General features: G+C 40.4%; 1 protein-coding gene across 4 annotated transcripts; it reads left to right on the top strand.

Annotated features, from left to right (window-relative positions):
- The first annotated feature begins 21530 nt into the window (after positions 1-21530).
- LOC110521589 (F-box-like/WD repeat-containing protein TBL1XR1) lies at positions 21531-65225 on the top strand. 4 transcript variants are annotated; one of them, XM_021599250.2, is made up of 17 exons: positions 21531-21825; positions 28356-28403; positions 33686-33751; positions 57672-57774; positions 58032-58177; positions 58572-58791; positions 58956-59088; positions 61886-62027; positions 62309-62372; positions 62464-62561; positions 62727-62787; positions 62995-63116; positions 63247-63321; positions 63662-63789; positions 64080-64245; positions 64645-64746; positions 64889-65225. In XM_021599250.2, exons 4-17 carry the CDS (start codon positions 57717-57719, stop codon positions 64913-64915), a joined length of 1542 nt encoding a protein of 513 aa, XP_021454925.1. In that variant the 5' UTR covers positions 21531-21825; positions 28356-28403; positions 33686-33751; positions 57672-57716; the 3' UTR covers positions 64916-65225. The 4 variants fall into 4 exon arrangements, with proteins under 4 accessions (XP_021454925.1, XP_021454923.1, XP_021454924.1 ...); XM_021599248.2 differs by having other exon boundaries at positions 58914-59088; XM_036969006.1 differs by lacking the exon at positions 21531-21825 and adding an exon at positions 22068-22086 and having other exon boundaries at positions 58914-59088.
- Positions 65226-72089: the final 6864 nt, after the last annotated feature.

Genomic DNA, 72089 nt, shown 5'->3' with positions numbered 1-72089 from the left:
TTAATTTGAACAGGTTCCTGGGTTTAAGTCAATGTTTATTTTATTTTAGACCTGGCCATATTTGATATTCTAATAGCAAGATAAAACATAACTATTTTGTACATTAGTACATCCAAGTGCAAGTGCTTATATGAAGTGTACCGTTGGTTTGCATTGTACAGTGTCCAAGTAGAATGCTGTAGATGTGAGCACAGATACAAATATATTTTTCAAAACCCTGTCTACATTCAAACAAATAAAAATCACTACACTAACTAAACTCAGCAACAAAAGAAACATCCCTTTTTCAGGACCCTATCTTTCAAAGATAGTTCGTAAACATCAAAATAACTTCACAGATCTTCATTGTAAAGGGCTCAAACACTGTTTCCCATGCTTGTTCAATGAACCATAAACAATTAATGAAAATGAATGAAAAGCTTACAGACGGTAGGCAATTAAGGTCAGAGTTACGACAACTTAGGACACTAAAGAGCCTTTCTACTGACTCTGAAAAACACTGAAATCACGTTTATCGTCGAAGGAATGAGCGTTACACTGAGGCCTGTTCTCTGGAGCGGTATCGATTGGAGGTGGAGGCAATCTCAAAACTTTGCGTTACAGGGAGGACATCCTCATCCCTCATGTGGTACCCTTCCTGCAGGCTCATCCTGACATGACCCTCCAGCATGACAATGCCACCAGCCATACTGCTCATTCTGTGCGTGATTTCCTGCAAGACAGGAATTTTAGTGTTCTTCCATGGCCAGCGAAGAGCCCGGATCTCAATCCCATTGAGCACGTCTGGGACCTGTTGGATCGGAGGGTGAGGGCTAGGGCCATTCCCCCCAGAAATGTCCAGGAACTTGCAGGTGCCTTGGTGGAAGAGTCGGGTAACATCTGACAGCAAGGACTGGCAAATCTGGTGCAGTCCATGAGGAGGATATGCACTGCAGTACTTAATGCAGCTCATACTGACTGTTACTTTTGATTTTGACCCCACCTTTGTTCAGGGACACATTATTCCATTTCTGTAAGTCACATGTCTGTGGAACTTGTTCAGTTTATGTCTCAGTTGTTGAATCTTGTTATGTTCATACAAATATTTACACATGTTTGCTGAAAAAAAAACAGTTGACAGTGAGAGGACTTTTTTTTCTGAGGTTATGACTATGGTATGTATATTAAAACAGGGTTGGTTGGATGACCTGATACCTTTGACCCTTCACTTTTAAAATGTAATTTATTTATCGAAAGGTTCAGAAAAGGAACAGGGCTTACTTATTCTTGACTAATCACCATATACATGGTGGCAAATATTTCCCATCAAATAGGCTACTTTAAAGTATTGTAACAGGTTGTTGCTCTATGGCAGCAACTATACTGAACACAAATTTAAACGGAGCATGCAATAATTTCAAATATTTTACTGAGTTACCAGTCAGTCTCTGGTGTGACCACCATTTGCCTCATGTAGCGTGACACATTTCCTTCGCATAGAGTTGATCATTCTGCTGATTGTGGCCTGTGAATTGTTGTCTCACTCCTCTTCAATGGCCGTGCAAAGTTGCTGGATATTGGCAGGAACTGGAACACGCTGTCATACACGTCAATCCAGAGCATCCTTAACATGCTCAATGGGTGACATGTCTGGTGAGTATGTAGGCCATGGAAGAACTGGGACATTTTCAGCTTCCGGGAAATGTGTACAGATCCTTGTGACATGGAGCTGTGCATTATCATGCTGAAACATGAGGCAAACGCAGCGGATGAATGGACTACAATGGGCCTCAGGATCTCGTCACGGTTCTCTGTGCATTCAAATTGGCATCGATAAAATGCAATTGTGTTCGTTGTCCATAGCTTATGTCTGCCCATACCATAACCCCACCGCCACCATGGGGCACTCTGTTCACAACGTTGACATCAGAATACCGCTCACCCATTCCAACGCAATACATGTGGTCTGCGGTTGTGAGGCCAGTTGAACACACTACCAAATTCTCTAAAACAATGTTGGAGGTGGCTTAAGGTGGAGAAATAAACATTATTTTATCTGGCAACAGCTCTGGTGGACATTCCTGCAGTCAGCATGCCAATTGCACGCTCCCTCAAAACTTGAGACATCTGTGGCATTGTGTTGTGTGACAAAACTGCACATTTTGGATTGGCCTTTTATTGTCCCCAGCACAAGGTGCACCTGTGTGATGATCATGCTGTTTAATCAGCTTCTTGATATGCCACACCTGTCAGGTGGATGGATTATCTTGGCAAAAGAGAAATGCTCACTAACAGGGATGTAAACAAATTTGTGCACAACATTTTAGAGAAATAAGCTTTTTGTGCAAATTGAATATTTATTTTATTTCAGCTCATGAAACATGGGTCCAACACTACATGTTGTGTTTATATTTTTGTTAGTGTTTGATGTAAATTCCTAGCTGTGACCTACATTTCCTTTTGGCTGTGTGGGCTAATGGACAGCAAATAAGAACAAAACTAGGATTTACATAACAAGCAACAAAAACACTCTCTAAAGCCCTGCATTGGTTATTCAAGAGAAAGCATTGGCACATTTCAAGAAAATCATAATTCCTTGATCATTATCAATAACACACAGTGTCCTAAAGATAGTTCGTTTTTTATTCTAGGACATATGTGGTTAATTGAACTAGATCTATTTGAGACGGCCATTTAGTCTTCTCAACCTATTTCAAATCAGTTCTCTGCAGACACTAATGTTTAATTTTAAAAGCTTGACAAAGCTGATGTCATTTGGGAATATGTGCTTAATGATTGTCCCTGTTAAACCTACACTATTTTCTCTCGCAGGCAGAGAAGAGAGAGGCATATTTCCTGCTTCTAAGCTCTTTGTCTCGGGCAGACGCACACAGCTACTCAGCTATTCCGTTATTCCCCTTACTACCCATTACTTTAGTGGTTTATGATGTCAAACATGTCAAACAGTATTAAGGGGGAGCTGGCCTCAGGAATTGCAAAGGTCTATGGTCCATTTCATTAGCAATAAACCATCATCATCACCATGACCTCAAGTTCTCTTAGAAGAAGGCAGACAGAAAGAACCAAAGCAGTTTAGTATAATGTCAGGATTATCTATTTTCTGACGTAAAAAACAAATGTCACAATAGAAACGGATCCAGAAATGATCCCACAGGACCCTGTACAAGGCAGAGAGGCAGGTGACTGTTATGTGAGTGGCAGAATCAGATATATGGAAATTGTTATAAGCCTTTTGGAATTAACCAGCCAATATGAATTTGTTTGCTTTCCTACAGAGCCACAAACAGGATGCAAACTGGATTGAGCAGGTGTAAGTCACCATGGCCCTGACATGGTGACAGGAGGTAGGGTCAGCTAAGGCGATTGTGCTGTGTAGTCTTGCCAGTGGCTGCTATTACACTGTATCAGGGCCCTCATTTGACGAGGGTCTGAAAAAAGTGTGTTGACCACAGATTATATAAAACGTATAATACTGTAATATAAGACTAGCCATTTACAGTAATATTATCAGCACAACAATGTAGAGCCATGGTGCCATTCACCAAGCAGGAAGAGACATGACTGTAAAATTGAATTGACTGATATAACCACTGTGCCGTCTGCGCAAAAAATAAAACTTAAAAAGAATTGGTGTAACAATGTGTAAGATAAAGTGTCTAAAAACCATAATAAATCAGTTTTCGTTTCAGATAACAGCAAGAAAAAAACACATTACTCCACATATCGTGATTGTTGTAAATTTTGTTCCTCTTTGGTACAAAGCTGATGTTCATCAGGATGACATTTCAACCAGCTAAAGAAGAGCAGATGATGTGCTCTCTCTCTCTCTCTCTCTCTCTCTCTCTCTCTCTTTCTCTTTCTCTCTCCCTCTCTCCCTCTCTCTATTCCTCCCTCTCCCTCTCTCTACCCATACTGCAGTAATTTAATACAGTGTTGTAAAACAATTTCTGGCACTCTCACTGTACTGTACAGTGTGACTGTGAGAAAGCTTTGAAACTGGATGAGGGAGTGAGGCAATAGGGACCCATTCTGTGAGGTACACCACAGGAGATAAACTCTGCAATATGCAGTGGGATTATGAAACCTTTGTCAAGACAGACTTGCTGACTTAGAGGACTGAACGACGACAATAAACTCACAGATGACCTATTCTCTTTGATTCTGTGTCTTTACCTAGATCTATGGGGGGGAAATTCTGAATTGTTCAACTACATGGACGCTACTATGCCGGTTTACATCCTGTGGTAAACTCAAGGGAAGATTGATGTGAATGTGATGTCCTTGTTTCCACACAGACAGAATCCCATCCAAGACACATCTTGTAAGGAGTCATGTACAGTATATCAATATTCAAGACAAAACTGGGAGACAATGTAAGGATACGGGGAGAAGTATACTTTAGAAACATATTTTTATTGAGAATAGTAATAGGTAAAGGTGTTAGTAGCAGGGTGTCTTGTGTATAACTGGCAGTAGAATCAACCCAAACCTAAACAAATGTCAATACTATAAAAATGGTGCTGTAGTGTTCTGTCAAATGTGTATGGATTATCAGTCCCACATTAAACAAACCACACATTTCTGAAGGCTTTATCTCTTAGATGAGCTCGAGTGTTCTCTGGGAAAACGTGGCCTGAAGAAATATGTTTTCTTGTTACGTCAGGCCACAGGAAGCTTTGTACATCTCAATCAGTTACACCCATTCCCCATAATGAACACAAATATTGAGCTGTTGTAAAAAATATATAGAAAAATAACATTACTGGACTTTCTCACAGAAGAGATCTCCTGTTGTGCTGTACAATGACTAACATAAACCTTTGCATTGTGTGAATACTACACGACCCAGACACGTAACACAAATTCAATCAGGAAAAACAAAGGCAGGAGAACCAAGTTAGTGTACTCAGTGGTTGAAAATAACACAGCTTCAGGTGTTTCTCTTGCACATTTCACTCTGTGGTTTCATATAAAAAAAATACCTGTCCACTTTACGAGGAACAGTGCAGCTTTTTCACACTGTTCACTCCTTGGTGTTGAGAAAAGGTGGACATTGAACATAGATAGATTTTTCATCTAGTCGGCTCTGGGATTCGAATCAGCAACCTTTCGGTTACTGGTTACCTTTTGGTACTGTATATCAATATTCAATACTCTCTCTCCCTCTAGCTCTGTGGAAGTGCATTGATCCAAAGAAATGGAGGGATAACGCAATTCACAGGACCATATTGAAGACCCTGCTGAATATTTCTCTCTCCTTTGATTATGGTTTTATGTCTGCAGCTATAGCATTTGTCTCTCTCCCTAGCTCTTGAAATCGTTGTCTCTCCATAGCTCTTCAAATCCAACATTGAGTGTTGCAGTTGGGAAGAGCTGGCTTAAAACACTGTCGGCTTAGTTGTATGACAAATTGAGAAGCAGACATTCCTATGAGTATTGCCCTAAGCTTTTGTCCTCTCATGAAACACGACACACAGTCTATTTTTTAGCTCATTGTGTCTTACCTTGGAAGCAGCCATACTAATACCACATCCATAATTGATGCAATGGTAGAATAAAAGACAATGCCATGTCATAAATTACTTAATGTACCTTTGGTTAAAATAAGCATGCACTACTGTACAGAGCAGAGGTATTCCCTCCCATACCCAATGATACCATACATGTTGTTAAAAATGTGCCCTTACCATTGTTTCCCCAGTCAGCCTTCAACATTTTTTATTTCATGTTTACTGCATGAATTGTTTGTCTGTGTCTACTGCTCTGTTGCCTTGTGCCTGTGTTGCAGCCTGGAAGAGACTGCTGACATGTGAGATACTGTCACTTCCTGTTTGATGCTCCAGTCTTACACCTCTGCAAGGGATTTTTCTATCGTAACACTTTCATCTCTACCGCACCATGAAGATAAGCAACGCCCAGTTTCCTTTCAGACCAGCATATCAACAGAAGGCAATCCTCTGAGGGAGCTTGCTGTGGCAGGCACTTTGCTCAGATCAGGAGGGGGGAGGGGACTGGGGGGGACTATGTTGACATGTTGGTGGAATATTTATCCACCTTGAATACAGAGTGAAAAGCCAAGGTGTCCCGTTTCTGCCAACAGAGGATCCAAGATGGTGTCGTGTCTTTGGCATCATTAAATTGAAGACTGTTATTTTATCAAATCAATTATCTGTAATTATTATTATTACGTTATTAAACTAATCATGTAAATGTAATTAACTAAGAAGTTGGTGCACCAAGGAAAATGTTCAGATTACAATGTTATAATTTTCCTAAAATAACTCTTCAGATATTTTAATATCTGATCAATTAGTCTTCTAATTAATTAATTATTCTTAATCTCACGTCAGTTGTTGGTTATCGGCACTATGCCTTTACTATGAATCATCCATACATCAATTGTCTTAATCATTTATTTACTAACTAACTAAATAATCACAGAAATGCATAAACAAACAAACAGTAGATATGGTAACAAGGAAATGATAGGGGAGGTTCCCTAGTGGGCTAAGCTGATATGACGGCTTGGTGGACAAAGGGAAGTGGATGTGGACTGAGAAGGGCGGGAAAGACAAAAAGAGTCACTACACAGTTGATCATTATATTAATTGAAATGCTAATCCTTTGCACATGAACGCTCACTAATTTGGGAATAATTGCAGTCAATATATATTTCCGCCCAGTGTGTCGTCGTGATCTCTGTTGGAATCGTCAGTCCTTCTGTTGGAAAGTTCATCCGAGTGTTTCTCTGCTTTCCTGAATTCTTTCGTGGTTAGGATGGATACTTCAGGGTACCATTCAGAAATGTTCTGATAGAATAGATGTTTCAGTATTTGTCGGTCTTCGCATCTCAAGTTGACATAATTTCTAGCTGCAGACTAGTAATTACTATCTAAGATTTGCTCTTATTCTCTAGGGATCGATAGTCTCAGAGTTTAACCATTTCCAGCTATGTGTCACGTTCTGACCTTTATTTCCTTTGTTTTGTCTTTATTTAGTATGGTCAGGGCGTGAGTTGGGGTGGGCAGTCTATGTGTGTTTTTCTATGTTGGGGTTTTGAGTTCACCCTAGAATGGTTCTCAATCAGAGGCAGGTGTCGTTAGTTGTCTCTGATTGAGAATCATACTTAGGTAGCCTGGGTTTCACTTTTGGTTTGTGGGTGTTTGTTTTCCATGTGTGTGTTTGTTGCCACACGGTACTGTTTTGGTTTCGTTCGTTTCACGTTTATTGTTTTGTAGTGTTCAGTTTATGTCTTTAAATAAACGTTATGGACACTTACCACGCTGCGCATTGGTCCTCCGATCCTTCTCGCTTCTCCTCCTCAGAAGAGGAGGAGGAATGCCATTACACTGGGTAGCCAATGCTCCACGTGGTATGGTTAGGAGTTCAACATTACAACCTTAGCTTATACTGAGGGTTTTGGGGTCTAAACTCAACCTGTGCCCCCTCAGCTGACCGAGGTACGCGTGGTCTGAAGAGGATTTCTTCAGGTGGGGGTTTTATTCGTAACAGTAGAAAAGGGCTGTCCCTTGAGCCAGATCATATCTGTGCTCATAGGGGCAGGCCAATGACTTAGTTCAACTTTAAAGGGAATACAATTCTCTCACATTAACGGTTTAACATAGGATTACATCAATTCACAAATAGTTTCATCTTTACTCCTTCATTTTATACAATAATTAGATGCAAACCTCATAACAAAGGCACCTGTATAAACAGAGGTATGCTAATGTGGCTGTATTGTCTTTCATGAGGTCACAAACGTGAAACAAAACGGTCCGGGTCGTAGCTGTATTCTCCACCGACCGTTTACACACTCTCCAAAACATGGATATTGTTCAGTTCTCAAGTTCTGTGATGTAGAAGAAGGTCCTTTGTTCTACTGTGAAACTCTCTCTCTCTATACTGCATGGCCAGGAGGAGAGAGTCTCCTCCAGGAATTTACAACCTGAGATAACAGAACTTGGGTGTAGGAGAGAGAGGGAGAGGGATGCCACGATCTATACCCAGAAAGGGCCACGTCATGACAATGGTGATCATTGCAGTGGGTGATGTGTCACAGTGGGACACGTGCAGTGGAAGAGACATGTAAATGCCACAGCCCAAATTACGGTGTCTGCCTCAACACAGACCATCCTGCCAGTTCTATCTCTGCCTGATATAAAGCAGAAAGTCCATGCTTCTTTGTTTCAACATACAGTAATGCTTACTGATGAAATAACATCAGTAAATAAAGAATTTAAGAGTCGGATGTTGCCTTCCTTGAAGATGTTTATGAAGTGTTGCTCTCTGAAATGTTTCAAGTGGTTTAGAGCTACAGGTCTTCCTCAGCCTGTATGCATGTTTATCTTCTGGAATTGTTTTCAGCTATCCCTTATGCTCTGAGACAGTGTTATTGATGGGAATCCCAGCCCTTAGACCACAAAATGCATGTTTATGTTACAATGTGTGCTGAGAGTTGGGAAGCAAGTGAGTGTTTTAATAAATAAATGAAACCAAAATGTGACACAAACAATGCACAGATATGACCTAGGAACAGAAACAATAGCCCCTAGGGAAAGTGAGTGACATATATAGGGAAGGTAATCAGGGAGGTGATGGAGTCCAGGTGAGTCTGATGACGCGCAGGTGCGCGTAACGTTGTTGACAGATGTGCGCCATAAAGAGCAACCTGGTGACCTAGAGGCTGGAGAGGGAGCACACATTTTTTAAATGTTTTTTTATTTTATTTCACCTTTATTTAACCAGGTAGGCTAGTTGAGAACAAGTTCTCATTTGCAACTGCGACCTGGCCAAGATAAAGTAAAGCAGTGTGACACAGACAACAACACAGAGTTACACATGGAGTAAACAATAAACAAGCCAATAACACAAACAAGTCAATGACACAGTAGAGAAAAAAAAGTCCATATACAGTATGTGCAAAAGGCATGAGGAGGTAAGGCAATAAATAGGCCGTAGGAGCGAATAATTACAATTTAGCAGAAGTGATAAATGAGCAGATGATGATGTGCAAGTAGAGATATTGGTGTGCAAAAGAGCAGAAAAGTAAATAAAATAAAAACAGCATGGGGATGAGGTAGGTAGATTGGTGGGCTATTTACAGATGGACTATGTACAGCTGCAGGTTAGCTGCTCAGATAGTTGATGTTTAAAGTTGGTGAGGGAAATAAAAGTCTCCAACTTCAGCAATTTTTGCCATTCGTTCCAGTCATTGGCAGCCGAGAACTGGGAGGAAAGGCGGCCAAATGGGGGGTTGGCTTTGGGGATGATCTGTGAGATATACCTGCTGGAACGTGTGCTACGGGGTGGGTGTTGTTATCGTGACCAGTGAACTGAGATAAGGCGGAGCTTTACCTAGCATAGACTTATAGATGACCTAGAGCCAGTGGGTCTGGCTACAAATATGTAGCGAGGGCCAGCCGAATCGCAGTGGTGGGTGGAATAAGGTGATTTGGTAACAAAACGGATGGAACTGTGATAGACTGCATCCAGTTTGCTGAGTAGAGTGTTGGAAGCTATTTTGTAGATGACATCGCCGAAGTCGAGGATCGGTAGGATAGTCAGTTTTACTAGGGTAAGTTTGGCGGCGTGAGTGAAGGAAGGTTTGTTGCGAAATAGAAAGCAGATTATAGATTTGATTTTGGATTGGAGATGTTTAATATGAGTCTGGAAGGAGAGTTTACAGTCTAGCCAGACACCTAGGTATTTATAGTTGTCCACATATTCTAGGTCGGAACCGTCCAGGGTGGTAATGCTGGTCGGGCGGGCGGGTGCTGGCAGCAAACGGTTGAAAAGCATGCATTTGGTTTTACTAGCGTTTAAGAGCAGTTGGAGGCCACGGAAGGAGTGTTGTATGGCATTGAAGCTCGTTTGGAGGTTTGTTAGCACAGTGTCCAAGGAAGGGCCAGAAGTATACAGAATGGTGTTGTCTGCATAGAGGTGGATCAGGGAATTGCCTGCAGCAAGAGCGACATCATTGTTATATACAGAGAAAAGAGTCGGCCCGAGAATTGAACCCTGTGGTACCCCCATAGAGACTGCCAGAGGTCCGGACAACATGCCCTCTGATTTGACACACTGAACTCTGTCTGCAAAGTAGTTGGTGAACAAGGCGAGGCAGTCATCAGAAAAACCAAGGCTATTGAGTCTGCCGATAAGAATATGGTGATTGACAGAGTCGAAAGCCTTGACAAGGTCGAAGAAGACGTCTGCACAGTCTTTTATCGATGGAGGTTATGATATCGTTTAGTACCTTGAGCGTGGCTGAGGTGGGATTCGAAATGGTCAGTGATCTGTTTATTAACTTGACTTTCGAAGACTTTAGATAGGCAGGGCAGGATGGATATACAGTAGGTCTGTAACAGTTTGGGTCTAGGGTGTCACCCCCTTTGAAGAGGGGTGGATAGTTTTAGAAAGAGAGGGTCCAGATTGTCTAGCCCAGCTGATTTGTACTGGTCCAGTTTTTGCAGCTCTTTCAGAACATCTGCTGTCTGGATATGGGTGAAGGAGAAGCTGGTGAGGCTTGGGCGAGTAGCTGTGGGGGGGCGGAGCTGTTTGCCGGGGTTGGAGTAGCCAGGAGGAAGGCATGGCCAGCCATTGAGAAATGCTTATTGAGATGTTCGATTATCATTGATTTATCAGTGGTGACCGTGTTACCTAGCCCCAGTGCTGTGGGCAGCTGGGAGGAGGTGCTCTTGTTCCCCATGGACTTTACAGTGTCCCAAAACCTTTTGGAGTTAGAGCTACAGGATGCGTAATTCTGCTTGAAAAAGCTAGCCTTTGCTCTCCTGACTGACTGCGTGTATTGGTTCCTGACTTTCCTGAACAGTTGCATATCGTGGGGAATATTTAGATGCTATGGCAGTCCACCACAGGATGTTTTTGTGCTGGTCAAGGGCAGTCAGGTCTGGAGCGAACCAAGGGCTATATCTGTTTTTAGTGACAGTTTAAAGGTCCAATGCAGCCTTTTTTTATCTCAATATAAAATCATTTCTGGGTAACAATGAATTACCTTACTGTGATTGTTTTAATTTAAAATGGTCAACAAGAAAAATATATAGCTTCTTAGCAAAAAGCAATTTCTCAAGCAAAAATGTTGCTAGGGGTGTCTCAGAGTGGGGAGTGGAAAATGGAAAACGATCTGTTATTGGCAGAAAAGTTTGGAACTCTCTTTCTTTTTGGTCTATTAATTTACCACCTGGTGATGCCAAAACTCCAACACACCAAAACAGACATACATTTCAGGCACTCCTTTCAAACAGCACTTAAATTAAAAGGCCATTATCATAATTTTCACAATTTCTCAGTATTATTCCAACCTCAAAGTGTGGAAATAATTTCTATATAACACTGGAAAATCACTTTGACTGAACTGGGCCTTTCATAAGTCATTTGTGAGTAATAAGTCTTTCTCTCTCTTCCACCCTTTCTCTCTTCCACCCTTTCTCTCTTCCACCCTCTCTCTCTAGCCCTTCTACTCTGGTTGCCATGTTTCTTAATCACAGGCACATAACAGTCATCTCTTTATTCTAGGAATAAAAACATCCACTGTGATGCCAAATGGAGCTTAAATGCTTTCAGCAATGTTAAACTAGGCCAATGCAAATATACCATCTGGGTAGACTTAGTTTGATAAACTGAGCCACCGCTGATTGCACTCAAGCACTGATGTCTAGAACAATCTTCATGTAACTGAGTTATCATCGGTCTCACAGGGTATTTGCTGTAACGTGTTGATGCTAAAGTGTGTTGCCTTTTAGTTGGTGTTTTTCTCAGTCGCCAAAGTTTTTGCTCTACAGTGTGAATATCATTTCTACTCTCTCTGCTTAATTTTTCTCTTAAACACATGGCAGCTTTTATTTATCAAATGGTGTTTCTCCTGCTACCATACTAAAGAATGCAAACAGCAATTTGTCTCTATTGGCCAACCATGAAATTACCTTAATTTTGCTTACTCAGCACGCTCAACACCATATAAATGGCTGTCAAATAAAGAACTCAGGGCTGAATTTGTAATTTTCTAAATTCTGTATTTGTGTTACGTGTGTTTCTATGAGTTTGGCAGTGTTTTTTTCTGTAGGGTTTATTACTCTGCCGCTGTGTATTAGATAATCTTGTTTATCCCACTTGTGTATTGTTTGAGTGTTTACTTGTGTTTGTGTGTAAGTTTTTCTCCAGTCTAGAGGCTGGGTCACCTCATTACTCACTTGTCTGGCAGAATGTTGAGCCAACCACTCTCTTCCTCTGAATTCTCATTATCTATCCCCAGCCAACCACACACTCTTTCAGTCATCATTATCCAATCCCAATCCAGAGCCATGGCAGGGAAATGACCCTCTGACCTACTTGGGACTGATGTTATGCATGGAAAAAAAGGTGAGGTAAGAAATCCCTGACCTTTACCATCCCAGTCAATACTCACACACACACACACACACACACACACACACACACACACACACACACACACACACACACACACACACACACACACACACACACACACACACACACACACACACACACACACACACACACACAGACATACATACCTACATACATACATACCAGGGTTTTCGTTAGGAAAATGTGGTGCTGGACATTTGACCTGCAGCATTTTAATTTACTGGACATTTCAGAAATTTACCGGACCCATATGCATTGGGTGCATGACCTGATTAGGGCGTCTGAGAATGACAGAAATTACTTTTAGATTATGGCAATTCGTCTTAACAGAACATGCAAGTCCTGGAAGCAATGACTTGCGACCTTCTTAACAAATTCTGATGCGCACTTTGAAGATGTTAGAATAACTGTCCACATATACTTTTCTTCAGCCAACTAGATGAGTAATGAACAGCAAAATCACTAGCTTATGTCAATCTACTATCTCCCAGAGTAGAAAAGTTTACCTATTCCATTGGTCAGCTTGTCAAGAAAGAAATAGCTTATTCCAAACAGACTCTGGGACAGTTGTGGCATCATAGATCCCAAATTCATACAAACACTACGCTACATTAAAAAAAAAAATTAAGCAATGAGGCTGATGCAATAGATCAAAAACATGTTGGCTCAATATATTTATCAATTATCATTTCCTCACATTATAATTGCAGCAATGAGCACAAGTCAGTAGGCTACATGTAATTAGCAGGAAAACACTTGTCAAAAGCGCACCACACATTCAAGCGGTTTCATGTGACAGAGATGAAAATATCTGTTAGAAATTTTAAGAGAGGAAACATATAAAGATGCAACAACTAGCATGGGTTGCTAATATGCCTATGATTGTGCCTTTGGCTACTTTACAATGATATTAAGTTGATTTGAAAACCAATGAGCGAAATAGGCTCCTGGTTTCAATGGCGTTGCCTATGCAAACGGGAATGGTGCTTCAATTAGAAATAAAAATAGTTTATTTTGTACTTGATTGTGGCCGTCAAAACTGTTTTTAACACGCGATTGCATTTAAAATTGTTGCACAATGATTGGGATTATAAAAGCACGTTTCACTCAAGCAGCAACGAAAGAGCTGTTCGAAGAGCTGATTTTCCGCTCAAAGGCTTTGTATCTGTATGCTGTGGCGTGTGATAAATAAGATACAGTACATAACGAATATACACATGTGCCAATTTAATTCCAATAAATTATGGGAAAGCATGACCGGTCAAATATATTTAAATCGACTGGCATTTCCATCAATAAATAGGCAAAAAATAATTTAATGGAATGTTTTTTCTTCTCCCGGACAAGTGGCAATTTTATTTATCGGCTTTTCAATTTTTTATCAGCCAAAAGACAGCTATTACCGGCTTACGGAAACCTTGATACTGAATGTCCTTGATTGTTTTTTGTTGTTGTTTATCTTCCCCTTGTCTTATTACAAGACACCTCCTTAAATGACTTACTTGGCACACAATGACAGTTCCTGTTTATGCATTATAGTAATGAAGCGTTTCCCAAAGGGGCGCACATTTTGTTTTTTGCCCTAACACTACACAGCTGATTCAAATGATCAAAGCTCAATGATGAGTTGATTATTTGTATCAGCTGTGTAGTGCTAGGGCCAAAAACTAAACGTGCACCCCTTGGAGTCCCGAGGACCGAGTTTGGGAAACCCTTTAGTAATGTCAGTTTTAGACACAGCCTGAGATGGTCATGATAGAGGCTGTGATGCATAATCTGGGGTAACATATTTATATATGGTTCATTCTAATAGTGGCACAGATTAGGCTACTGTCAGAATAATACATTATTTGCCTTCACATCAACAAACTATACACGGAATGCTTATTATTTGATTGTCATATATGGCATGATTTACTGTACCTACCCGAAGACTGCATCTTACGTCTTAGTCAAGGCAATTATGATGATACTGAAGCCGGTGGTACTAAAGTGTTAAAATAGGCACTACATTGATCCCAGGAGAAGTAGCATTTATATACACACTCACATGTGTATTGTTTTCCTGGAGTCAGCCTTCCATGAGCACAATCTTAGTGTTTTGCTTATTACTGTATGAATCAAGATGTATTCAGTAGGAGAATTTTCCACCATACAGTTCCCCTCGTTACGAGGGACAATGCCCTCATGTGTAAGGACCGATGCTGGAGTCGAGAAGCAGGTACGGGGAGTCAAACATTTAATGAGGAACAGACAAAGAACAAGACAGAAACAGCGTCAGCACACGGGAACAAAACAACATACAAACGTTAATGCGGAAGCGGGGAACAGAGCTGAGGGACAGACAGAAATAGGGAAGGACATAACAGGTGACTGAGTCCAGGTGAGTACAAATTATCGCTGATGCGCGTGACGAGGGAAGCAGGTGTGCGTAATGATGGTGGCAGGAGTGCGTAATGCTAGGGAGCCTGACATCCTCGAGCGCTAGGGGGGAAGAGCAGGAGCAGGCGGGACATGATGTTTGGTCAAGAAAATTCAAATTGATTGTTAAGAACAAAACAATGGTAATCTGAAATTAATCTGCTCACTGTTGCAGATTAAAACAATAATGCTCGATGTAGGTAGCCTGGGCAGTGCTGTAAAAAAGCCATGGCACACAGTTTCAGATTATATCAAGACAAGGTTATATGATAATGCTCTTAAATAAAGTGGTGATCCTAACTGGCCTAAAAAAGGGAATTTTTACTACGATAAAATGTCAGGAATTGTGAAAAACAGATTTTAAATGTATTTGGCTAAGGTGTATGTAAACTTCCGACTTCAACTGTATTTATGCACAATATTTGCCAAAGAGCATTTATAAAGAGAAATCAAAGAGATGTGGAAGACCACAGTATCTCCAATTTAATGGTTCCATTTTGAGAGAATAATAATCCCTCTACTCCCTCCAATAGACAGGGATTAAGCATACCCTTAAAAAGGTGTTCTAGAGAGTATTTGCTGGGGCCCCTTTATATAGCTTTTCCAGCTCCACTAGAGCCAAAGGGATGAGATTCCTCCTTGTGCAGTTGGATAAAAATTAAAAAAACTATGGGGAGGGATGGAATGCAGAGCCCCACTGTGGCTAATTGATTTGAATTCTGTTGAACATGTGTCTCCTCTACCTTGCACTGCATTGGGGGTTTAACATGCACCACATTCTATGAGAGTGGATGGCTCTCAGCCCTGTTAAGTGACAGTGGATTGAAATACTTAAAATAGAGCATCTTCAAACTAAAAAGTTGCGGTGTGTGGCATAGTCACCTTTTTGCAGTGCTTGACTTGGACTGAAATAGGTACCGGTACTCATTTTGGGTACTGTTTATATTGGAGCAGGAGCTCCATAATAGTTGTATGCTAATTACTCTATAAGAGGAACAGGAGCTCAAGCAGTAGAACATTTTAGTGCCGGTACTCAGCTCCAGTGAGCTCCTGCTCAAGTCAAGAACAGCCTTTTTGTATGATAAACTGTTCTGCCTCAAGGACTGGCACTATTCACTATGTCCAATTATGTTCCAAGCATATTCTTATTTTTCTAGATATCTGTATTGATTGCCAAGGCTTGCTTTCATGTGTGAAACACTCTTGCCCCAGAAATACCATCCATCCTAGAGACACTCTCTGTACACTACTATGTAATATTTCCACATATAGTTAGCTCAATGTCACAGAAGGCTGAGGCCCAATGGAACATTACCCTACCCCCAACAGTGCCTTTCTGATCTAGTTCCACCATTTTCCATAACATCCTCTTATTTGGCATAAATCTCAAACCTTAATGCTCCTATCTTAGGATATTGTGGGTAGAATGAAAGTAGCAGTGTAATATACAAACCAATGATGATGTCAGCTTGTTATTGACTCTCCAAGTCTGAATGACTGAGCAAAGGATAGGGGGTGGAGTGGAATCTATCTTTTGCAGTCAGTGACCAGCCAGGCAAAAGTTGGTTTACAAGCGAATGTGGGGGATGGGTGGGATCCTGCAGTCTCCTTTCCGCAGACATAATCTCCCAGTAACTGCACAGCTTTTCAATAGTTTACAATAATCTCTTTCCTGTATTCTGATGAGAACTAAATTAGAATAGCTAGGAGCAGAGGCAGCCATTATGGACAAAGTGGAACGTCATGACAAAGATAATTGAGAGTAATGCTGAAATGGATACCACATTACAACCTCTAGTAGAACAGAGGGTAAAATTCACAAAAATGTTGCTGAATGCAAAGGTGCAGATGTATTAAAATGGGGAAAATACTAAATTACACATTATGTAACATGTTCTAAAATAAATGCCTCTCCATTGCTTCCAAAACCACAGTCCTGACTCCTGAGACAGACTGCATGGGGGAGTAAGAGCGAGGGAGGAGTTGGACGATCACACACACCTCCCACCACCCCTCAGCACACAGGAAAAAAAATATTCTGTGTACAATATTTGATTTACATTGTTGTGGTACCTTTTTAAATCCCGTATCTGATTTGGGATTGTATTCATAGTCTAAATGAGATGTACATAAACACAACGTTTAAATATTGAAATATTTCTAACTCCCTTACACTGATGGTGAGTTGTATGTTAAAACTAAACTACTGAAACAACATACCTACAAAGCATTTAACAACCTGCAAACAAAAAAACTGGTTTATCTTTAAAAACACAACCCATTTGTTCATGTATAATGAACATAAATGCTTATAGATAAATATGGATCTCACAGGACGGTTTACATGCAAATTGTATAAATGATTACCAACTTGTAATATTTTGGTTTCAAATAAAGGGCAGCTTCTCCCTTCTACACTAACATGTTGTTTATTGTGTCTTCTCTCTGGAGGACAGTTAATTGTCCGAGTTAGATTTCTCATTTGTAAATGTTAATGAGCAGAGGTTTGAATCGATTCAGAACCAGAACGGCCCAGGCTCCACACATATTGACTGGAAGCAAAGTATACCATCTCAAGCAGTACTTGGTTGTGCTCCTGAATAATTGATTTACTTACCTACAGCAGGAGTTTCAATCTTTAATGATTTAGCTTACACTCAAATTATACCATATTGCAGTATTTGCATTTCTGAGCCTTTATAAAGAAATATGACAAAAAAATATTATTTGCTAGAACCCGGTAATGCTCACATCCCTATTTCTGATGCAGAAAATGAAATGTCCTTGCCCTATAAAGATAATTTCCTTCCGCTATGTACAGACAGATCTAGACACAACGGACATTTCAAATTCAAATTCTGTACCATCACACAGAATTGATAGGCAGAGATAACCTAATTTGAAAAGGAAGCAATATCTCCCTGGCAGTGGGGGAGGAGGCTTGAGGTTGCGATGTCATCAATGGCTGGCATTGTCAGGGTTTAATGGGTATCTCTACTAGCTATGCTGTTCAGATGGCCAGTGTCACGCAACGGTGTGGAGACCTCCTAGGGGCTACATCTATTGAGCTGGGCACTGAGACCTCATTAGTAGATATAGGAAAGTGGAAGTCTTTCTCTCTCTCTCTCTCTCTCCCTCTCACTGACACATTACGTTGGTCTCTCTTTCTCTCTCTCTCTTTCTCTCTCTCTCTCTCTCACACACACACACACACACACACACACACACACACACACACACACACACACACACACACACACACACACACACACACACACACACACACACACACACACACACACACACACACACACACACACGCAAATCCATTCATGCTACACACAGATCACAACAACGGCTGCTACCAGACTCTTAGAATGATTGCTAAATACTGCACAATTGAAACACTTGCCCATCAATCCCCCCTTCCCCAAACAGGTATAAGTATTGGACTATAAATTGTGTCTTTGTTTATTATACTTTATGCAACATAACAGGTACTATCATACAGTATTTCACACATCACGATATGGCCATGGATTCCTGAAGACTGTTGCTATAGTCTTCTCCTGAGATCGCAGCGAGGGGTAAGTTACCTGAAAATAACAGCCTTCCTCCTGCCCCTCTTCCCCCCTCCACTCTTCACTTGTCTTTCCCTGGTGTGTTCAGTAATGGCCATTACACTGGCAGCCCAGTGGAGCTTCAGACTCTACTCTGCCTCTCATCACTCCCCCGCTTTGATTCCAGAGACTCTCTTATCCTGTCTCTACTCTCTACCCTCAGTTATCCTCTCCTTACTGGCCCATTCACCCAATAATATAATGTGTCTTTGTAATTCCAACCTACAAAGCAAAAAATACATTTGAATATCCCCCTTACCTAAACCTGTTGGGTTTCATGTGTGACATGAAAGCTTTATTTATTTTATTTATTTATTTTTATTTCACTTTTATTTAGACAGGTAGGCTAGTTGAGAACAAGTTCTCATTTTCAACTGCGACCTGGCCAAGATAAAGCAAAGCTGTGTGACACAAACAACACAGAGTTACACATGGAAATTGATGTAACATATATCACTAGCCACTTTAAACAATGCTACTTAATATAATGTTTACATACCTTACATTACTCATCTCATATGTATATACTGTACACAATATCATCTACTGCATCTTTATGTAATACATGTATCACTAGCCACTTTAAACTATGCCACTTTGTTGACATACCCTACATTACTCATCTCATATGTATATACTGTACTCGATACCATCTACTGCATCTTGCCTATGTCGTTCTGTACCATCACTCATTCATATATATTTATGTACATATTCTTTATCCCTTTTACACTTGTGTGTATAAGGTAGTAGTTTTGGAATTGTTAGGTTAGATTACTCGTTGGTTATTACTGCATTGTCGGAACTAGAAGCATTTTGCTACACTTACAATAACATCTCCTAACCATGTGTATGTGACAAATAAATTTGATTTGATTTGATTTTGATTTTGGGATAAACAAACGTACAGTCAATAACACAATAGAAAAATCTATATACAGTGTGTGCAAATGTAGTAATATTAGGGAGGTAAGGCAATAAATAAGCCCTAGTGGCGAAATAATTACAATTTAGCTTAATTGGACTAATAATTTAAAGATGTTGATTTTCCTCATGCTTAGTATTAGGCCTACTCCCTTACCTTGCAGAATTATAATACAAAACAAACGCATTGGTGGCAGCGATGTGAAGTAGTGGAATATTATTAATTTTTTCAACCAATGAGAATTATGAGAGCCAATTGTGAAACAGGAAGACACTGTTATTTGTACAGGTTTAACAGAGTATCATTTTTTACATTTATTTTTTATTAAGTATCCTTTATTTTTTATTTTTTACAAGAATCCTTTCACTATCCCGACTAGGGATTGGATCCTGGGCAATTCTGGGCTTCTGGGCAAATTGGTATAGCAACGGTCACCCGTTTGTTGTTTGATTCGACAGCCATTTGCATCAGAGGCAAATTGAACAGTGTCATGGTGTTGCCTGTTATTTGTTAGAGAAACAATTGATGTTTTTATTGGTCTGACATGTTTCCTTACCTGTCATGTTTTAGTTGGTGACAGCATTCGCTGCTTCCGGCTTTACAGTACAAACAACAGAAAACTCTGCAACACCATGTAGACCTGTATCCTCCGGGTGTGCAAAATGAGCATGCCCACTGGATGATTATAATAATGCATATAAAACATTGTACATGTACTGTAAGTGTAGACTACATAATACATGAAGGGGTGTTTTTGGTCTAACAGTAAGTATCCTTATAATATGCTATTATATTCAGTGTGTTAGAAAACTAATGAATCATTAAGTGACCTTACTTTATTATACAAGCACCATTCTGGGACGTGGCGGAGCATCAGATTAAGTTAAAAAAAAAATAGAATGTTCGCAAGTATGGACCCACCAATGTCACAATCTAACAGAAATCCTGCTCTCACAGCATTACTATGACCAATGGTTAGGACTATTGATTGTTATTTATACGTTATTACAACCAGATTCATTAGACAAGGACAGGCTTCATTATTCTCAACATTGGATATTTCATTACTATTGTGTTTTTCTCTGTGGGGCTAGGGCTGGAACATCTTGTTTCTAACAGGTCAAACTCATTAAAAAAACATTGTAGATAGATGGGAATATGGTAGACAGTCATCTAGCTGCCTAGAATAGATGGTTAACGTGATGGCTAGCTAACTAAACAATTTACCGGTGTGCTACATCATCCTGGCAGTCACATGCCACCTCATTTTACTGCAGTTTAGGCCTACCCATGCAGGCAATGCCTTTTGCTTGGCTGCTTTTTTGAGAAATCTGTCAACTTTAATTTCCAAAAATAGGTGTGTTCCCACTCGTAGGAACCATGCCACAAGTGAACAACACAATCCAAATGTTTATTTTGACATGTGAAAACAACTAGACTTAGTAGCTTGCTTAACTAGCTAGCTGTTTAGCCTGACAAAACAGTTGGGTTCTGTTCAGTACAACAGAGCGGTGTGCAACGTTGAATTCAACGGAAACAGTACAGTACTGAATGACCAGTTGATAAACATTGTGATTATGGTGGCCCAGGTGGGAGATTGCCATATGGTGTGCTGCACAAGTTTTGCGATTTCAAATGTCACACCCATATTGGTCAGGCCACACCTCTCCACACCCACCAAACAGGCGAAAAAGTATCCCAAAGGCTGTTGAAGAACAGCGCACACCGTTTTGAGGAAACTTATCATTCATTACAAACTGTCACACAACGTACCAAACGTTGAATCAAACTGAACTCACCCCAGAAGTTTGAACATTCCATATGTGTAACATCACCCACTTCAGGCTAGTATTATTATGTGATAAGTTATGATTGAGATATTTGCATCTTTTTTATTTTGATTTCTGCATCTTGAGACTTCTCCAGAATAAAAATGTGTGTACTGCTCTACATGTGTATTTTATACAAATGCTATTTCAACAACACTAGCTAGGTTATATGAAACACTATTTTTATTTTTAACACTATATAACACTATTTTTTACTGCGACACCCATTTCAATATTTTTGTGTCCTTCATACAGTTTCTACATAACTGCAGAGAATTGCCTAGGCCTGCCTCATTTTTGCCTGGAGAGTCACCTCCTCAGTGTTTCTGTATCTGAAGCCGTTGGCTGGTTCTGAACCGTTTGGCTCTTTCTCCACAAGCAAGCAACCTTACAATGTATCCCAATTGCTTTTCAATCTAATTTTTTTAAGGATTTATCAAATGCTACACTTATGTAATCAAAACACATCGCTCATTTGGGATTTTAACTTCCAAGCCGCAATCTCGGAGTAGATTTATAACGCTTTATTGTGACTATATTGTAGAAAATAGCGGTGGAGGAAGAGATTCCATATAAGGAGCACAGCAGAGAAGGCACCCGTTGTGTGATCTGGACAGTTTAAGTAAGTGTTTTCTTGGCTTTTCTTGTGATTATATGTAATATAAAATATACTACGATACGCATTCATTGTACACTATTGTTTGTTGGTCGTTATCGTCAATTATTTCACTGTCACCAATGTTTATTTTGGTAATTTCAACTGGGTGGGGGATGGGCAACGTCAGCGTGTGTGCGCGCGAAAGAATGTGTGTATGTGTGTGTGTGTGCGCGCGTGTGTGGTGACTAGCAGCTTGTTTCCTGTTCCTACCTACAACTTCACAGGGTTTGTAAAGTTGCTTGTTTACAAGCCAGTTTTTAACTGTATGATAATCACTGCCAAATATTTTGGATAAACCATTAGAACACTTTGACCATCTGAGCGGTTGTAAACGCAGATTTGTGGCCACAAATCTAGGTGTGATGTGCAAGGTTTGTTGTGATACATAGCTAGACACACATAAACATGCTAACGTTAACAACCATTAACTGTTGCTAACTACAAAAAAGGGATGTGGAATTATGTATTTAGCCATATGTTAACTTCTATGTAATAAAGGAACAAAATCAGAGCTTATTGACAATTCAGTAATGTAACCCATGAGTGTGGGGGAGGGGAACCCAGAGTCAAAGCCAGACGACTAGCTCAACTTCCTTACAGTATAGCCTAGTTGAAATCCAGGAAATAATTAGTAAGGTTATGTAGTTATCTAGCCAACTACATAGGCTACACATATGCTTTTCCTGCTGTATTGCTTAACCTAAGAATTAGTCTTTAATTGACATTTTGTAGGTTAAGCCTAGCTCCTGTTTAAAAATATATTGACCTGAATAGTGCAGTCTGACCACTGCTGTATTATATTATGGGAATATTCAATAAGTGAAAGTATCTATGATAATTACAATAGAGCAAAGGTTATAACCCAATACTAGCCCAGTTAATTATCTGATTTACACACCTGTTTATATTCATATTTCATATAGACATGAAGTTTATTGTATTTGCTATGGAAACGTTTCGCTTAATCAATGTCTCACCCCCCTCTTATGTAGCTAGTGGTGGAGTAGCACAGTTATGTAACTGGTGCTTGACAGTAGACTGAAGGAACATGTGGGGGATGGGAAGGATGAGTGGATTTCAGTTCTACAGCAGCAGTTCTTTGTTTCATAGCTAGATTGCCAGGACAATGACAGAACAAGACATCAATATTAAATAATCTTTTATTAGTTCCCATACCAACCCATATTTAATTTAAATGGCACATATTGTCAGAGATGGTCATTTACAAATTGAAATACAGTCAGAATTATGATCTTCAGGCTAGGTCTTATTGTGTGTTCATGTGCTATTGGAAACTTGGGACTACTGATGAAACTCCCTGTTACGCCAACTCCTGGAATCATCAGAACTATGCATTTACAATGTCCAAAACAATTCATGTGAGCTTCCAAGTTGGAAAAACTTGTGGGAAACCTGGAATGTTGTGCCCTACGTTTTACAGTTAGGCTAGACAGTTTTCTACGTTTCTTCTTGCAAGGAGTACTTGAACATAAGATTACACCAATAGGCTATCTGACAGTTGGTTGGCCTTATTTAGCCAAAATAAAGTATTGAGCCATTGAGGGAAATCAAGTGACATATTTGAGGGAGTGAGGCTTAGTCTAGGCCTAATAGTAATAATGCTGACCTCTCCACACTAATCTGAAGGGGATTCAGCTTGGAAGGAATGATTAATCCTTGTTGGGGGTTAGGATAAATCAAAAAGGTCTAATGTGTACACACAGAGAGATCTGAAGTTAACTCTTCCCTGGCTAATATAAATCAGTGCCAGCCTCTATGTTATGGACCTTTCCATTTCTCTTTGTTTTGCCTCTGGAGAGCCCAATGATACAAACAGCAGCCCCTCTCCTCTCCCTGTTGACACTAGTCACATCACTAGTCACATGGTGTGTATTGTGACCCCAGAGTCAAGTTCAACATTCTGAATGCCCCGGAGCCTAGAGCACCCACTTTTAGAGTAGTGCCTCTAAAGGCATGCTTCAGTTTGGCTGGCGGCTTGCCAAAGTCGGCAAAACGAACCGAACGAGTGTGCTCACATACTCCCTAAAAGACATTTGCTTGAAAAATGAGGAAAAAGCTGCAAAAAGTGCCGTTTATCAATTTTTTTGAGACGCCAGTATACACTTCCTCTTCCTTTTGTCCCAAGGCATATCTTTCCTGTGCTGTAAGTAAGACGTTTTGTGACACAGTTTACAACCTACACATGCAGAATACATTTTCTTTACATTATTTACAGGTTTTAATTAAACAATTTTGTGAAAAATATATATTTATACTTCCAGATGTTAAGTATGATTTTTACACTAAGAAACGCCCAAACTTGATTTGTTATGAATTGGCCTGGTGCCATATAAGTGGTATATTTGTGAAAGTTCATTTATTAATTGGTTGTATCAGAAAATATTGGACACAACTGATATTTCACTCCGTTTGCCCAAACTAGCCTAAACTATTTGTATAACATACATTTGAGATTCATGACTAGGCCTACATTACAGTGCACTACGTTTGAAGAGTCACACAAAACAGGGATTTAGCCAATACATGAATCACTGAGACAGGTTTGAACAGTGCAAATGGGTAAGCCTATTACTAGGGTGTTGGCTAAGGGAAGAGTAACATTCCAAATACATCTGTCACGTGAATACTCCACTCACATTTCCCTTAATGGGTTCTAAAGATTTTCACTGGAATAGTTAAACACGCTGGGAAGAATGATTGTGTTGGTCAAGCAGAGCGATCAATGGAGGAGGAGGCAGCTTTTTTTGGGAGCACATAAAATGTAGGCCAATATTCAAAACATTTGTTTGCAGCCAAATAGGATAAAGGCAGATTTACTCTTTTTAAGTAGCAGGAAGCTAAGAGTGACCTGCTTGGGGATAAAGGCTGTGGTTACATTGGCTGGTCTTTTAGATGGTGTACATAACTTCATGAGACGTCTGATCTAATATGAGAAAACATGTGAAACCGATTTGTGTGTTACTGAGTTTAGGACTGTTATAAATTAGGAGTAGGTCTATATTAACTGGGTTTTCTTTTTCACAATATTAATATAAGGTTGGCTAATGAAGTGCTAGTGGAATGGAATAAGGAAGTTCCTTATAACCTTTATTTGTTTGATTTAGGCCTAAACCTGAGCACAATGACTCGCCTTCCATGCACGGCTATCTATTACATCTAACTAAAGTTATCAGGGATTTGGCATGGACCATTCTCTGGTTTTGGATGGCCTAATTAAACTGTTCACTGCAGGTTTCGCTGGGGCTGTGAAAACAGCTCTGTCTCACCCTTGGTCACAAGGAAGACTGTGAAAAGAAGTTGGGACTTGGGAGGGAAGTGGAGGGTGGTTATTGACCAATCCTTTGATGGCGACTAGATTGTTGGCCCATGTGTATCAAAGATGTGCTGCACAAGTTTAACAGTGACCTAATGAATCGTTCATGTCCATTGTTAGTACTACTAAATGTTGTTTTAGCATTAAATAGCCTAATGATTGTCGAATGTACAATGTACAATGCGATAGAAACAGTGTGAATGATGAGCAAAGGTCTAGATTCTAGAATGAGGGAATTAGGCTAATTCCCGCATACTGTACATTGCCTTCATTGCAGAATGTAGGCTACAATAAAACATTTGAAAATACAGCAAGCTAGCAAACATGTTAAACTGCCATTTAATGACATGCTGGGTCTGTGGGATCTCGTTCTTCCAGCGCTGAGCCAAGTAGCCTGGCTAAGCATTTCCAGGATCTGTACTCCCAGTGTAATCCTAGCCTATCTTTCCCCATCTTAGAAACTCTACTATGGAATGTGATATGTGCTGCAATAACAGAGGGGGAAGGAAAGGATGAGGAGTTCCTTTGCTCTTAGGTCTTTCTCATATAGGCCATCGCTTACAACAGTGGTTGTCATGGTGGGGGTCGTGGTTTTGGGGCATCGCGAGTGTGAAACTGAATAGGAAAAGTATATAATTTTAATCCATATTTTAATAGTCTACATGTAGCCTTCCATTTGCATGTTATATACCTTTGCCTATTTAATCTGGTTTCTAATATAATTGTTAATCAACAGGAATTCAGCAAAAACTTTTTGGGGGCTAATTTAGGAAATCTGTCCCCAAGTACAGCGGCTAAATCTGGTTGCCTACCCCTGGGCTAGAGTATTGCACAAAATTGTAAAAAAAAATAATCTAAAAACTGTTGACTAATGACCAGTCATCAGCATAGGCGCACGAAGGTGGGCACATATATCAGATTAGTGACCTGAAAGGACTCGCTTAAGATTCTGCGGTTTTGCCTCACAAAAACAGAGTAGGTCTACGTTTATATTATCCATTTAAAATACTTGTAAAATATATACTACGGAGGCATATTTGCCAGAACAGTAAAAAGCTATGCCCCAATTTCATTGATGATGTTCATACTTCAGATAGGCCTAGTTTGGGTGGCTACTGGCTGTACGTCTAAAGATAGCTGCAACATTGCTGCCTTCAATATTATGGGATGAAGATGTAACATTCTGGCGAATTAATTATTGTATTTGTGAGGAAGAAAAGGGCCACCCACTTGGCAAAAAGCATTATGTGGGCAGGCAGCCCTTCAAAGTGATAGTGTGCAGTGCAGACAGACCATGCTTTCCCTCCGATCCTGCAACCACCACTGCATACAGGTAGGCCATATGATTCTGCTTGCTCTGGACTCCAGAGAAGTGACATGATATCCCTAGTTTATGTTGGCTACTAACATAAATGACTTTCAGCTAAAAATGCAGGTGTAAAAGTTTAGTTATGTATCTTGCGTTTTGAAAATGCATTGCATTTTTGTCTGTAATGACAGGCTACATTTGCTCAACGATTGTGCGTGCATGTACGTGCGCGGGGGTCGCAAGCTTCGAACCACTGTTTTTTGGGGGTCGCGGGTCAAAAAGTTTGACAACCGCTGACTTACGACTTCTCTTAAATCTTTAATGAAAAGTGATCCCTGGTGTATAGGCTACTGTGTTGACTCTCATGGGCAAGAGGCTCTCCTCTCTTAGCACCTTTCAATCTGAAACTGTGTTACTTTGGCTATTTTCTGATTTGGGTATCAAGGACCATCCTGCTACGGCTTAATAGTTAAAGACAAATCTGACGGCTGTAATTTAGCAAAACAAATGTTTTGCTATGATGTTGTCTGCAGAAGTAGTATGGAGAAGCAGACTTGAAGATTATAATTGATTGTCCCACTGTTTGTGGTTTAGGCTAGCCTTACACTAAAGGCTGCGTATGATGCCAATGCAGTGGTGTAAAGTACTTAAGTAATACTTTACAGTATTTTTACTTAAGTAGTTTTTTGTGGTATCTGTACTTTACTATTTGTATTTGTGACAACTTTTACTTCTATCTCACTACATTCCTAAAGAAAATAATGTACTTTTTACTCCGTACATTTTCCCTGACATCCAAAAGTAGTCGTTACATGTTGAGTGCTTAGCAGGACAGGAAAATGGTCCAATTCACGTACTTATCAAGAGAACACATGGGCTGCGTTTCATACTCAAAGTAGACAGCCCTCGGCCCTAAACCCTCAGCCCTATGCCCTTGGGGAATCTCCACGGCCATATTTGTCGTCGGTCCAAGTGATTAGCATAGCAAGGGAAGTCCTGTTTTTTAATGGAGTTTGCGAGTGTACAATTATGTTCACTTTGAGGCCTGAAACACCCCATAATTCAATTCGCGAAGATTACATCCGCTAAGAAATGTCCGCCAAAACTTAAAACCTAAATGTCAATATGGAGTCAACATACACGTGTAAGTAAAAACAAATGTAAATAAGTTAGAAATTGTGCTACTAATGCACAAACACGTCTTATAAAAGTAATTATGTTTTTGTTTGGTTAGCTTTTGGAAATTGTAGAAAACATTTTCCTTCTTCAGAAGTAGCTAGGCAGGCTAACTTTAGTTAGCTAATTAATAGTAGGCGTATATTAATAATTATATAGTTAATATGAGTAGACATGCAATCCCATGCCCTGCAAGTGTATACTCGTCAGACGTCATAAGAGGTGTCCACTTAATTTGAGGGCTGAGGGGACAGGGTGTGTATTTAGTGTTTGGAATTCAGCCATGGTCATCCCTACTGCCTCTGATCTGGCAGACTCACTAAACACAAATGTAAATGATGTCTGAGTGTTGGAGTGTACCCCTGGCTATCTGTACATTTTAATAACAAGAACATGGTGCCGTCCACTTTGCTTAATATAAGGAATTTGAAATGATTCATACTTTTCCTTTTGGTACTTAAGTATATTTAGATACCAAATACTTTGACTTTTACTCAAGTAGTTTACTGGGTGACTTTCACTTTTACTTGAGTAACTTTCTATTAAGGTATCTGTACTTTTACTCAAGTATGAATTGGGTACTTTTTCCACCACTGTGCCAATGATCCATCGCATTTGTTTTCTAATGTGTATTCATTGATTTTAATCAGCATCTCTTTTCTTCTTTGTCCTCAGACTGAAGAGGGATTACTGTCAGATATCTGAATGACACCCGGGCACATGGTAAGCACACTAACACTCTATAAACTAGCTGATGTCTGAGGTAAATCTCTAATGTTGAGTCTTTGCGTTAACAAACATTTTCATAAATGCCTGCTTGTACTATCAAAGCTGTTGCAGGTTGTTTAATTATGAGTGAGGAATGAAGGGGGCTATTGGTGATGAACCTCGTGCCTCATAGCGAAAGGCAGACTTGTTGCACCCACACAATGATCACTGTAACTTTAGGTCATTAGTGAGCTAAATGTGCTGCTTGAAAAACCTGCCTCTAAATGCTGTAGATCACATATGTCAGAGTCAAGGCCCGCGGGCCACATCCGGCCCGCAAGAAGGTTTTTTACGGCCCCTGGGATGATCTTGATTTATTATTAGAACCGGCCCGCAGCAAGCCGGCAGCCCGCAGATCTTTTACACGCACCAATACTACATTTCCCACAATGCAAAGGTGACGCACCGAGCAGTAGGCTGCTTCATTTCAATATTTATTGGCACAGCAGTCGTCAGCATCACAGTAAAATTAACTTTCAGATACCCATCAAAAATGGCAAAACGGAAGGTGGATACTGAGAACCGGGGGTTTCAAACAAGGTGGGAGTCGGAGTATATGTTCACGAAGGTAGCTGGAAAACCTGTGTGTCTTCTGTGTGGAGAAAGTGTGGCGGTACTGAAAGAGTATAATCTGAGACGACATTATGAAACGAAACACGCGGACAAAAACAAGAATATGGACATGGAACAAAGGCTACAAAAGGCAGAGGAATTAAAACGAGGCCTCAAATCTCGACAGGCTCTGTTCAAAAAAGCCAAATCACAAGGCCAGGCTGCTGTCAAGGCCAGTTTTATTTTGGCAGAAGAGATCGCTAAATCAGCCCGGCCATTTACGGAGGGGGATTTCATCAAAAACTGCATGATTAAAGTTTGTGACGAAGTTTGCCCAGAAAAAAGGCAACTCTTTTTAAATGTGAGTCTGAGCAGAAACACCATTGCCGAGAGAGTAGACCAGTTGTCCATCAATCTAAAAGAGCAGCTTGTGAAAAAGGGAAAAGATTTTATTGCATATTCCTTGGCTGTGGATGAGAGCACCGACATTTCTGACATTGCCCAGTTGTCAATTTTCATCCGCGGAGTGGACTCCAACCTAAGCGTGACAGAGGAGTTTTTGGCTTTACGTCCTATGCATGGCACAACTACGGGGCATGATTTGTATGAAGAGGTGTCAAGATGTGTAAATGAGATGGAGCTGCCTTGGGAAAAACTCGTGGGTTTGACAACCGACGGAGCACCTGCGATGTGTGGACACAGGAGCGGACTGGTGGCGAAGATACGGGAAAAGATGCAAGAGGAAAACGCGACAGGTGAGCTGACAGCTTATCATTGTATCATACACCAGGAAGCGTTGTGCGGTAAAGCCTTGAAAATGGAGCATGTAATGAGCATCATCACGCGCACAGTTAACTTTATCAGAGCCAAAGGTTTGAATCACCGCCAGTTCAAGGCATTTCTGACGGAGTTAGAAACGGAGCATGGTGATTTGCCTTATCACACAGAGGTGCGATGGCTAAGCCAGGGAAAGGTGCTTCAAAGATGTTTCGAGCTTCGTGAGGAGATTTGTCTGTTCTTGGACAGCAAAGGGAAAGACACAACACAACTCCGAGACGAAATGTTTCTGTGTGAAATGGCTTTTCTGTGTGACATTACGAGTCATCTGAATGCAATAAACTTGCAGCTGCAGGGTCGGGATCGTGTCATCTCTGATATGTACAGTACAGTGAAGGCATTTAAAACCAAACTGACTCTGTGGGAGACGCAGATGCGGAAAGAAAATTTGAGCCACTTTCCCAGCTGCCAGACCATGAAAGAGAAGCTCTCTACCAGTGCGTTCCCGAGCACACAGTTGGCTGATAAAATAGGTATGCTTGCCGCTGACTTTCGACGCCGATTTGCTGACTTTGAAGCACAAAAAAGCAGGTTGGAACTGCTCGGTAACCCATTTGCTGTTGACGTGGAAAGCTCACCACCAAACCTCCAAATGGAGTTGATTGACCTCCAATGCAATGATGCACTGAGGGCAAAATATGCGGCAGTGGGTGCTGCGGAGTTCGCCCGTTTCCTCCCCGGCACAATGCCCCAGCTGCGCATCCAGGCTGCTCAAACGTTGTCTATGTTTGGCAGCACATACCTGTATGAACAACTGTTTTCTTTGATGAACCTGAACAAAACATCACACAGAAGTCGACTTACTGCTGAACACCTCCACTCAATTCTGAGGATTTCTTCAGCTCAGAGCCTTACCCCGAACATTGATGAACTTGTGGAAAAGATGGGACACCACCAAGTATCACCCTCAACCTCAAACAAGTGAACATTACTGTGCAATCACATATTTAGAGTTTTTACTCAGTTCAAGTTTAAAAGTTAAAATTTAATATTTGTTTTCACTGCATGTTACTTCTCCTTAAACAAAGTGTTGTTTTTGATTAATAGATTTTTGCACTTTATTTTTTTGTATTTCAATCCAATTATATTTTAAAAATATTTCAGTTGAGTGGATGATAGAAAATTGCTATTATTGTTTTTTCTTTGAAGTAAATTTAGCCCACTTTTGCTAAAATAGAAAATATAGTCTACTGATGGTGCCTTGAATACCGGTTTCTTTCATTTAATGTTCATGTTATGGGGATATTTATATAAAGGAAATTTGTCTTTTGTGTCTGTTGAAAATTAAAGATTACTGACAGAGCCATAAGAAAATATTGCTTTATTTATCTGATCATATTGTAATATATTTGTTAGGTTTTCAGTAGGTTCAATTAGGTTCACTAGACTATATGCGTCATTTAAAAATTTTTCAATGAACATTCGAACAGTCCGGCCCTCGTCTTGTAGCTGATTTTTTTATTTGGCCCTCCGTCCATTTGACTTTGACACCCCTGCTGTAGATTAAAGGGAAACTCCACTCAACCACTATCTTTTGGTATTTATTCCATTAGTCCACTGTTGATACAATATTTTGCATGTCAGCAGTCAAGTTTTCAAGATATTGAACTTTTAAGAAGGAAAGTGTCACCGGTTACATCATCATGATGATGCAACTAATGCTAATGCAAAACTAATGCAAAAACAAAGTGTTGGAGAAGAAAGTAAAAGTGCAATATGTGCTATGTAAGAAAGCTAACGTTTCAGTTCCTTGCTCAGAACATGAGAACATATGAATGCTGGTGGTTCCTTTTAACATGAGTCTTCAATATTCCCAGGTAAGAAGTTTTAGGTTGTAGTTATTATTGGAATTATAGGACTATTTCCCTCTATACCATTTGTATTCCATTAACCTTTGACTATTGGATGTTCTTATAGGCACTTTAGTATTGCCAGTGAAACAGTATACCTTCAGTCCCTCTAGTTAGCGCGCACTAACTAGCTAGCCATTTCACTTCGGGTACACCAGCCTCATCTCTGGAGTTGATAGGCTTGAAGTCATAAACAGCGCAATGCTTGACGCACAACGAAGAGCTGCTGGCAAAACGCACGAAAGTGCTGTTTGAATGAATGTTTACGTGCCTGCTTCTGCCTACCACCACTCAGTCAGATACTTGTATGCTTGTATGCTCAGTCAGATTATATGCAATGCAGGACATGCTAGATAATATCTAGTAATATCATCAACCATGTGTAGTTAACTAGTGATTATGATTGATTGTTTTTTATAAGATAAGTTTAATGCTAGCTAGCAACTTACCTTGGCTTACTGCATTCGCGTAAAGTCTCCTTGTGGAGTGCAACGAGAGAGAGGCAGGTCGTTATTGCGTTGGACTAGTTAACTGTAAGGTTGCAAGATTATTTCCCTCGAGCTGACAAGGTGAAAATCTGTCATTCTGCCCCAGAACAAGGCAGGTAACCCACCGTTCCTAGGCCGCCATTGAAAATAAGAATGTGTTCTTAACTGACTTGCCTAGTTAAATAAAGGTTAAAAAAAATAAAAAAATATGTTTTTGGCAAATCGGCGCCCAAAAATACAGATTTCTGATTGTTATGAAACCTTGAAATCGGCCTTAATTAATCTGCCATTTCGATTAATCGGTCGACCTCTAGTTGAAATCCTCAGGATGCCTGAGGATGTCCAAACAGTGGACTTTTTCAACAAAAAAATAAAAAAATCATTTTCTGGATGGGATAAAAATATATAAACTAAAACCAGATATATGGAATGAATAAAAGATAATGGACCTATATATTTTTTTATAATCTTTGAAAACTATCATTCACCAAAATAAAGGGAGGAAGGGATAATAATAATAATAATAATACAAAATGAATCTAGCAGTAGTAATTCTCATTATGTTTGAGAAAATGACCTTGCATCATTCATGGCAAAATGCATAGAATTAGGTTTAAAACTGCAACATGGAGAAATTTCTAGAATTGCAGCAAATGAGCTTAAAATGTAACAATTTCTCTATACCGCCAAGATGTGGGGCTCAAATTTTTTCTCAGAAATTCAGCTGCGCCAACCGGCCAGCCGTGCCCATTTCCAAAGCCCCTGCCACACCCACCAACTAAGCCCCATTTTGATCCAGAAAAAACTCTGGTCTTACAATATCAGAAGTGCTTTCTCGAACATTGTCTTTGAACTACAGAAGGTTTTATTATGTAGCATTGAACAGAAAGCTTTAGGCTACATACCTCTCTTGCTTTCACACTACAGGGGAAAAGGATTGTCTACTACTCTTCAGTGGTTTCTAAATGTCAACCTGAAGTCAGATGTACGTTGATATAAGTACAGTCAAGGGGAAGTGTGTGTGTGAGTTCATACCCAAAATAATGCATTTTTTTATGACAATGTTGCTGCTAGGCTTATGTGTAGATTACTATCGACCAAGTTAGACGACACAATGACATTTGCTTACTGCTGCCGTTGTCTCTTACTTTAGGGTCATCAATGAGAGGTGGATTGAATATGAGCTAAATTACAAAGGGATGGGCTGAATGTTATGTTGGGATGATCTTTTTAAAGCTTTGATTAAAGGGGAACTCATTACCATCTATGTTGCGTTGTTACCATCGTTTACTTACAATCTTGGGCCTGTAATGAATGCATCAAGCATGCTGCTTGCTAAACAGGTCTAACGATACTCTACTGTAAGTATAGTGAAGATCGGCAAGTGTATGCCAGACAGACAATGGATCATGTCTCATAACCCTTTCACATACAAAAGAGGCATTTTGTAGTGCTGCAGTATCAGTTTCCTAAAAACGGCTTAGTTTTAACCCTCCTGCTTGTCTTGCAGGTGCTGAGACTGGTGGACTGTACACTTTCAAATCATATTTGTTGTGATAACAGACTTACTACTGTGGTAAGTAGGGTCCTACATATTAGTTTCTCTATTGTGTTTTTGGCTAAATGCTGTGTAATTAATTTATTATTTTTATTGGATGTCTCTAATTCTCAGCTCTATGAGCATAATGTGACAATCGTTATTGTAGTATAGCCTAGTTACTGGGGGAGGAAAAGCTCTCAAGGCAGCAGGCAGTCCTGCTCCGCTATTGCTCTGATGTACTGTAGTGAGTGGATAGTAGGCACAGTGAAGATAGAGAGTGCTGTAAGGTCACCAGGGTAGAGTGGAACCATTTTACTTGCATATGCGCCTAAGTATTCTGCTGTGCGACCTGACATTTTTATTTAGGAGCACCAGTGCGTCTATAAAAATTAAGCATTTTAGCTTTATCTCAAATAATACCTACATTTCTTTGTGTGTACCCTCAGAAAGTATTCACACCCCTTGACTTTTCCCACATTTTGTTGTGTTACAGCCTGAATTTAAAATGTATTAAATTTAGATTTTTTTTGTCACTGGCCTACACACAATACCCCATAATTTGAAAGTGGAATTATGTTTTTCTACATTTTTATAGATTAATTAAAAATTAAAAGCTGAATTCAACCCCTTTTGTTATGGCAAGCCTAAATAGGTTCAGGCATAAAAATAAGAAGTTAAATAAGGTGCATGGACTCACTCTGTGTGCAATAATGATGTTTAACATGATTTTTGAATGACAACCTCATTTCTGTACACAACACATACAATTATCTGTAAGGTCCCTCAGTTGAGCAGTGAATTTCAAACACATATTCAACCACAAGGACCAGGGAAGTTTTCCAATGCCTCGCAAAGAAGGGCACCTGTTGGTTAAAGGGTAGAAATATAAAAAGCAGACAGTGAATATCCCTTTGAGCATGGTGAAGTTATTCATTACACTTTGGGTGGTGTATCAATACACCCAGTCACTATAAAGATACAGGCATCCTTCCTAACTCAGTTGCCAAAGAGGAAGGAAACCGCTCAGGGATTTCATCACGAGGCCAATGGTGACTTCAAAACAGTTAGATTGTCTGTGATAGGAGAACACTGAGGATGGATCAACAACATTGTAGTTACTCCACAATACTAACCTAGTTGACAGAGGGAAAAGAATGAAGCCTGTACAGAATAAAAATAATATTGCAACAACAAAAAATGTGCAAAGCAATTAACTTTTTTCCCTGAATCAATGTATTGTATTAGATTTGCCTCAAACATTTTTATTTTTTATTTTTTTTATTTCACCTTTATTTAACCAGGTAGGCAAGTTGAGAACAAGTTCTCATTTACAATTGAGACCTGGCCAAGATAAAGCAAAGCAGTTCGACACATACAACAACACAGAGTTACATGTAACAGTAACTTTAGACCGTCCCCTCGCCCATACCAGGGCGCGAACCAGGGACCCTCTGCACACATCAACAACTGACACCCACGAAGCATCGTTACCCATCGCTCCACAAAAGCCACGGCCCTTGCAGAGCAAGGGGAACTACTACTTCAAGGTCTCAGAGCAAGTGACGTCACCGATTGAAACGCTATTTAGCGCGCACCACCACTAACTAAGCTAGCCGTTTCACATCAGTTACATACACATGGAGTAAAACAAAACATACAGTCAATAATACAGTAGAAACAAGTCTATATACGATGTGAGCAAATGAGGTGAGATAAGGGAGGTAAAGGGAAAAAAAGGCCATGGTGGCAAAGTAAATACAATATAGCAAGTAAAAGACTGGAATGGTAACATAACACATTACTGTGTACCATTCTCCATATTTTCAAGCATAGTCAAGTCTCGCCATTAACGCTTGTTCACTTACCCAAGACAAGTAAAAAAAAAAGGTCAGATTGTTTATTTTATTTAACCTTTATTTAACTAGGGAAGTCAGTTAAGAAAACATTCTTATTTACAATGACGGCCTACCTTAATCCGGACGACCTTGGGCGCCGCCCTATGGGACTCCTAATCACGGCCTGGAATCGAACCGGGGTCTGTAGTGACGCCTCTAGCACTGAGATGCTGTGGCTTAGACCGCTGTGCCACTCGGGAGCCCATTATAGATTTAAGTTGTCCGAATAGACAAGTAATAAAAATTCTAGCAAAAATCACAATATCAAACAATTAGGCTACTCTGATCATAATTGGATCATAATTGGATTGAAGTGTCATCTGGATGCGATGTTTAGCTCACTGTCCTTCCAATCTCTGCAGAGTGTATCGGAGTGTAATTATTGTAGGCATGCATTGACAGGCATGAGTGGTCTTTCAATCATGCAGTCGCGAGATGCGTTTTTGCGATCAAAGCGAGTCTCGCTGTGTTTGCACATTTGTTGATAATAATTGCTAATGAGTTATTTGCCCAGTTATAGCAGTTTTTTGGTCAGCAATGAAAATTCTGGAAACGTCATGGTGTGTGCATCAGCTACGTGTGGGCTGTTGCCAGAGGAGAGAGGGCGAGAGAGAGACTTGCGCAGCAGGTTAAATAATGATATACAGACTAAGAAGATAACTAGACAATCTACACAATATGTTTTGAATTGGCTATCTCCCTAGTTAACAATTTAGTTATTAGCATGGATTAAAGTCATCGTCATGTCCGATGGCCTAAAATAACTTTCCACAGGCACTCATGTATAACCAGGGTGCGCACTTGATGAAAACAATGCTGCATACTCCGGTTGTAAAACCGCCTCTCAAGCGCTCAAAATTGTCTAAGTTCTTCTTTATTTTTTACTGTCCATGTAATTCTGACAAAATAAAAATAACAAAAATTGTATAACCTAATTGACAAGTAACTCCTGTGCTGTCAAGATCTCCCCGGAACACTGAATATATATTAACCTTTACATACATAGTGAACAAAAGTTTAAACCGAATGTGTAAAGTGTTGGTCCAATGTTTGAAGTAAAAAATCCCAGAAATGTTCCAGACACACACAAAAAAGGAATTTCTCTCAACTTCTTGGCACAAATTTGTTTACATCCCTGTAGGTAAGCATATCATCTTTGCCAAGATAATCCATCCACTTGACAGGTGTAGAATATCAAGAAGCTGATTAAACAGCATGATCATTACACAGGTGCACTTTGTGCTGGGAACAATAGAAGGCCACTTTAAAATGTGCACACATACCACATTTTGTCACATAACTTGAGACATATGTGGTATTGTGTTTTGAGGGAGGTTGCTATTGGCATGCTGACTGCATGAATGTCCACCAGAGCTGTTGCCAGAGAATTGTTCATAAGCCGCCTCAAACGTTGTTTTAGAATTTGGCAGTACATCCAACTGGCCAAATAACTGCAGACCAATTATAATCACACCAGCCCAGGATCTCCACATCCGGCTTCTTCACCTGCGAAATAGTCTGAGGGAGTGCTGAGGTATATTTCTGTCTTTAATAAACCTTTTTTGTGGGGAGAAAACTCATTCTGATTGGTTGGGCCTAGCTCCCCAGTGGGTGGGCCTGGCTTCCAAGAGGGTGGGCTTATGCCCCTCCCAGGTCCAACCAATGGCTGTGCCATTGCCCAGTCATGTGAAATAGATTCGGAGAGCTACTGGGTGTGCAGGCTTCTGCTCTAGCCCTGCTTGAACATAACCACATTGTAGAAAAAAAAAATCAGCTGCTCAACTGGACTTTGATAAGCTGACTCTGGTGTGTTTGAGTGGGGTTCGATAAGAAGCCTGCATACCCACTAGCTCTCCAGATATTTTGTACAGTAGCCTATCAGTGGAGTATTTTACTTTGTTGGGGGTTAAGTGCCTTGCTCAAGGCCACAATGGCAGGAGATATAATACATGGAATCAGAGACCAGCAGCCTTGTGAAGTGGTTCCTGACCATCATACAACATGATTTTCAGTCACCTTTTTGGCCCATGGAGTTAGACCTTTTTGTCGTTGTTGGGACAAGTGTCTGGAGCTTTCGGTCAAGTACAAATCTGACTTACTAAAAAAGTGAATGTCAAGCCCTGAATAGTGGTGACTGCATCATGTTATGGGTATGCTTGTAATTGTTTAGGACTGGGTAGTTTTTCAGTATAAAAATAAATGGAATGGAGCTAAGCACAGGCAGAATCCTAGAGGAAATGCTTGTTGTCTGCTTTTCACCAGACACTGGGAGATTAATTCACCTTTCAGCAGGACAATAACCTAAAAACACAAGGCTAAATCTACACTGGAGTTGCTTACCAAGAAGAGTGCATGTTCCTGAGTGGCTGACTTACAGTTTTGACTTAAATCTACTGGAAAATCTTAAGGCAAGACCTGAAAATGGTTGTCTAGGAATGATCAACAACCAATTTGACAGAGCTTGAATCATTTTTTAAATATAATGGGCAAATGTTTCACATTCCAGGTGTGGAAAGCTCTTTTTGAAGGCACTATACATTTTTCAACAAGGGTGCACGTGCTCCTTGAAAAAAAGGTCAGTGTAGAGCCTCTGTGACTCTTGCATAACTCACTCAGGCAGATCAGGTTTTAGACCTCAGACCTCTATGCACTGAAGTGGCAGGGATCCTCTGCAGAACAGTCTTGTGATAAGCCTAATAGCTTGGTAGCATTGAATGAAGACTATTCTCTATTTTGAGAACATTATAGATTGAATAAAAAATCTCACCGGTCTACACTGGCTATTTGTGTGTTGTGGTAGTGACGACTTCTTTGCCTTTACTAAATGGACCTTGAATGTGCTCCTGACATTGGGATTTATACTAGTATACTGCCCTACCAAGCAAAAAGGCAGTAACTGCTCATAGCATGGAACTGAGAAAAATGGCTTTTATTTACCTTGGTTTCACAGTAACTTTATGCAGTTACTGCTAACATGACCCCCATTTTCTCCAAAACACAATACAATAGAGACAGGATACGTCCACATGATTAATGAACTCAGTTTTGACCAAATGAATTCTTTCTGCCTTTTTGCTTGGTAGGGCAGTATATTGTTGGTCTACAATTGTTAACTTTACAATTGGAAGCAAGATGAATCGCTGTAGTTGATGAATAAGCTCTGGATCAAAAGGTGGAGAATTTTGTGATTGGGTTTATTATAGTTTGTTAGGCCTGTTGATTCACTCCCCAGTCCAATATATGCTGTGAACGAAGTGCTACAGGCTCCATTTATTAGTATCCATTTATCAGTATGCATTTATGAGGAAGTAGCCTGTAGGCTACACATGTATGAACATTTGTATGGATAATAACCACTGTTTCCTGATGTAACAGGAAGTGTGTATTCATTAAACTTTGCAGAGCGCTAAGATAAAGTGATTAGTGAGGAGAAGATGAAAATAACATTTGCATGGCACGTTGGAGTGAATAACGTAATTTCCATGTAAAATGACCCATGAGCAACATGTGAAGTTTATAGGAACATATCAAATTTGGCTACAAATGAAAGGTAAGAGTCTCAATATTTTTGGCATATTAAGGCATAGATACATTGTTCAATCGATTTCCATACTAAAAATAAAGAATAAGCAAAGGCTTTTATTTCTGGTCACACAGATGGAAAAAACATCTAATACAGAAAGTCTTAAGGTATTAGAAATACATCAAAACACAATGTTGAATTAAAGGCACCTGCCATCCAATATCAACATTTATATTTAGTTTAGCAGGAATTTGCCTTTGCAAGTTTAAGAAATATTGTAATTTCTCTCCCTCATGAGGAGGGAGGATTAGGGAAGTTCAAAGAAGTAACAAATAAAGGTAGACCTACCAATTAGTTAGTGTTTTTACTGATTACAATTTTGTTTGAATTATTAATTGATTAAAACTTGGCACTTTGTTATCAAATCGGTAACAGCGAGTGAAAAATCAGTAGCACATTAGAATACAGAATAGTCTTTGGCGGTGTACCAATTAAACCGTATACTGGGGTATTTTGAAATATGAATGGTTTGGTTTTCAAAACTGTAAAACATTATATTATAATAAAATACACATTTGGGGAGGGGGTCTGAGGATGTGACACTGCTTAACTTTCTACGATGTGCCAAAAATAAATTATCTCCATATCAAGGGTCTAGCTATGCATTTGGTTTGCTCACTTGCCACTTAGCTAGCAAGATAAAGCTTCTTTGTTACAGCAGAGACAATCAATCCCCTCCTGGAACAAGGTCCCTGCTGCCTACATTTGTTTTGTGCAAAAAATAAATAGCATTTGGAAAGAAATAGTGCCCCTTGTGTGCACTGCTGGTAATACCATATGGTACAGTAATGGTATGAAGATATGAAAATCTTGGTACCGCCCAACCTTAGTACAGTAAAGAAAAATAGAGTATAGTTCAGTACAGTAGTGTTGCACGGTATACCAATACTTCGGTATGAAAAAGGGTTCGGTACTAGGGCTGTGGCGGTCATTACATTTTGTCAGCCGGTGAATGTCAAGCAAATAACTGCCGGTCTCACGGTACTTGACTGCTAATTAACATTAACACGTTTCGCATCTCGTGGCTTCCACGCATAGCCTGAAAGCCACTGATGTAGACCTTTTGGAATATCTACGTTTTAAAAAGTCTAATAAATCCATTTTAATATAACCTACACTATCACAATAAATCCATTATTTGTTTTAGACAGGTCTAAAGAAACATGATATGAAGAAAATGTAGTCTATTTCAGAAGAACAGAATAGCATACTCTGAGTTGTCCTTATGTTAGGCCCTGATATGGCTATTATTTTTTATTATTTTATAATATGAAGAATACAATTTAAATTAAATATAAAGGATATTTTCTCAAAACGATTACAAAGTGTGCACATGCCGCTATTCTGTGTTGAGCCGTTTACAAAGAAACTGTTCTTCGGTATGCTTAATTTAGAGTTATTTATGCAACTTCAGTTGTGATACAAACGTTGGGATATATGTTTTGATTTTTAATACATTCTAAGGCTGCATGATGGGACTCTAGTGATGATTTGAAAAAAGTTGCAACTTGCACACACCATCAGTCTCTCATTCAAAATTTGACAAGCGCTTGATAATTTTCTCACCGGGCCTTGAATTTCCCAGCGGCATCCAACTTGTGTGGCCGTAATGCCCCTTAAAAAAAGAATGCCTTTTGCGGCCAAAATAAGTGGCCGTTGTGCCCTTGGGCTGAATATAATAATTATAATTCCATTCTCCCAGCTGCAGTGCTCCAAAACACCTCTCACTCACATGGCTCTCTCAGATGTAGCCAATGCCCGTCACGTGATTGGGTCCTTCTCACAGGCATTTTGGCTAAGAAGTAGGCCACAAGTGAATGAAGACCGACACATCGGCGACATAACTGCACGTGCCCCTCTAATCGAATTCCGAGGCGCGTATTGAAGATGTTAGAACTGTTCACATTCAGCCAACAAGATGAGTAGGCCTAACGAACAGCAAAAGCAATAGCCTATGTCTCCCATAGTACAAAATTTGACCTATTTTATTGGTCAACTTTTCCTTCTATGCGATAAATACATTTTACAAACATACTCTGGGACAGTTGTGGGATGCGATAGATCCCAAATTAATACAACCACTCACATCCAAAAAACCCAGTTTAAAAACACTGTTCTCAAAAGTGATGGCAAATGCGATTATGCATGTAATGCTTTATTATAAAGGTGCATTTTTATGGTTAAATGATCTTTCCCGAACTTGATACTTATGCACAGCCTTTGTATGCCAGTTAGACTCTACACCGGTTATAAAGCGGATTAATGTGCTTATTTTGAAGAAGTTATTTGGCCACTTTAGTTGTGATACAAACCTATGGGCTAGGCTACATGAGGTGTTCGACTAGGATTTGAAAAAGTCGGGGGAAAAAGGTATGCGCTGTTTGTTGCCTTACTGCACAAGCTGGGCATCATTCACACTTGATAATACATCATATACATTATGGGCTAATATTGTGACCCATCAGACTATTCTTAATTTGATGTTGTCTTTACATATACTAAATAATATGTTTAAAATGTGTTTTGATTTAGAATGAACCATAATCTTGCACCTGTCTCAGAACATGGGCATGGAAAAATAGCGAATGGAGGACGCTTTTCCTGCGGTTAATTTTCATGCCAGCCGGGGTAGGCTATACTCCTGTTGTAAAGCGAAGCAATGTGCTTAATATTAGGAAAGCTGATAGATAAATATAGTAGGTCTAGCCTATAGAAAGCTGGTGGGAACCTCTTTTTAACCTGTCTGGGAACGTGGAACCCCTCGCCAACAGCCAATGAAATTGCAGTGCGCCAAATACAAATCAACAGAAATCTCATAAATCACATTTCTCAAACACACAAGTTTGATGACATCTGCATTGATGATTAGTGGGGCAATAGAGTGCTGAGTACCAGGCAGTTAACAAGTTTGGTAGGCTACTAATGACCACCAGCAGCATCAGAGCTTGGAGAAGCCTAATTAACAGTCATTCGGAATTTGACTGCTGTCATGTGGAATTTGACTGCGGTCATGTGGAATTTGACTCCGGTCATGACTCGTGCTGGTGTGACGGTAATATGGTCACCGTCGTAACAGCCCTATTCGATACAAACATTTTTGTTACTTTCGATACTTCTGCTAAACGTGTCTCACGGATCATGTCTGTATCAACTCAGCCGATGTCCCTCTTATAGCGCGAGCGCACTGTGCCTGCTCCACATAGCCTGGACAGGGAGTCTGAGTTGCATCATGTTAGCGCCCCACTCATGCTGCACAGAAGTAACATACTTGAATAATGCGACGCGGCATGTAGAAATGTTAAAATTGTTAATTACTGTTCGCAAAACAATGTTCATTCAGGCTAGAACACTTTGCAACGCAAGATTTGCAAACCGTAATGCAAATTATGCTGATTTCAAAGCTGGTTGCCACCAAAACTTGCTGAATTCACTTAATTGGTCTCTCTCTCACGTATCTCCCAAGGATTATCCATTGTTTCAGCGAACTGTGGCTGCCCCCCTCTTGACTGGTGAATGACGTCATTACTGGTTATAGAGACAGCGCACACTTTTATAAAATGAGCTACTTCTATGCTAATGTTGTTATTCAGTACAATCTTATAAGTCCACAATGAAAGGGAAGCAGATTGTTTGACATCTGTAGCCCCATCAAATCATCCAAAGCAAGTTCAATAACTCAATGAATGCACACACTCCTATTGAATATGCATTAACCTGTATTATGAATAGGCCTAGGTTACTTCTTGATTTACCCAGTTTGTCAATAGAGATTTACCATTCAAATAAATGCTTACCGTTATGTTGTCATGTAGTTAGTCAAATTGATTGTATGATTGTATAATTGATTAATTAATGCATACATAAAACATTTCAAATGTAATGTTATTGAACTCAAAAGTTGCCCAACGATTGAACAGAGCAGGAGACATTCTGTGGCTTTAACTAATATGCCTTCTTTTTTTTGCCGTGGTATCTTTTTTGTATTGAGAATCGATATGGTATCAAGTATCGTGAAACTAAACCTGGTATCGGTATTGAAGTAAAATTTCTGATATTGTGACAACACTACAGTACAGTCCAGTAGAGTACAGTGTAATGTACTTTACTTTACTGTCCTGTACTGTAGTGAACTGTACTGTACTTTACTTTATTGACCTGTACTTACTCTGCTGTGTTGTACTGAACTCTACTTTTATTTAGTGTAAGGAACTATACTTTACTTTTCTGTACTGAACTCTACTTTGCTGTGCTATACTCTAGTAGACTATGCTCTACTGTGCTGTAGTGTGATGTCCAAACTTGTGAAGCATAGACGTCTGTGATTGGTATAGATTTGGTCTGGTCTGGACAAACCAAATTTGGTCTTGTTTGGGGGCGAAGCTCATTAAAATAATTACCAGTGTGTAGAATAATACCCAAACATCCGAAAGAGGACATTACATATTTCTACCTTTGCGTACCTATTCAGGATACAGCACCGTCGTTACACAGTTGACTGGCGGCTGACAGAACGTGTTTACATGTCGTATTGGGTTCAACATGGGGATTTGTATTTGGCTGTTTAGAAGTTCAAAATTGGGGATTGGTTTTTGATCATATTTCCAGAGGTTGCGTTGTGTGAAAACTAGGCTACCTATGGCCTGGGGAGTCCAGCAGTATCAGATGAATGTTGGCATGACCGCTGATCCAGGAAAATAGTTTGGTGGAGAGATGGGACCTGTAAGATGGAAAAACAACATAATACTGACCAGTCTGTGACCAAGTCTATACAGGTCCAGAATCCACTTGCATAGGTTTTAAGCTCATTCAGCGATGTTTAGTGCCTTGCCAATGATTATCTTGCAGTTTTAATGGTTGCTGTGGTTAAGGTGAGGCGCCACACTCCGCTTTCTAATCATTTAACAAATCACCTTCATTTTCTAAAATGTGTAATTTCTTAGGGGGGATGTGTTCCTTTGTGAACACGAGTGCTACAATTTCATTCCTGTGAAACTATAGCATGTGGACTGCATGCTAAGTTATGTTGATAGAATCAAACCTTATTTAGGCTAGGTTATTGGTGTGGAATGCACATCATTGCTGCGTGAGCTTGCATAGAATGTCTGAGGTAGGCTGCACAATACTGAATGTGTCTGAGAAAACTAGGTCAAACTCCGATGTGCATTCGCTCCACTCGGCCCTCAAGGAATGCAGACATTTCACACCTCCACATAGGAGGACGTCCCAGGATGACCCTATTTTTGTGACCTTAGAGCAAAGCTCTGTGGAGAAGCCTTGTGACGGCATTTTCTTTGATCCCAATGCTATCTGTGTGCCAGAGATTAAAATAGGCCAGCGTCTGAGTCAGTGCTCGCACCACACTAGTAGGACTCACTGACAGAGAAATGCCCTTGCCAAGACATGCGATAGCGCTTCCATTTCCAACTCGCTTTCAGTTGAGTTGTGTCAACTAGGTTTTACATTGAAGCCATTGTTATTTGCAAGTCCTAGGCTATACCACGGTCTATTTTTAGGTCAGCATGGCAACACTTCTGCCTTTGTTTGATTTAGCCTTATTTGTTTGCTGACTTAAGCAACGTCATTGTATTTGTCTGTTTAGCCTTGCTTTATACAGACTATATGATAAATCACTGCAGCAGTGATGAATCAGTGAGTGTGTGTGTGAAAAATATGGACAAAGGAGCTTCAGCAGTGTTCATGTGAAAAATGAGTTCACACTGAGGTTATGAGTAGCTACCCAGAGAGTGGGATTGTAGCAGCTCATGTTGCTTTTGCTCGTTTACCCATGTCCAAGTTAACCACAAACGCAGCAGACAGGCATGCTACTACCATCTGTCACCTACGAGCACTAGAATGCCCTCCAAATTGATTGGGGATGGCATTACCTCAATACTTTTTGATACAAACCTGCTGTAGTAGGCCCTATTTATCTCTTAATATTGCGCTTGCAAGGTCATTTTCAATACAGGTTCAAGCTGTGTTCATACATTTCCTTGAAAATATTGTCCAGCCAGGACTTGAAGACAGGACAGTGAAGGTTGTTTATAGCATGTCTGCCACAGGAGGTTGGTGGCACCTTAATTGGGGAGGATGGGCTCGTGGTAATGGCTGGAGCAATGAGTGGAATGGTATCAAATACGTCAAATACGTGCACGGTTTCTATGCATTTGATTCCATTCACTCCGTTCCGGCCACTATTATGAGCCATGCACCCCTCAGCAGCTTCCTGTGATGTCTGTACATTGGAGGAGGTTTAGCGTAGTGACACGTTCATGTGACACAACATTCAGTGCAGCAAATATTTCGTGTTTTTATTACGTAAAATACATATTTAATAGGTCTAACTAGTCGGATTATCACTTTTTTTACACCCTGAAAGATAAGTTGCCTGCGACTTTGGTTCTGACTTAGTGAGTCTAGGGGAAAATGGAAATGATGCAGGTCCTACTGTGCGAACAGATGTGTGCTCTGTCAATATACTTTATAGGCTAGCCATTGACAACACATAGCTAGAGGACTCTTATAATGTATCAATAACAGAGGAAGTTAATTTAAACCCATTTGTACTAACATGTTCCCCTTATTCACAACATTGTGAGGGATGTGTACTAAACTGTAAAAGTAGGTCAACCAAGGTTAATCTTCTGTGACATTGTCTGCTAGCATGTGGCATGTACGCCTAATAATCACAACTCATTGGTAGCCCTCCTGGAATGATCAGGCAGAAGTTCCTTCATGCTGTTAGAATTGTCAGATGGCCATACAGTAATATCTAGGACAGGGATGGGCAACTTTGATGGGGGTGGGGGCAACAAAAATCCAAACTCATCACGAGGGCCCGCAGTGGCTCACGGGTCTGCAGTGGCTCACGGGTCTGCGTACCCATATCCATACACCCCCCCCAACCCCACCTTGCGAACAAAACAGTTTAGCGGCCCTCCTCTTGACAGCGGAGAGGAGTTATAATTTCCTTCAATTCTACACATTTTGTCATTGGGCATAGAGAAAATGTTGCAGTTTAAAGAAAGTTTGTTGCAATTCTACTAAGGCTGGGAATTGCCAGAGACCTCACGAGATCGCACAATGATATTATCACAAGTTGATATTATAGGTGCCGATACAATATGTATTGCGATTCTCACGACCATTTCATGGTCCAAACATATTGCTTACCATACAGTGTCTCTGCTGCAGAGGGACAAGAGAGAGCCATGAGAAAATTGTTTTGATCAGTCATGGAAATAAAGGTGCTGAAAACAAATTGCCTCTCTATTTAAAGAGATGGAGAATACGCTATGAAGGAAACATACTGTCACGTTCGTTGTACGGAGGAGACCAAAGCGCAGCGTGATTAGAATACATACTTTTTAATGAAGATGAAGAACACTTAACAAACTATACAAAACAACAAACCGACCGTGACGCTATATATAAACAGTGCAGACACAGGCAACTAGACATAGACAATAACCCACGAAATACCCAAAGATGATGGCTGCCTAAATATGGTTCCCAATCAGAGACAACGATAAACAGCTGCCTCTAATTGAGAACCAATCTAGGCAACCATAGACTTACATAAACACCTAGATGGTAAACAACCCCATAAACCTACAAAACCCCTAGACAGTGAAAAAACACATACATCACCCATGTCACACCCTGACCTAACCAAAATATATAAAGAAAACAAAGAATACTCAGGTCAGGGCGTGACGCATACTGGCATTTTGGTGCAGGTCAGCCATCTAGCGCAAAAATAATATTGCGATATTGTCAAAACGCTATATTTTATAAAGTCAAATAATATCCCAAATATGTAATTATCGATCCCCCCCATCGCTAAATTCGACACATTTTCCTGTGGAGTGAAGATTTCACGTAATTCTACTTATTTTTCCATGGGGCGGAAAGAAAAATGTGTGGTTTTACAGCAAATTTTCTGCAATTCTACCCGTTGCCGTAGTGTGGAGAGACATTTGAGCTGTTTTTAATATGGTATCTAAGTGAGTGACTCACAAAATCAATAGGGCCCCCCGGTCAATAATTCAACCATGATTACTACAAGTTTAAATAGCTGGCTTTTTACCAATCTAAAAAATGTTAGCTGACATGGGGTAATTGAGTGACTTTCAGTGATTGACATAACAGAAAAATTGCTGATGCACAACCAAATGTTGAAATTGCACCTAGTGTATTCTACTATTCTAACTCTCAACAGTTTGGAAATTGGAACTTGATTCCACGGGCCTACAAACGGGTGGCACGGGCTTCCAGTTTCCCTGATCTAGGGGATGTTAACCGTATAGTGCCCTTTGGGCTGGATGATATGGCCAGATTATTATATCACAATATATTTCCCGGTATTGATGGTATTTTGTTTTTATAATAAAAGTTCTAAATGTAGTAGTGCATTACCCTATGGTGGCAACAAATACATTCTGAGGGATTTCAATCGGCTTTCTCCATTTAGATTTTTTTATACTGTTCAATCAAACAGGAATAATTTTCAGCATTTTCATCAATGTATGCATTTCCTGCACTGATTTGAGATCACTTCCACTGCCACATAGGGCTGCATGATATGGGCAAAAAATCTGGGTCTTATTTTTAACCGAATACTTGGAATTTAGATAAACACTTGGGTGAACTGTTTGAAAATGTAAATGTAATTCAAATTCTGTAGTTAGAATATTATAGTGGGCTTTTTGAATACCGTGTTTGACATGGATAAATTAAAAAGCCAGGGAGGAGTTATTGTGCCAGAGTAGGAAACAAAGTGATAGCCAGTGTTTCCAAGGGGACTCTGTAATCTTTGGCTACATTTAAATATTTTCTCTTCGTGTAACTTAGCTGTATTAGCTAGCTATGTCTGACTCAGTACTTTTATTTGCTAGCTAGCTACCGATTAGCATTAGCGGCTAACATTATTTATTTTTGCCACAACTTGTTAGATAAGAAAAACGAAACAAATGGTGTAATTATAGTATGCTTGTGGATTTATATTAAGAAGCAAAATGGAAAGCAGCATTGTCATCATCATCTTATTGCATCTGCTGTATTGACCATGCAGACTGAAGAGTGAATGGCAAGTGATCTCGTGGTCGAGCAACAACAACTGCTCTCCTTGAGTGACAAGGGGCAGGACTTGGTGAGAGCGGGATAGCAACGACTCAAGTAGAGGACGTTACACACTGCGGACTGGCGTATTACATTTAACAAACCAAACATTGAAATACCATTATAGAAGGCAAAGTCAAAACCCAAACCGGTCTGCGCATCAATACCAGTATAAAGTAAAATACGGTATACCGATCAGCCCTAAATGCTCTTACTGTCTTTGTTGCAAAACTTGTATTGCCTTGAGAGAAAGGAAAGAGGCAGATATTTTGAGGCACACGTATGCACGGGCTGGGTGTTGTAAGAGTAGCTAGAATTCATACAGGCCCAATAAAGTGAATCCAAAATCAATTGAAAAATATTTTCTGGTGCTCCTAACTTTAAGATGGGATCACCAGTGTTCCCAATGGAAAATGTTAATTTAGAGCCCTGCTGGTGTGAATAGGACTGAGTGGGTCACTTCAGAGAGAATTTCATGGTTAATTAGGGAGGTTCCTGAAAAATCCTTGCCTTAGCAATGTTGCCAAACAAGTCTTTGACATGACTTATCAGCCATCTCAAGAGGACGAGAGTTAATCTGTTTTCCCAGCCAAGTGCATGTTTGTGTGTGTCTGTGGGTGTCTGCGTCTGTCTTTGTGGCTGTATGTGTACTTTTTTAGCTCCTTTTAAAGCATTCTGAGATAAGTCTGTCTGTCTCAGTGGGGGAAACGATATAGGCTAGTGGCCAACCCTCAAAAAGGTCTTTCATTTTTGGAGATACCCCTATCCGAGGTAGAACAAAAAACAAACATGTTTTTTCACATCTCTTATGTCTCCCATTTCTGAAATGGATAGTTGTGTAAAAATATTTTACTGCAAAGTGGTTACAATAAAACTTTAATTAAACACAGTCTCAAATAGCCGCCTGTCCCTTTTAATAGCAGGGCAACGGCACACATTTCAGCAAATAAACACCTGTTTCAAATAAACACAGGGTCTAAATTAATTGTTTACGAGGTTTGTTTGATTTGTTACATTAAATAATACAGTAATGACTTGAAAATCATCCAATTTTATAGCAGTTTCTAACAGTTGAGAACTGCTAGCTAACTGGCAAGCAAAAAACAGTCAACAACTTAAGGAGTACAGACCCCCAAAAATCGTCTGATCGCCCTCTAGTGCCAAAAGTAAGAACTGTCGAAAATGCACAGTCAGAGAAGAATAGTTATTCAGTCAAGGAAAAGTAAAACAATTCTGAAATAGAGGGATACTTAGACAAAGAAACATGACACAGTGTGTTAATGATAACACAGTGGAGGAAATTAAATGTATTAAAATGCTGGAAGTGAATGCATGAGTTAAACAATTAACTATGCAAATTTGCAAAAGCTGTGTGCATTAAGGAAATAGACACCTGGCTCAAATAGAAGCCTTTCTCTAATAAGCGCCTGTTGTGATTTAACAAATTAACGCCCGGGCTATTAAAGTTTTACGGTAAATTAATATTGTGACCCCTCCCCCCCTAAACTCCAAATGTGCAGAATATGCCTGGCTGGTGGGGGGATGGGCCACATAAGCTCATGTAACCCAATATCGCAAGCTCTGATATTGCAAAAATGTGGAATACAAGTAGTCAGATGTCTGCACCTACATCCACAAACTAACAGCATTGGGATATCTCAATCCAACTTGGAAATATAGACCTGTAAACACAGAGCTACAATAGGTGGGAATATCAACTATGAATATTTATGATATATTTTTATGTTTCTGGTAGCTGATAAATAGACAACTCTCCAAGACAAATTCAGTGCTGTATGGTCCAGCCTGCCCAAAATACATAGTTAAAATGTTTATGTTGTGACTATTGTAATCCAATCTGCCCTTAGGGAAAATGGTGGGCACAGACACATCTATGGCAGACAAAAGCACCCTGAGGATGGTCAAACTTAAACAATGAAGAAGCTGTATGTCATTGTGTATGGTGACTGGGGATTGACTGTGTGATAATGGCCTTTGTGCACCATGCTTGACCAACTCCACCTGCTCTGCAACATGTTTACCCTCCATCAAAGCCCAGGGATCATCTTCAAATGTTTGTGTTAGAGGTCAACCGAAAAAAAAAAACAGATGCCCGATTTAAATATATAAATAAATAAATAAATACTTATGACAATTACAACAATGCTGAATGAACACTTATTTGAACGTAATATTATACATCAATAAAATAAATTTAGCCTCAAATAAATAATGAAACATGTTCAATTTGGTTTAAATAATGCAAAAACAAAGTGTTGGAGAAGAAAGTAAAAGTGCAATATGTGCCATGTAAGAAAGCTAACGTTTAAGTTCCTTGCTCAGAACATGAGAACATATGAAAGCTGGTGGTTCCTTTTAACATGAGTCTTCAATATTCCCAGGTAAGACGTTTTAGGTTGTAGTTATTATAGGAATTATAGGACTATTTCTCTCTATACCATTTGTATTTCATTAACCTTTGACTATTGGATGTTCTTATAGGCACTTTAGTATTGCCAGTGTAACAGTATAGCTTCCGTCCCTCTCCTCGCTCCTCCCTGGGCTCGACCAGGAACACAACGACAACAGCCACCCTCGAAGCAGCGTTACCCATGCAGAGCAAGGGGAACAACTACTCCAAGCTTCAGAGCGAGTGACGTTTGAAACGCTATTAGCGCGCACCCCGCTATATAGCTAGCCATTTCACGTCGGTTACACCAGCCTAATCTCCGGAGTTGATAGGCTTGAAGTCATAAACAGTTCAATGTTTGACACACAACGAAGAGCTGCTGGCAAAACACACTAAAGTGCTGTTTGAATGAATGCTTACGAGCCTGCTGCTGCCTACCACCGCTCAGTCAGACTGCTCTATCAAATCATAGACTTAGTTATAACATAATAACACACAGAAATACTAGCCTTAGGTCATTAATATGGTTGAATCCGGAAACTATCATCTCGAACACAAGACGTTTATTCTTTCAGTGAAATACGGAACCGTTCCGTATTTTATCTAAGGGGTGGCATCCATTAGTCTAAATATTCCTGTTACATTGCACAACCTTCAATGTTATGTCATAATTACGTAAAATTCTAGCAAATTAGTTCGCAATGAGCCAGGCGGCCCAAACTGTTGCATATACACTGACTCTGCGTGCAATGAACGCAAGAGAATTGACACAATTTCACCTGGTTAATATTGGCCGCTAGCCTGAATTTCTTTTAGCTAAATATGCAGGTTTAAAAAATATATACTTCTGTGTATTGATTTAAAAAAAGGCATTGATGTTCATGGTTAGGTACACATTGGAGCAACGATATGCACCGCATCGATTATATGCAACGCAGGACACGCTAGATAAACTAGTAATATCATCAACCATGTGTAGTTAACTAGTGATTATGATTGATTGATTGTTTTTTATAAGATAAGTTTAATGCTAGCTAGCAACTTACCGTGGCTTACTGCATTCGCGTAACTGGCAGTCTCCTCGTGGAGTGCAATAGAGGCAGGTGGTTAGTGCGTTGGACTAGATAACTGCAAGGTTGCAAGATTGAATCCCCCGAGCTGACAAGGTGAAAATCTGTCGTTCTGCCCCCGAACGAGGCATTTAACCCACTGTTCCTAGGCCGTCATTGAAAATAAGAATGTGTTCTTAACTGACTTGCCTAGTTAAGTAAAGATGTTATGTTTCCGATTGTTATGAAAACTTCAAATCGGCCCTAATTAATCGGCCGTTCCGATTAATCGGTCGACCTCTAATATGAGTGTGGCGCTGTGCTACGTTCCTCGTAACGTGAACGCTTCTATGACCTACACTCGTAAGTAACCTCTAGTTTACCTGAGGTCGCGCTTACCAGTTCTGTCACTCTCCTCATCTCCAGCGGGGCCTGCACCAGACCATAATCACAGCCAACCCCCCCACAGTTAATATCAGCCAGATAATTATCCTAGCCGACTTCCAAAGGAATGTGAATGAATATGTAGGACGTGACCTGCAGGATATTTGCCACATTCAACATAAACTCTACCCACAAGTCAATTAGGCGTTGGAAAGATCTAAGGGCAGGGGTGTTTATGACAGCCTTTTCACACTCTTCTTCACAACCAGACAACTAGGCTTAACCAATACACTACTGAAGTATCCCCAGCTAAGATCAGGCTAAGATGACATTCAAATGAGTCAATGGGTCTTGCTGGCATGCAAGCTGTATCTACTGAGTTTTGCACCTTAATAAATACCAAACCCAACTGTTGTAGAATTGGAAATGGATCAACACACAGCCCCAATACCCCGCCAGTCATACAGGACAACCGTTAAGCTGTACAATCTGGTCAGGCTCCATAACTACATCCACCACTGGCTACTTTCTCTCCCCACCCTGTTAGGACACACTCATGTCCTGGTCACCTCAAAGACTTTGAATCAACCTTGCACACATTGTTTCAGTGGGGAAAATAGGGAAGTGGTTAGAGCTGACAGATTGCTTTCCTGTAACTTGGTTATGCTACTATGTCACTGGCGTACCGGACATTCCCGCAACCCCCGCAAGTACTTGACAAATAAAAGCTGTTTGTGATTTCGTTCATACTGGTGAACTGGCATTTGAGTTGTGTGATTGCATTATCAACAATCCCTTATCTCTGGTACGCTACATGACCAAAAGTATGTGGACACCTGCCCTTCAAACATCTCATTCCAAAATTGTGGCCATTAATGTGGAGTTGGTCCCCCCCTTTGCTGCTATAACAGCCTCCACTCTTCTGGGAAGGCTTTCCACTAGATTTTGGAACATTGCTGCCGGGACTTGCTTCCATTCAGCCATGGGCATTAGTGAGGTTGGGCACTGATGTTGGGCGATTAGGCCTGGCTCGCAGTTGGTGTTCCAATTCATCCCAAATGTGTAAGATGGGGTTGAGGTCAGGGCTTTGTGCAGGCCAGTCAAGTTCTTCCACACCGATCTCAACAAACCAATTCTTTATGGACCTCGCTTTGTACACAGCGGCATTGTCATGCTGAAATAGGAAAGGGCCTTCCCCAAACTTTTGCCCCAAAGTTGGAAGCACAACATCGTCTAGAATGTCATTGTATGCTGCAGCGTTAACAATTCCCTTTACTGGAATTCCCTTCAGGTGCCTAGCCCGAACCATGAAAAACAGCCCCAGACCAGTATTCCCCCTCCATAAAACATTATAGTTGGCACTATGCATTGGGGCAGGTAGTGTTCTCCTGGCAGCCAGCCGACGCTTGGCATTGCGCATGGTGATCTTAGGCTTCTGTACGGCTGCTCGGCCATGGAAACCCACTTCAAGAAGCTCCCGATGAACAGTTCTTGTGCTGACGTTGCTTCCAGTGGCAGTTTTTCGGTAATGACACAATTCTGTAAATGTACACAATTCTGAAAAAATGCCTAATCTACAAAACACATATTTACATGTGATCTAAACATCAAATGGAATTATGGCAGCCGTATTTGATTTTCAATGCCATATTGGAGTTGAGGCAAAGTCCATGTTGGCTCTGTGGTGACCTCTGACTTAATTCCAAGAGAAGGGGCTAAAGATACAAAATCCTTCAAGGAACCGTGGACTCCAAAAAATCAAATTCCAATGTCGAAGCTCATTTGTTTTCCATAGAGCAGATTACACTAGCCACAACATCAAAAAACATGTGTAACTGTATGTATTTTTGTCAGGCAGGACGATACAGCACTGAATGAGAGCAAATTTGACTTGGAAAGTTCTCTATTAATCATCTATCTAAAATGAAAGCATACATTCATCATAAATATTAATAGTTGACATTTCTGCCTATTGTTTGTCTGTGTTTACAGGTCTATATTCCCAAGATGCATTACAATATCCTAATGCTGTTTGTCTGTGTATGTAGGGCAGACAGCTGACTACTTGTATTCCAAATTGTAGCAATATCAGAGCTTGCAATATTGTGTTACATGAGTTTGAGGCCCATCCACCCACCCTCCAGCCAGGTATTATGTTTCACTTTTGGAGTTTAGGGGGTTTGCCACAATATATATAAATTTAACCAATTTTGCAGTAAAATATTTTTCAACAACTATCCATTTCTTATATGGGAGATATTATGGATCTGAAAAAAAACATTACTGTGTTTTGTTCTACCTTGGCTAGAACAAAAGGCCTAGTTGTGTCTACAAAGTGAGTCAGCTCGGCTCCATAGGCAATGTGCATGTTGTGTTCTATTCTCGACCAATGGCTGTAAAGGTGGCATAATCGAACATCATGCAGGAGAGAGGGTGTGAAACAGTGTTGAGCAATATTCATATCAATGGTTAAAATTATAGAAGACCACAGACACCTACCATATGAAATGCCTATTACAATCACTTTGGGTTGTGTGTGTGAGTTGTAAACAATGTGACTCCTGAGAGCAAAGATGTGAAGTGCTCCATCTCTACAGCGGTGCGCTCCCGCTCTCTCAAAATAGACCAAAACCTCATCACTTAGATACGGCGATGAAAAGGGAATGAACTACGTCTCTAGTGGTGTGTTCAAGTATAATAGTAGCTGACAAATTGCAAACAAACCACATCCTATGACAGTTTTGTCAATTATTATGTCTATCTATCCAATAGGCCTACACTTCTCTGAAGAGAATTAATGATGGTCGACAAGGCAGTAAAACTTCAATAATACTATCTTCAGTAGCTGGGACTACTAAGATTGCACCTCCCCTGTAGAGTTATGTTATGGTTATGCAATGTTTTGACATGGAAATGAGAATGTGCTCCAGTAATCTAACGGCAATATGCCTCTTCAGATCTGATGTATCTTTGGGTGAATGTACAGTTCTTCATGTCTGGCTGGCAGAGATGGCTCCTTAATTGGGATTGCTCAGCACATAACATAGCCTAGTTACAGAAAGGGGCCCATATTATAATCACATGGAACCTTAAGGTTTGTGTTTTGTGCTCGATCTAGAAATGCATTTTGGCTATGCATTGATTCGTTATTTCAGGTGTGTATATAAAATACTTAGGTGAAACACCAGTAGCACCGGTCCTGCAGTAGTTTTTCCAGAGAGAGGAATGTTTGTGCTCCTATTCTATATCTTTCTGTTGAATGAATGAATGAACCCAGTTGAGAGTAGCAGACAGACTGTCCATGCTGTGGTCATGCTTGCTTGGTTGTCACTTCCTTGATTCTACAAGGTCCCTGACTAGCCCTCTTCTGCTCCGATTCAGACCTGGCTGAGATAAACACCACTGCTGCAGTGTCGTCGGCTAAATAGGACTCATTGTCAGCCGGCTACTTTTTCCACTTCATTAATTCAACCTAGGCTTCTTTTCATTTAAAAGTTGTATTCTCTAGTCAGAAAAGTTCATACAGCCTTCTCCTGCTAGAATGAACTACATGCATCTTCTATTGATAGGACAGGCGCCTGTCAGTCACAAAGCGAGTGATGACGGGAACACACTGCTAGTTTGTCAGTCTGCTGTCTGTTTATTTTTGTGCTCTCTGGTTGGCTGCAATAAAATGTATTTTCACGGAGGAGGGAGAGCATGATGCGTCATCGTTTCCTGTGAGTTAATTTACACGTCCCATGTAATGTAAGTGGTAACGATGAGTTTAAATCCACTATATGAATACAGATTTAATGTAGTCAAAGATTATAGGGTCCCCGAGGAAACACTGAACATCACTTTGGTTCCTACCCTGTCACAATAACTTGTTCATGGCATTTTCATTCGTTGTCATGTCAAACACTGTATTCAAAGTGCCCACTATTATTTATATTCTAACATTCTATTTCACCCAAGTGTTTTGATCTAAATCGCAATTGCAACATTTGGTTAAAAAAAAGGCCTAGTATTTTTGCCCATATCATGGCAGTGTGGAAATGATCTCAAGTGAATGCAGAAAAAGCAGAAATTGATGGAAATGCAGGAAATTATTTTAAGTTGAAGTTGAATTTAACAGTATAAAACAATCCGAATGGCAAAAGACCCATTGAAATAATTTAGAATATGTGTTGCCACCCTAGGGTCACGCACTACTCATAAAGCAAATGTATAACTTTTTTAAATAAAAAAACATAAAATACCGTCAAGAATTTGAAAAATTCCATTGTGATATTTTGGCCATATCGCCCAGCCCTACCTGTAGGTCTATCTATGAGTGTCAGTCTTTGTGCACCCCCACTTTTTTTTACAATCTGGCTTCCTTTTGTGCATTTTTAAAACCACTTTCCTGCAGTTCTATATTGTTTCTCAGCAGGGAATCCATGTTTAATTGACAGAACACAACTTTTATTCTAAGGTTTTTGTCACAAACTAAATTGAAAGACTAGTTTTCTTGACTAGGTTACTACTGTAAAACTTCAATTAATAGCCTGGGTGTTTATTTGCTTAAATCACTGAACACAACGGGCATGTATTACAGACGGGCTTATATTTGAGCCAGGTGTGTCTTTCCTTAATGCACATAGCTTTTGCTCATTTTCATAGTTAATTGTTTAATTCCAGCACATTCACTTCCAGCATTTTAATAATTTTCTTAATTTCCTACACTGTGTTATCATTTAAACACTGTCACATTTCTTTTGTCTTTGTATGCCTAAAAAAAATATTATAATAATTTTCCTTGACGGTATAATTATTCTCCTCTTTGACTGTGCACTTTTGCCAATAGAGGGCGATTTGGCTGATTTCTAGGGGCGTTAGAATGTACCAGTAGCCACCAAAATAGAGCTCGTTCTGCAATTTATTTTCTCGGGGGCATGCCCCCCCCGGTGCCCCCCAGCCCAGAACTCCCTGGCTGGCAATTATTTCTATCTGGCTGGCTATTCCATGCACTTATGGAAAACACTGCTGCTGTAATTGATGGAGCACAGCACAGCCCAGAGCAACAGCTCAGCTCCGCGCTGGAAAGAGAATCCCCTTCCCATCCCCAGTTACACACATTCAGTCAGTAGTAGAACGGCTGAGATTCTGTTTAACGCAACAGCACCACTGCAGTGGGATGGTGAAAATGGGCACTGCACCTTGTTATTAGCCATACTGGAGAGACACACTAGCAGTGCTGCTGCTCCTGTCCACAGTTAGCCCCCAGCAGCAGGTTTCTGTGCACACACTGACCCCTGACTGAGAACCCTGCCTGCTGCCCTGCCCTGGTGCGAACTTGTGTGTGCAGCAGGGTGGAGTGGTTTTTGCACACATACGAAATGTGTTAGTGCATCTCCTGGGAGGAAGTCTCCACTCTAGCCCTGGCTTCAGTTTTTACTTAGCAGCACATTGTTGTGTGATTTGTCTAATGTGAAAATGTTCTGCTTTGGGTTCTGATAAAAACAACTGTCGCACCTCCTCCCTTTCCTTGCAGGCCTATGTCCTGTTTGCTGACCTCATGGTGTAACCAGGTGTAAAGATGAGCATAAGCAGTGATGAGGTCAACTTTCTTGTGTACAGATACCTACAGGAGTCAGGTAGGCTCCAACGCTCAAACCACATGTCCATTCACATTCTGTAAACACTGGTAACAGACAGCTGTTGAAACAATGTTCTGTATATTCTCCTACTCATGTAATGTTCTAGTGCTATTAAAGGGTGCCTAGAAAATGTGCACTACGATAACAATCACAGAGCTATTTGAAATGTGCTATTTCCAGAGTCACCAAAGGGAAGGATCTGCTCAGTATAATGTGCTGCCTACTGACATGCTGCTCATGCTTGCCCCTGACAGGATTTTCCCACTCAGCCTTCACGTTTGGCATAGAGAGCCACATCAGCCAGTCCAACATCAATGGAGCCCTGGTGCCCCCTGCTGCCCTCATCTCCATCATACAGAAGGGCCTGCAGTACGTGGAGGCCGAAGTCAGCATTAATGAGGTGATCTCATCTCCTCCTCATTCACACAACCCATTATCACAGCATCTCATCTCAGCCGACTATCAGGGAATCTGTGGACTTTATTACCGCAAGCCTGGTATAGTGTGATCAAATGCAGAAATTGGCAATGGTTTGATCACAAATCAGAAAGAATATGTTTGCGGTGCTAGGTTTCTGCTCTTCAGTTATTATGCAGTTATTAACCAATGTAGCTTTATAATGCATTGCATTATTATATTTTAATAGATGGTTCTCTAGTGATTATTTTTGAGAATGTATTTATTATTCTTTAATTGGAGTTATAACTGATGATTTTAGCCTACCATTGCTTATAGCTACAGTAGTTATTTAGCTGTTTGCATTTGAGTATAACCAGCTTGTCTGGTGTCCCCAGGACGGCACGCTGTTCGACGGACGGCCGATCGAGTCCCTGTCGCTCATCGACGCGGTAATGCCGGATGTGGTGCAGACACGGCAGCAGGCCTACCGAGACAAGCTGGCCCAGCAGCAGGCAGCCCAGGCCCCCCCGGCCACCACCACCAACTTGACGGCCAATGCCAAGAACGGAGAGAACACGGCCAACGGCGAGGAGAACGGAGCTCACACCTTAGCTAGTGAGTCTGAGTCCTCGGCCCTGGCTTTAGCGTTTATTACCTATAACACAAAGAGAAAGGAGGGATACAAATATTTGTAACATTGTTGAGTCAATGCCAATGCTGGATGTTTTGTTATTCAGATCTTGCACATGCTGATGAGGTGCTCTCTGTGTGCCATACAGACAACCACGTCGACATGATGGAGGTGGATGGGGATGTGGAGATTCCCCAGAACAAAGCCATGGTGCTCCGAGGTCACGAGTCAGAGGTGTTCATCTGCGCCTGGAACCCTGTCTCCGACCTGCTTGCCTCCGGGTCAGTGTCTGTCTCTTACTCTCTCAATTTCAATTTAAGGGGTTTTATTGGCATGGGAAACAGATGTTACATTGCCAAAGCATATACAGTGGGGCAAAAAAGTATTTAGTCAGCCACCAATTGTGCAAGTTCTCCCACTAAAAAAGATGAGGCCTGTAATTTTCATCATAGGTACACGTCAACTATGACAGACAAAATTAGAAGAAAAAAAATCCAGAAAATCACATTGTAGGATTTTTAATGAATTTATTTGCAAATTATGGTGGAAAATAAGTATTTGGTCAATAACAAAAGTTTATCTCAATACTTTGTTATATACCCTTTGTTGGCAATGACAGAGGTCAAACGTTTTCTGTAAGTCTTCGCAAGGTTTTCACACACTGTTGCTGGTATTTTGGCCCATTCCTCCATTCAGATCTCCTCTAGAGCAGTGGTGTTTTGGGGCTGTTGCTGGGCAACACAGACTTTCAACTCCCTCCAAAGATTTTCTATGGGGTTGAGATCTGCAAGACTGGCTAGGCCACTCCAGGACCTTGAAATGCTTCTTACGAAGCCACTCCTTCGTTGCCCGGGCGGTGTGTTTGGGATCATTGTCATGCTGAAAGACCCAGCCACGTTTCATCTTCAATGTCCTTGCTGATGGAAGGAGATTTTCACTGAAAATCTCACGATACATGGCCCCATTCATTCTTTCCTTTACACGGATCAGTCGTCCTGGTCCCTTTGCAGAAAAACAGCCCCAAAGCATGATGTTTCCACCCCCATGCTTCACAGTAGGTATGGTGTTCTTTGGATGCAACTCAGCATTCTTTGTCCTCCAAACACGACGAGTTGAGTTTTTACCAAAAAGTTATATTTTGGTTTCATCTGACCATATGACATTCTCCCAATCTTCTTCTTGATCATCCAAATGCTCTCTAGCAAACTTCAGACGGGCCTGGACATGTACTGGCTTAAGCAGGGGGACACGTCTGGCACTGCAGGATTTGAGTCCCTGGCGGCGTAGTGTGTTACTGATGGTAGGCTTTGTTACTTTGGTCCCAGCTCTCTGCAGGTCATTCACTAGGTGCCCCCGTGTGGTTCTGGGATTTTTGCTCACCGTTCTTGTGATCATTTTGACCCCACGGGGTGAGATCTTGTGTGGAGCCCCAGATCAAGGAAGATTATCAGTGGTCTTGTATGTCTTCCATTTCCTAATAATTGCTCCCACAGTTGATTTCTTCAATCCAAGCTGCTTACCTATTGCAGATTCAGTCTTCCCAGCCTGGTACAGGTCTACAATTTTGTTTCTGGTGTCCTTTGACAGCTCTTTGGTCTTGGCCATAGTGGAGTTTGGAGTGTTACTGTTTGAGGTTGTGAACAGGTGTCTTTTATACTGATAACAAGTTCAAACAGGTGCCATTAATACAGGTAACGAGTGGAGGACAGAGGAGCCTCTTAAAGAAGAAGTTACAGGTCTGTGAGAGCCAGAAATCTTGCTTGTTTGTAGGTGACCAACTACTTATTTTCCACCATAATTTGCAAATAAATTCATAAAAAATCCTACAATGTGATTTTCTGGAATTTTTTAAGTGTACCTATGACGAAAATTACAGGCCTCTCTCATATTTTTAAGTGGGAGAACTTGCACAGTTGGTGGCTGACTAAATACTTTTTTGCCCCTCTGTATATATGTTAAATATATATTCTTGTAATGATTTCCAAATAGTTAAAAATAAATCAACATACATATAGGTTGTATTTACAATGGTGTTTGTTATTCACTGGTCGCCATTTTCTTGTGGTAATGTGGCACAAATATTGCTGCTGTGATTGCACACTGGTATTTCACCCAATATAGATATTGGAGTTTATCAAAACTGGATTTGTTTTAGAATTCTTTGTGGGTCTGTGTAATCTGAGGGAAATATGAGTCTCTATGGTCATACATTTGGCAGGAGGTTAGGAAGTGCAGCTCAGTTTCCACCTCATTTTGTGGTGAGTGCGCACATTAGCCTGTCTTTTCTTGAAGCCTGGTCTGCTTTTTGTGGCCTTTCTCAATAGCAAGGCTATGCTCACTGAGTCTGTACATAGTCAAATATTTCCTTAATTTTGGGTCAGTCACATTGGTCAGGTATTCTGCCACTGTGTACTCTCTGTTTAGGGCCAAATAGCATTCTAATTTGCTCTGTTTAAAAAAACATATTTTTTCCCAATGTGTCAAGTAATTGTCATTTTGTTTTCTCATTATTTAGTTTGGTCTAATTGTGTTGCTGTCCTAGGGGTCTGTTTGTGTTTGTTAACAGAGCCCCAGGACCAGCTTGTTTAGGTTCATCTCCAGGTTCATCTCTCTGTAGGTGATGGCTTTGTTATGGAAGGTTTGGGAATCGCTTCCTTTTAGGTGGTTGTAGAATTTAACGCCTCTTTTCTGGATTTTGATAATTAGCGGGTATCGGCCTAATTCTCCTCTGCATGCATTATTTGGTGTTTTACGTTGTACACAGAGGATATTTTTGCAGAATTCCGCATGTAGTCTCTGACCCCAGACCTCATGACCATAAAGAGCAATAGGCTCTCTCTCTCTCTCTCTCTCTCTCTCTCTCTCTCTCTCTCTCTCTCTCTCTCTCTCTCTCTCTCTCTCTCACTCTCACTCTCACTCTCACTCACTCACTCACTCACTCACTCACTCACTCATTCTGGATTTCTGGCTTATTCCTTCCTTATTCCAAGAATCTTCCAACCTGGATTTGGGAGAAAAAAAAACAGGGCATTTTGCTGTGTTGCATTGTACTGTGCTGACTGTCCCTCCACGCTGCAGGTCTGGGGACTCGACAGCACGGATCTGGAACCTGAGTGAGAACAGCACCAGCAGCTCCACACAGCTTGTACTGAGGCACTGCATACGGGAGGGAGGTCAGGACGTCCCCAGCAACAAAGACGTCACATCATTAGACTGGAACGTGAGTCAAGGATCCACACTCACTCATAACTTAACACAACCCCTCAAATTCCATAACTTTATTTCCACTTCTCCTTTTCTGAATGTTAGGAGTCACTTGAAACTGCTTTAATGTTTCAAAACTTTGACTTTGCTACTGTTTTGCTCTGTATGTTATTTATCCTTGCAAGGGAAAGTTTCAATGAGCAGAATTATGTTCCTATGCTGATGTGCTTAACAGTATGTATTTGATTTAAAACCTTTTTATTTTATTTACACATTTTATCTCTTTCCACCTAACAGAGTGAGGGTACGTTACTAGCAACCGGCTCATATGATGGATTTGCCAGGATATGGACAAAGGATGGTGAGGTGCCACTTTTTACTGCTTTTTCAACTCACCATATTGTCAGTTTCCGAAACACTCGCCTCTCTAATATAAATTATTCGAACCCTAGGTAATCTTGCAAGTACCCTGGGTCAACACAAAGGTCCCATTTTTGCATTAAAATGGAACAAAAAAGGAAACTTTATTCTTAGTGCCGGAGTAGATAAGGTAAGAACCCAAACAGGCTTTTAGTTTTGTTATGAGCTCAAGACTTGAAATGCTTTCATGACTCATTAACCTCTTCTGGTAGTCAGGACTAAAATAACCTTGTTATTCTTAGGCGTGTTCTAATTTAATGTTTTTCTTTGTGTGTGTATGTGTTTCTCCCTGCAGACTACAATCATATGGGATGCTCACACAGGAGAAGCAAAGCAGCAGTTCCCGTTCCATTCAGGTGCACTGAATTATCCATTGGCTTCTTTCCTCTTAATTAACCCTTATTAGACATGTATCCGTACATACTTACGTGACTATAAACAGTAAGGGTATTTTTGTGCCAAATCATTCCTAGTTTCTGTCAAGCACAGACAAAAGACATAGAGTTCTATGTTGTTTATTCATCGCGTTTTCTTCCGCTCTTCCTCTTGTTGTGACTTAACAGCACCTGCTCTGGATGTGGACTGGCAGAGCAACAACACGTTTGCCTCCTGCAGTACAGACATGTGCATCCACGTGTGTAAGCTTGGCCAAGACAGGCCTATCAAGACATTCCAAGGACACACAGTGAGTCCGCCCCCATCACCCCACAGTCTAGCACTGCTCCTGCAGACATTATAGAAGCACCATTTTCTATGTGTCAGAGACTTTGCCCTTTCTATGTCTGCGCTGATAACTCTGTTCCCCTCCGTTCCAGAATGAAGTGAATGCAATCAAATGGGATCCAACCGGTAACCTGCTAGCCTCTTGCTCAGATGACATGACGCTGAAGGTAAGATAGGAATGAAAACCAGCTGTCTATAGCTACATCCAGTATTGTCAGAGTTTTTGATTACTGTCCCTGTTAAATAAATTATATAAATAAATACACGTGCACTTTGTAATGTTGTGCTCTGGATTATGTACCAGAAATTCAAATAATTTATGTGTTGTTTATATCACTCTATCATTTTTCTTAGTTTCAATTGTGATGAATACCACTCGACAAATTGTCGACCTGAAAAATAAACCAAGTATAAAACCAACCAAACATTCTTATCTTTCTGAACATTCAGCTTTTTTCATCACACGTATAACACGTAAAACATTATTTTGTCATTTTACCATGCTAGATCTGGAGTATGAAACAGGACACATGCGTTCATGATCTGCAAGCTCACAGCAAAGAGATCTACACTATCAAATGGAGCCCCACCGGTCCTGGAACCAACAACCCCAATGCCAATCTGATGCTTGCCAGGTACTGAAACAGAAGCACTGCTGCGCCCTCTCTGTCGGCATTCATTATTTTGATTTGCGAGCAGCATTACTGACATAACAGCGCTGTGACCCTGTTTGAGGGAAATGGACTGATCACCACACTATTTTTGTATTTTTGGGCCAGCCACAGTCTTTGTGCCCTGAACTGAAACTTGCAAGAGTTTGTGTCTTGCTGTATTGGGACTTTGTTTGAAGTGAGCTATGACTATGAGCCAAGTACTTGCTTCTGGGGAGGCAGATAGATGACAGTTTTTCCTGTGTTCCTTGCAGCGCGTCCTTTGATTCGACGGTGCGGCTGTGGGATGTGGACCGAGGCATCTGCATCCACACGTTAACCAAACACCAGGAGCCTGTCTACAGTGTGGCCTTCAGCCCAGACGGCAGGCATCTGGCCAGCGGCTCCTTCGACAAGTGTGTTCACATCTGGAACACGCAGGTACAGTCTGACACCATCAATCCTCTGGCTATCCATCCCCTGACACTGTCCCGCTGTCCAGCTTGCATGGAGCGGGGAACTGTTAGTGATATTACCTATTTAGCTATTTTGTTACTTAGGTCGGTGGTAATGGATTTTAATCTAAGCAAGCTATGGCTGATTTTTAATGGAATATCTACATAAGTGTACAGAGGCCCATTATCAGCAACCATCATTCCTGTGTTCCAATGGCACGTTGTGTTAGCTAATCGAAGTTTATCATTTAAAAGTCTAATTGATCATTAGAAAACACTTTTGCAATTATGTTAGCACAGCTGAAAACTGTAGTGCTGGTTTAACTTTTGGCTTGTGCCTGTCGTTGTGGTTGTTGATCTAACGTCTTCTCTTCCCTTTCCACAGACTGGGGCTTTAGTCCATAGTTACAGGGGGACAGGGGGGATCTTTGAAGTTTGCTGGAATGCAGCAGGTGACAAAGTGGGAGCAAGTGCATCAGATGGATCTGTGCGTACTAATGTTTTGAACATTTTCATATACTTTGTTTTTTCAAATGTTTTCTATTGTGTTATCGCCAAAATAAAAGTTTAGCACTCTGAGATATATATCTCATAATAATATACTAAAACTACAATTTCTTGTTTTTCAGGTTTGTGTATTAGATCTGCGGAAATAACACTGCTTGTTGGAAGCCATGGACCGACAATGAATGTGTACATAGCCAAAATGACTGTCCCTGCCCCATGTACTGCTAGTCCCGCTTAAACCATGGCTGGCCACTACAGACCAGAAACAAGCAACCCCGACACAGCAGATTCAGGAGCAAGGACACGCTCTGTGCAGCAAGTCGTTAGGACCAGAGACATTAAAGGGACACAGACAAAAAAATGTAAATGAAGAAAAAAAAAGCAGATCTGTATATGTACCAACATTTGGAAGCTATTTTGCTTTTTGATCTTTAAACCATGCTCATCAAGACAAAAAAATATGTTTTAACTTTATTGGTAGTTCAGTCTCTGTGTGCTGACATATATCGGCTTTCCAATCCAGCGGCCGGCAGTTAGGTTTTTAACAAAATCATTTATATTATTTCAATGTTTAAGTTTATATTTTTTGGGGTCACAAGTGGAGGAGTCATCTTTTTATACACACTCACAAAACTGTTCTTTGAAGAAAATCATATTTGGTAGTGTACGCTTTGTGGTTCAAAACAATATCGGGACTTGAAGAAATGTCATTTTTTCAATTGTTGTTTTTACTGTTGACATCTAAATGCAGTAGTTTTTTTATTTATTTTTTTCTAAAGAATACATTGTTTCTCCTGACCATAATATGAGTACAAATTAACACATGGGCGCACATGAAAGAAGAGGCATTATACATCTAGATGCTTTAAAGCCATGTTTATGGTTGGTTTGTGCACAATCGATGGCGCTAGAGAAACATTCCATGATTCCCTCCTGGACAAAGCTGTACTGCTGTAGCTATCATGTGGGAACATCAGGTATTGGATCGGTTAAAGAAGAGAAGCAGACAAATCAGTACCTAATGACCCCCCCCCCCCCCCCCCCCCCACCCCCCCTAGTGTGAAGGATTGGAACTGTGATGTCCACTGGACCTTTCACAACAGTGTTACCACCGGGGAAACGGAGGCCCCAATTACAACATATAGCAAAAAGAAAGACTTGCTTTAAGTTTTGTATTCTTCTAATGACTACTTAGCTGATAATGTGTTTCTCTTACTGGTTATTTTCAAGTACATTTCATATTGCTGATTTATCATATGTGTCACAACAGAACTTCAATTAGGGTTTTACTCAAAATGGTTTACACTTTTACAAGGCAAAGTTTTTTTTATTCCTGTAGATCATTTCCCACAATAGATATTGACAGTGGTTATTTGGATCACAAACAAGCAATGCTGTTTTCAGTAGAAAAATTTCATCTTAAAGCAAGTCTGGGTGTTGGGCTAGGAATCAGAAATCACATGGAGTAACATACACCATATACATTACTACATTAAGTAGTTAAAAAGTTAACTGAATTTGAAGCAGTCATGCAACACTGTGTGGTATAATTGTACATTCATGTAAATGTATCTTTTCAAATCATTGTGAGCAGAGAAGTCCCCCACTGGTCAGTAAGCAATCGACAGTTACTTGAGAAAGTATTCACCCCCCTTGGCATTTTTCCTATTTTGTTACCTTACAACCTGGAATTAAAATATATTTTTGGGGGGGTTTGTATCATTTGATTTACACAACATGCCTACCACTTTGAAGATACAAAATATGTTTTTATTGTGAAACAAACAAGAAGACAAAAAAACTAAACTTGAGCGTTTATACCTATTAACCAGCAATTACAGCTGCAAGAATTTTGGGGTATGTCTCTATAAGCTTGGCACATCTAGCCATGGGGATTTTTGCCTATTCTTCAAGGCAAAACTGCTCCAGCTCCTTCGAGTTGGATGGGTTCCGCTGGTGTACAGCAATCTTTAAGTCATACCACAGATTCTCAATTGGATTGAGGTCTGGGCTTTGCCTAGGCCATTCCAAGACATTTAAATATTTCCCCTTAAACCACTCGAGTGTTGCTTTAGCAGTATGCTTAGGGTCATTGTCCTGCTGGAAGGGGAACCTCTGTCCCAGTCTCAAATCTTTTGAAGACTGAAACGGGTTTCCCTCAAGAATTTCCCTGTATTTGGCAACCGCCATCATTCCTTCAATTCTGACCAGTTTCCCAGTCTCTGCCGATGGAAAAACACAGCATGATCCCATGCTTCACTGTGGGGATATTGTTCTCGGGGTGATGAGAGGTGTTGGGCTTGGCCAAAAAGCTCCATTTTAGTCTCATCTGACTAGAGTACCTTCTTCCATTTGTTTGGGGAGTCTCGCACATGCCTTTTGGCAAACACTTATTTTTTTTCTTTAAGCAATGGCCACTCTTCTGTAAAGCCTAGCTCTGGAGTGTACGGCTTAAAGTGGTCCTATGGACAGATACTTCAATCGCCGCTGTGGAGCTTTGCAGCTCCTTCAGGGTTTTCTTTGGTCTCTTTGTTGCCTCTGATTAATGCCCTCCTTGCCTGGTCTTTGAGTTTTGGCAGGTTTGTTGTGGTGCCATATTCTTTCTAGTTTTTAGTATTGGATTTAATGGTGCTCTGTGGGATGTTCAAAGTTTCTGATATTTTTCTATAACCCAACCCTGATCTGTACTTCTCCACAACTTTGTCTCTGACCTGTTTCGAGAGCTCCTTGGTCTTCACAGTGCCGCTTGCTTAGTGGTGTTGCAGACTCTTTGGCCTTTCAGAACAGGTGTATATATACTGAGATGATGTGACAGATCATGTGACACTTAGATTGCACACAGGTGGACTTTAACGAATTCTGAAAGTAATTGGTTGCACCAGATCTTATTTGTAGGCTTCATAGCAAAGGGGGTGAATGCATATGCACGCACCACTTTTACGTTTTTTTAATATATTTTTTTTCCATTTCACTTCACCAATTTGGACTATTTTTGTATGTCCATTACATGAAATCCAAATAAATATATATTTAAATGACAGGTTGTAATGTAACAAATAAGAAAAATGCCAAGGGGAATGAATACTTTTGCAAGGCACTGTAAGTCATTTTGGATTGACTTTTTAACAATTTCATTTGAAATGGGACAAATCTGACTATTCACCAATTACTTTCTAGATATGCAGTTAAATGTAGTGTTTTTAAAACAAAGCACGCCATTCTAATTTTAACAATTGCAGAGTGAGGTTTTGCCTTGATGGAACTGTGAGGATCCAGAAGCAACTGCGATGGCCAGGATTCCTTGTCCCCCTTGTTTAAGCCTTATATCTTATCAGTTTATTTTTTAAGGATATCGCTAGACATAGGGCCGGATGCATGGGCCCATATGAAGCCTACTCCTGGTCTTATAAAGCACTTTCAATGGAAACATTGAGGATGTTTTAGTCTTTGAGTAGGTTTAATCAGGGTCTGCAATTGTCCCATAAAGTTGCATTTTATACAAAGTGTAGACCTTTTAAATCTGTATAAACCGTCTACTCTAAGTAGATTGCACCATCTGGACACTATTTATTATACGGTCCATGACAGTGGAAAGGTATTTGAGGTTTTATTTTATGATAAATCTGCTGTCTTCGTGTCTGCTTTGCCCTTCATTTTCACGACCTGAATTCTAATCATATTTTTATGATGTGTATGTCCCCTGGACATTTTGTACTCTTTTAAAACTTTTGTAATTCATATTTCTTTGTAGCCTAAAGGAGTAAAATGTATGATTATTGGGGATACTCAAGTACTGTGTGTTCCGGTTTAATTATTTTTTTTGGTTCCACGTTGCATCATGAGTGCCCACACCCCACCCTTGGTTTCTCAAGTTTTGTTTTTGTTTTTGCAGATTCTCCTTACATTGCATTGATCTGTTGTAATTTTAACCAGATCTGAAAAAAGTCCAGAATAAAATATATTTTGATATTAATATATATTATTTTTTATTGCATTTTCCCGTGGTTGTTTATCTGTTTATTCTAAAAGTTCTATATAAACCCAAAGTCAAATGTGTAAGCTAGTGAGATGCATAAATATGAAATCATTCTTAGTAGGGAAAGAAGGCGTAGGCAACTTTTCCATAGTGAGATCCCAGACATGCTGTGGCATCATACCAGTTATTTTCAATTTTGGTGATGCACCAGTCTGTACATTTGATGTATAGACTAAAATAATTGTATGCTCTGGTTATGCTGTTAAACAATGCATATATTGAGCTGTAAATATATAGTTGTGAAGACTCCCTAACAGCAGGACTACTGTTAATTCAATAAAGCCCTTGGAAAACAATTAATTGAAAACCAAACAGTACATGAAATGGTTGGCCGAAGGAAATAACCTAAGAGAAAGGAACTAGAGAAATAATGGAAAAGTAATAACACTTTATAATCAAAGTAGTAATAAATACAAAATGACTCATGGTAACTTTGCTATATATACTGAACAAAAATAAAAATGCAACATGTAAAGGGTTGGTCCCATGTCTCATGAGCTGAAATAAAAGACCAACCAAAAAGAAGATATATATGCTTATTTTTCCAATTTTGTGCACATATTTGGTTACATCCCTGTCAGTGAGCATTTCTCCTTTGCCTTGATAATCCATCCACCTGACAGATGTGGCATATTCAGAAGTTGATTAAACAGCATGATCATTACACCTGTGAACCTTGTGCTGGGGACAATGAAAGGCCACTAAAATGTGCAGTTTTATCACACAACACAATGCCAAAGTTGTTTCAAGTTTTGAGGGAGCGTGCAATTGGCATTCTGACTGCAGGAATGTCCATTCGAGCTGTTACCAGAGAATTTAATGTTCATTTATGTAACATAAGCCCCCTGCAACGTGGTTTTAGAGAATTTGACAGTATGTCCAACCGGCCTCACAACCGCAGACCACGTGTAAACGTGCCAGCCCACGACCTCCACATCCGGCTTCTTCACCTGTGGGATCATCTGAGACCAGCCACCTGGAGAGCTGATGAAACTGAGGAGTATTTCTGTCTGCAATAAAGCCTTTTTGGGGGGTAAAACTCATTATGATTGGCTGGGCCTGGCTCCCAAGTGGGTGGGCCTATGCCCTCCCAGGCCACCCATGACTGCGCCGCTGCCCAGTCATGTGAAATCCATAGATTATGGACTAATACATTTATATCAATTGACTGATTTCCTTGTGTGAACTGTAACTCAGTAAAATCTTGCATTTATATTTTTGTTCAGTATACACAGGGTGCCAGTACAGAGGTAATGTGTATGGTTAGGGGGTAATTGAGGTAGATGTGTACATATAACTAGGATTAAAGTGTCTAGGAAAAAGGATAGATTAACAGTAGTAGCAGAGTATGTGATGAGTCAAAAAAAGTTAATCAATGCATAATGACTGGCTAGCTGTTTGGTTAAATCTTTAACTAACTATTTAGCAGTCTTATGGCTTGGGGGTAGAAGCTGTTCAGGTTCCTGTTGGTTCCAGACTTGCATCGGTGCCAATTGCCATGCAATAGCAGAGAGAACAGTCTATGACTTGGGTGGATGGAGTCTTTGACAATTTATAGGACCTTCCTTTGACACCGCCTGGTCTAGTGGTCCTGGATGGCAGGGAGCTTGGCCACAGTGATGTACTGGGTTGTACGCACTCACCTCTGTAGTGCCTTGCAGTCAGATACCATACCAAGCAGTGATGCAACCAGTCAAGATGTTCTCAGTGGAGCAATTAGGGTTAAGTGTCTTGCTCAAGGCCACATTGACAAATTTTTCACCTAGTCTGCTCGGGGATTCAAACCAGCAACCTTTCAGTTTCTGGCCTAACGCTCTTAACCACTAAGATACCTGCCGCCCGCTCAAATATTGTTTTTGCCCCCTGGGCGGGATGAGGTGTTGTCGTGCCCTCTTTACGACTGTATTGGTGTGCGTGGACAATGATAGATCCTCTGTGATATGGACACCGAGGAACTTGAAGCTCTCCACCCGCTCCACTATAGCCCCGTCGATGTGAATCATTGTTCCCCCGCTTGTTCCTCCGTTTCCAATAATCCACAATCAGCTCCTTTGTCTTGTTGATATTTAGGGAGAGGTTGTCTTGGCACCACACTGCAGATGAATCCCAGAACATATTCCATTCTGTGCTAGCAAAACAGTCCTGTAGGTTAGTATCCGCTTCATCGGACCATCACTGGTACTTCCTGTTTGAGTTTTTGCTTGTAAGCAGGAATCAGGAGGATAGAGAGAGTTATGGTCAGATTTGCCAAATGGAGGATGAGGGAGAGTTTTGTATGCGTTTCTGTGTGTGGAGTAAAGGTGAACTAGAGTTATTTCGCAACTTCAGTGTTCAAGGAGAAAGACACCACTTTGTCCAACATCACCACAAATCCCTAGGTAAAGGGATTTGCAGTGTTTATCCTGAAAGCAGTCTCCTTTAATGCGAGAACATTGCCTTTAAATTTCAATCCCACTGTAACGCTGAACATCCGCGATACGGATTGAATAGAGCCCTTGATTAACATAGCTCATGCGAATAGTTTGAAACTGCAATCAAGCTCAAATTCATAGCCAATATACAGTTAGAAATGAAGTGATAGGACCGGGTGACTCATTTTATTTTTGCTGTAGCAGGATGAATAATGAGGCACTTACCCTTGGATCACAGGACGAGACAATACAAATGATTCCAAATGCAAGCAGAGACATGAGCCCATTGGCAAAGCTGTCAAAGAGGAAAGACAAAATGGATTGTTTGGTTAATACCATGAAATCAACTTAATTAGTCAACGTAAGCATCCTGAATGCATCAGAACCTTTTCTATTACAGGGGCAGAGAAATATTCTATTTTTATGGTTGTGGTAATGGTCAGAGAGTGAGAAAGCAAATGGCCTGTGAAATCATCTTGTGATGGGAGGAATTCAAAACCAGATGGACAAGTAGGCCTTTATACCCTTCTTGAATTGCATCTGTGGAAGCTCTGTGGCAATGTCCTCTCCCAGACCTTAGACATCCATTCCAACTTGGTGTTCCAGTGTGAGTTCACAAGGCTATCAACTGAAACAAAACAACAACACACAGTCAATATACAGTATCTACAATGCACCAAATCTACAGTTTTGGAAAGCCCTGGGGTTTTTGTAAATGTAAATACACGCCATTGGTATTTTTCCTGATTCATATCATTCTGGTATTTTGATAACTCTTAACTGTAGAAAGGAGAGACAATGAAAGGCAAAATTGTGCTACTGTGAAACATGATTTATTGCATATATATATATATATATATGTTAAGTTGAAGCATT

Source organism: Oncorhynchus mykiss, chromosome 30 (genome assembly GCF_013265735.2).
Source record: "Oncorhynchus mykiss isolate Arlee chromosome 30, USDA_OmykA_1.1, whole genome shotgun sequence".
NCBI classification, from domain to species: Eukaryota; Metazoa; Chordata; class Actinopteri; order Salmoniformes; family Salmonidae; genus Oncorhynchus; species Oncorhynchus mykiss.
This window is presented reverse-complemented; position numbering and strand designations above follow the sequence as displayed.

Coding starts and splice junctions, on each gene's coding strand:
- LOC110521589 (XM_021599248.2), top strand. CDS start 57,717: ATGAGCATAAGCAGTGATGAGGTCAACTTTCTTGTGTACAGATACCTA. Junction 58,178..58,571: donor CCGAAGTCAGCATTAATGAG/GTGATCTCATCT, acceptor TGGTGTCCCCAG/GACGGCACGCTGTTCGACGG. Junction 58,792..58,913: donor CGGAGCTCACACCTTAGCTA/GTGAGTCTGAGT, acceptor TTTGTTATTCAG/ATCTTGCACATGCTGATGAG.